We start from the raw sequence: 72,089 nt of genomic DNA on the forward strand, positions 1-72,089 counted from the left end.
AGAAGGGGAAGTTAGTGGGATTGTCCGCAATTACTTAAAAATTACTTAGAACTGATATTTCTAACGTAATTTAAAGATTTCTAAAGAAAATTTAGATTCCCATATTGTTTCAATAAAATCCCCAATTTAGGAATTTAGTTAAATTTACTAAAAAATTCACAACACATAAAATTTTTTTTTATTTTCAAAAAAGCAAACATTTTTAAATTCAATTTTTTTGTGCGTATGATTCTTAAATTATTTAACTCTAAATAAATATTCATCATACGCCCTGTTGTTTAAAGCAATATAAACAGAATTTTACTTTAAACATATTCCATTTTTTGTTTGTTTTTATACTTTTCACTCAACTGCTCACATACACACACATGTCATCTGACAAATTTCTAACTGTTAAAAACCAGCAACGACAACAATAATAAAACAAAACAAACATCAGTTGTTTCGTTTTTTTATCATTCTAATGAGGTTGTCATCTTGTAAAAATAACAACAATAACAAACATACAATGAACCTATACAAGGACACAAACTGATAGACAATAACAGAAGACTCTTCATGTGATCTTTAGGTCTGTGTGAGTAAGTGTGTAAGTGAATGTGTTTGTTTGCCAAAAAAGGAAGGAAGAGTATAAAATCTGTTTCGGTTTCAGAAACCGTTCTGTGTGTGTTAGGCCGTGGCTGAGAGAAAGGGAATGTATGAGCTTGAAGTGTGTTTATTTATTATGCCCCTTTTTAGGGGTCATTTTTCGAAAGTCATGTTGTTGAAACCATAAATATATGCATGTTTAAGATAGGATATCTAAGTGCGTGTATGTTAAAACTGTTTATTATTTAGAAGAGTATAAATCAAACGTGTATGTGCTTTCTAAGTGTGAGTTGTAGGTAAAAGATATAAAGTTTTTTTAGGCTCTTTTTCACTTATGTTACAGAATTTTTTTAAAAAATCTAAGTTTTTTTTTTTGGTAACAAGTGTGATAAACTTAAAGAAACCTTTAAAAGAACCAAAATTAATATTTGTGGAAATATTGTTTATTTTTTGTTATCTAACGATATGTGTTGCCATTTGTTAACCTTTATTTGACAAAAAACAACTGGTGAACATAAATATAAAAAAACGGTGGTGACACACATTGTTTGGAGAAGTGTTTATGTTCATGTGTGGGTTTGAAATATTAAAGAAACATTTAAAAAAGGAAAAATTCCTTTGCTTAAAAGCCTTAATACAAAAGGAAATTGTGCATAGTCTAGTCCATAGCCTAGTCTTTAGCCTAGTCTAGTGTAGCTTATAGTCTAGTCTATAGTCTAGCCTATAGTTTAGTCTATAGTCTAGCCTATAGTTTAGTCTATAGTCTAGTCCATAGCCTAGTCTATAGCCTAGTCTATAGCCTAGTCTATAGCCTAGTCTATAGCCTAGTCTATAGCCTAGTCTATAGCCTAGTCTATAGCCTAGTCTATAGCCTAGTCTATAGCCTAGTCTATAGCCTAGTCTATAGCCTAGTCTATAGCCTAGCCTATAGTCTAGTCTATAGCCTAGTCTATAGTCTAGTCTATAGTCTAGTCCATATAGTCTAGTCTTTAGTCTAGTCTATAATCTAGTCTATAGTGTAGTCTATAGTATAGTCTAATCTATAGTCTAGTCTATAGTCTACTCCATAGTCTAGTCTAGTCTATAGTCTAGTCTAGTCTAGTCTATAGTCTAGTCTATAGTCTAGTCTATAGTCTAGTCTATAGTCTAGTCTATAGTCTAGTCTATAGTCTAGTCTATAGTCTAGTCTATAGTCTAGTCTATAGTCTAGTCTATAGTCTAGTCTATAGTCTAGTCTATAGTCTAGTCTATAGTCTAGTCTATAGTCTAGTCTATAGTCTAGTCTATAGTCTAGTCTATAGTCTAGTCTATAGTCTAGTCTATAGTCTAGTCTATAGTCTAGTCTATAGTCTAGTCTATAGTCTAGTCTATAGTCTAGTCTATAGTCTAGTCTATAGTCTAGTCTATAGTCTAGTCTATAGTCTAGTCTAGTCTAGTCTATAGTCTAGTCTATAGTCTAGTCTATAGTCTAGTCTATAGTCTAGTCTATAGTCTAGTCTATAGTCTAGTCTATAGTCTAGTCTATAGTCTAGTCTATAGTCTAGTCTATAGTCTAGTCTATAGTCTAGTCTATAGTCTAGTCTATAGTCTAGTCTATAGTCTAGTCTATAGTCTAGTCTATAGTCTAGTCTATAGTCTAGTCTATAGTCTAGTCTATAGTCTAGTCTATAGTCTAGTCTATAGTCTAGTCTATAGTCTAGTCTATAGTCTAGTCTATAGTCTAGTCTATAGTCTAGTCTATAGTCTAGTCTATAGTCTAGTCTAAGTCTAGTCTATAGTCTAGTCTATAGTCTAGTCTATAGTCTAGTCTATAGTCTAGTCTATAGTCTAGTCTATAGTCTAGTCTATAGTCTAGTCTATAGTCTAGTCTATAGTCTAGTCTATAGTCTAGTCTATAGTCTAGTCTATAGTCTAGTCTATAGTCTAGTCTATAGTCTAGTCTATAGTCTAGTCTATAGTCTAGTCTATAGTCTAGTCTATAGTCTAGTCTATAGTCTAGTCTATAGTCTAGTCGATAGTCTAGTCTATAGTCTAGTCTATAGTCTAGTCTATAGTCTAGTCTATAGTCTAGTCTATAGTCTAGTCTATAGTCTAGTCTATAGTCTAGTCTATAGTCTAGTCTATAGTCTAGTCTATAGTCTAGTCTATAGTCTAGTCTATAGTCTAGTCTATAGTCTAGTCTATAGTCTAGTCTATAGTCTAGTCTATAGTCTAGTCTATAGTCTAGTCTATAGTCTAGTCTATAGTCTAGTCTATAGTCTAGTCTATAGTCTAGTCTATAGTCTAGTCTATAGTCTAGTCTATAGTCTAGTCTATAGTCTAGTCTATAGTCTAGTCTATAGTCTAGTCTATAGTCTAGTCTATAGTCTAGTCTATAGTCTAGTCTATAGTCTAGTCTATAGTCTAGTCTATAGTCTAGTCTATAGTCTAGTCTATAGTCTAGTCTATAGTCTAGTCTATAGTCTAGTCTATAGTCTAGTCTATAGTCTAGTCTATAGTCTAGTCTATAGTCTAGTCTATAGTCTAGTCTATAGTCTAGTCTATAGTCTAGTCTATAGTCTAGTCTATAGTCTAGTCTATAGTCTAGTCTATAGTCTAGTCTATAGTCTAGTCTATAGTCTAGTCTAGTCTAGTCTATAGTCTAGTCTATAGTCTAGTCTAGTCTATAGTCTAGTCTATAGTCTAGTCTATAGTCTAGTCAATAGTCTAGTCTATAGTCTAGTCTATAGTCTAGTCAATAGTCTAGTCTATAGTCTAGTCTATAGTCTAGTCTATAGTCTAGTCTATAGTCTAGTCTATAGTCTAGTCTATAGTCTAGTCTATAGTCTAGTCTATAGTCTAGTCTATAGTCTAGTCTATAGCCTAGTTTATAGTCTAGTCTATAGTCTAGTCCATAGTCTAGTCTATAGTCTAGTCTATAGTCTAGTTTATAGTCTAGTTTATATTCTAACAAAATTTATTTCTTAACCCCCACCGGTAAACAATATCAAGCATTAATAAAAATAGAAGCAAACCTGATGTTTAATCAAATAAGTATATATGAGTATAATCCTCGAAAAAAAAACAAGAGGAGCTTAAACTAAACAAGTGGTCACTTCAAACACACTTACTCACACATATACGCACACACAGTCTTTCCAATTTGCCCAAAAAAATAAATATTATTTAGCGTTAATTTTATATAGACAAGTTTACTGTGATTGTATTGGTTTTATCTCTTTAGTTTTAATTTTTTTGTTTTGATTTGCTCTTATTGTTGTCTCTGGAATCTTTAAATTAATTGCTTGTAGTTTTTGTTACTCTCGTTTTCATTCTTGTTTTTGTAGCAATTAAATTGTTTGGTTGTTGCTAACAAAAATTTATTATTTTACTTGTTGGTTGTTTTTTTTTTTAGTTTTTATTATTATTTATTGCTTGGTTTTAGTTTTTGTTCTTGTTGGCTTTTTCAGTTAAATACACTTGATTAAAATATATTTACATCTAGTAATTTGTGGGTTCTAGTGGTAGTTGACTATTTGTATGAGAGTGATTCTAGGTGTCTTTGAACATGTGCAAATTGAGTTCTGTTTTAGTTTTTTTTTAATTTCGAAATTTTAGTTTTGTTAACCAACTCATCAGTCATGTCCAAAAGCTAACACTGAGAGAAACAAATATTTGAAATGAACAAATTTTTGTAAAAAAATTAAACACAACAAAATTTTCAATAAAAACGATATTTTTTCTTGTTTACTTTTAAATACAACCTTTAAAAGGTTTGTTTCTCTGTAAATGTTTATCTTAGTGTTTTATCAGTGTCCACAACTATTCACACTAGTTTGTGTGTGCATGTGTTCGCTTTAAACAAGTTCTGTACATTACCAGCTGGATATACAACAGCTAATATTATCAAAAAAAAAAAAAAAAAAAAGCAAGTACTTCTGCTCACTATTTGTAACATTTACAATTAAAATAACAACACCACAGGGATGGCAAATTCAGTACTATTGTACTTGTTGACATCGAAAAACCCAACGATCTTTTCAACACTTTTTCTAGTGCTGTCTATAATACAGTATAAAGTCTAGCCAGTAGTCTATAGTCTAGTCTATAGTATAGTATAACGTCTAGTCTGTAGTCTAGTCTACAGTCTAGTCTATAGTCTAGTCAGCCTAGTCTATAGTCTAGTCTATATTGTAGTCAGTCTAGTCTATATTGTAGTCAGTCTAGTCTATATTCTAGTCAGTCTAGTCTAGTTTGTAGTCTATTCTATAATCTACCTTATTGTCTATAATCTAGCCCATAGTCTAGCCAGTAGTCTATTCTATATAGTCCACTCTATAGTCTAGTCTATAGTCTTGCTATAGTCTAGTCTATAGTCTAGTCTATAGTCTAGTCTATAGTAGTCTATAGTCTAGTCTATAGTCTAGTCTATAGTCTAGTCTATAGTCTAGTCTATAGTCTAGTCTATAGTCTAGTCTATAGTCTAGTCTATAGTCTAGTCTATAGTCTAGTCTATAGTCTAGTCTATAGTCTAGTCTATAGTCTAGTCTATAGTCTAGTCTATAGTCTAGTCTATAGTCTAGTCTATAGTCTAGTCTATAGTCTAGTCTATAGTCTAGTCTATAGTCTAGTCTATAGTCTAGTCTATAGTCTAGTCTATAGTCTAGTCTATAGTCTAATCTATAGTCTAGTCTATAGTCTAGTCTATAGTCTAGTCTATAGTCTAGTCTAAAGTCTAGTCTATAGTCTAGTCTATAGTCTAGTCTATAGTCTAGTCTATAGTCTAGTCTATAGTCTAGTCTATAGTCTAGTCTATACTATAGTCTATAGTCTAGTCTATAGTCTAGTCTATAGTCTAGTCTATAGTCTAGACTATAGTCTAGTCTATAGTCTAGTCTATAGTCTAGTCTATAGTCTAGTCTATAGTCTAGTCTATAGTCTAGTCTATAGTCTAGTCTATAGTCTAGTCTATAGTCTAGTCTATAGTCTAGTCTATAGTCTAGTCTATAGTCTAGTCTATAGTCTAGTCTATAGTCTAGTCTATAGTCTAGTCTATAGTCTAGTCTATAGTCTAGTCTATAGTCTAGTCTATAGTCTAGTCTATAGTCTAGTCTATAGTCTAGTCTATAGTCTAGTCTATAGTCTAGTCTATAGTCTAGTCTATAGTCTAGTCTACAGTCCTAGTCTAATAGTCTAGTCTATAGTCTAGTCTATAGTCTAGTCTATAGTCTAGTCTATAGTCTAGTCTATAGTCTAGTCTATAGTTTAGTCTATAGTCCAGTCTATAGTCTAGTCTATAGTCTAGTCTATAGTCTAGTCTATAGTCTAGTCTATAGTCTAGTCTATAGTCTAGTCTATAGTCTAGTCTATAGTCTAGTCTATAGTCTAGTCTATAGTCTAGTCTATAGTCTAGTCTATAGTCTAGTCTATAGTCTAGTCTATAGTCTAGTCTATAGTCTAGTCTATAGTCTAGTCTATAGTCTAGTCTATAGTCTAGTCTATAGTCTAGTCTATAGTCTAGTCTATAGTCTAGTCTATAGTCTAGTCTATAGTCTAGTCTATAGTCTAGTCTATAGTCTAGTCTATAGTCTAGTCTATAGTCTAGTCTATAGTCTAGTCTATAGTCTAGTCTATAGTCTAGTCTATAGTCTGGTCTATAGTCTAGTCTATAGTCTAGTCTATAGTCTGGTCTATAGTCTAGTCTATAGTCTTGTCTATAGGCTAGTCTATAGTCTAGTCTATAGTCTAGTCTATAGTCTAGTCTATAGTCTAGTCTAGTCTAGTCTATAGTCTAGTCTATAGTCTAGTCTATAGTCTAGTCTATAGTCTAGTCTATAGTCTAGTCTATAGTCTAGTCTATAGTCTAGTCTATAGTCTAGTCTATAGTCTAGTCTATAGTCTAGTCTATAGTCTAGTCTATAGTCTAGTCTATAGTCTAGTCTATAGTCTAGTCTATAGTCTAGTCTATAGTCTAGTCTATAGTCTAGTCTATAGTCTAGTCTATAGTCTAGTCTATAGTCTAGTCTATAGTCTAGTCTATAGTCTAGTCTATAGTCTAGTCTATAGTCTAGTCTATAGTCTAGTCTATAGTCTAGTCTATAGTCTAGTCTATAGTCTAGTCTATAGTCTAGTCTATAGTCTAGTCTATAGTCTAGTCTATAGTCTAGTCTATAGTCTAGTCTATAGTCTAGTCTATAGTCTAGTCTATAGTCTAGTCTATAGTCTAGTCTATAGTCTAGTCTATAGTCTAGTCTATAGTCTAGTCTATAGTCTAGTCTAGTCTATAGTCTAGTCTAGTCTATAATCTAGTCTATAGTCTAGTCTATAGTCTATAGTCTAGTCTATAGTCTAGCCTATAGTCTAGTCTATAGTCTAGTCTATTGTCTAGTCTATAGTCTAGTTTATAGTCTAGTCTATAGTCTAGACTATAGGCTAGTCTACAGTCTAGTCTATAGTCTAGTCTATAGTCTAGTCTATAGTCTAGTCTATAGTCTAGTCTATAGTCTAGTCTATAGTCTAGTCTATAGTCCAGTCTATAGTCTAGTCTATAGTCTAGTCTATAGTCTAGTCTATAGTCTAGTCTATAGTCTAGTCCACAGTCTAGTCTATAGTCTAGTCTATAGTCTAGTCTATAGTCTGGTCTATAGTCTAGTCCATTGTTTTGGTCTATAGTCTGTTCTATAATCTAATCTATAGTCTAGTCTATTTTTTAATATAGTACTTTTTTTCCTAAATTTTTTTTTGTGGAATAAGATTTTACATTCCAAAAAAACTTACATATGGAACTAATACAATAATAACAATAACAACTATTATTTACATACAAATTGAACTGCGTAATTTTTTTGTTTTGTTTGTGTGTGTACTATTGTTGAGTGTTTTCCCTTCAAACATTTAAAAGAGAAAACTATTGCGTATCACCCCAGACGCCACGTCAGAAACACTTCTGGACGATTGTCAGACGAGAACGCACATTTTACAAAAACAAAATACATTGATTTCGAATTTTCGTCTTCTAGAAATATACTTTTAAGTTACTTCCGGATGATAGTTAGAAGAGTGCATCCATTTTGCTTAAACAAAAAACCATGTCTGTTGAATTTTTTTCATCTGGAAGTATACGTTTTAGTGACTTCTGTAAGAGAGTTGGGTGAGAACACACATTTTACAATAACAAAATACATTGTTTCCTAATTTGTATCTTCTTGATTTGTATGTTTATGTCACTTCTGGAAGACAGTTTGAAGAGTGTTCACATTAATGTTGTAGTTTATTCATCTGGAAGTGTGGATTGTAGTCACTTCTGTACAATTGTCAGACGAGAGCACACATTTTACAAAAACAAAATACATTGATTTCTAGTTTTCGCCGTCTGGAAGTATACTTTTAGGTTACTTCCGGATGATAGTAAGAAGAGTACAAAAACAAAAAATATAAATACTCCATTTTTTAGCGTGAAAAAAAAAAAATAAAAATAAATAATGCAGAAATTTTGCTAAGTTCAGTGATGTTTTGTGTTTTGTTCAGTCATGTTCAGTTTTAATTATTCATCGTAAAACTTAAATGAGTTATTGAATTTAATGTTCATAGAAAAATAGTGTAATTAAAATATTGTGAATCTTAAGTAATAAAAAACAATATGACAGTGTTGTGTTAAAAATCAACTGTTAATAAACATTTAAGAAGGTTTTCTCAATTGGCGAAGTGTATTAAATATATACCAAAAAGTATAAGGAAGGATTATATAAATAAAATTAAAAAGTAAGTTGTCATATTAAAATACTATTTTAGGAATATGTTAACAACTCTAAACGGCTTCCATTTCCATTATGTTTAAAAAAGTCTAATATGTTTAATTAAAAATTTTTTTATATTAAATTTCGACTCTCTCTTAATTCGTTTAGGAGGTATAAGCATTTAAAGACTTTTTTAAGTTGTACATTTCGGCTTTCATTTGATGAACATTGCATTTTTAACATATTTAGATTTATTTGAGTTAAATCTTAACTTTCAATATTTTTAAAACTATTTGCGCATTTAGGTCTGGAATCATTATATTGAAATTAATACTACTGTTTTATACATAAATTATTTTTTGACTTGGGTCACTCGACACGAAATTGCCCATATAAGATATTTAATATTGAAACCAGATAGTTTTAAACCCACCTTTCTTAAATAAATACAATTTTATTAATTTTCATATAGCTTTGGATTTAATTATTCTAATTATAGGTACTTTTTTAGTTATTAACACCAGGTCTTTCTATGACCTATCATATGATACTAATATTCTTAATATTTAGCATGCCGTTCCCAAGATATTGAACCTAAGTATTAGAAGAGAGCAAACAAAAAATAGTATTGCAATATTAGTGTCAAAAGCAATATCCCGTTTAGGGTCGTTAAGGTGTTTCTATCGTTAGTGACTGTAAATAATTTAAACAAGTAAGAGTGTTATATTCGGCTATGCCGAATCTTATATACCCACCATCAAACCTCGTTTGACTCGAATGAAACTTACTTATATCGAATTTCATCTATATATTCGTATTATTAGGCCAGTTATAAGCGTTAAAGGAATTTTCTGAAGGGGACCTTATATGGGGGGTAGGGTCAATCATGGACCGATCAACATAACATTTTTTAGATAGATTTTGACTCGTATGAAACTTACTTATGACGAATTTCATCTATATACTAGAATTTTTAAGCCAGTAATGAGCGTTAAAGTCATTTTCTGAAGGGGACCTTATATGGGGGGTAGGGTCAATTATGGACCGATCCTCATAAAATTTTTGGATCACAAGAAACTTACTTATGTCGAATTTCATCGCTATATTCGTATTTTTAAACAAGTTATGGCTGTTAAAGCTGCTTTTCGAGGGCCACTTGTATGGGGGCTATCCGAAAACGTGGACCGATATTGCCCATTTTCAATACCAAACAAACCTTACCTATAAGAAATATTTATGTGAAATTTCAACCCTCTAGCTCTTTCCATTCGGACTCTATCGTGCTTTCAACAGACAGACGGACGGACGGACGGACAGACATGGCTAGATCGTCTTAGAATTTAATGAGGACCCAGAATATATATACTTTTGTGGGTCTATGACCAATATTTCGATGTGTTACAAACGGAATGACAAAATCAATATACCCCCCATCTTTTTTGATGGTGGGTATAAAAATAATCCATGACTTAGTAATTTCAGATCTTTATAGACGGTTTAATTCCAAGTTATTGGAAAAATGTTCATGAAAGGTAATGTTTTTATTGATTCAAAACAATAAATAAATAAATTAATTAATTTTTAATTATTTTATTTTTTAGAAAGCAGTAGCTAATATTGTACCCCTATTAAAATACTTCTAACCGAATTAAAATATAAAAAAGGGATCTGGTAAGTTATATATGTCTTATTTCATCACGTGGTTCCATTAAAAATGTCGATTATTTGCAGAAAATGTAAAAAATGGATCTGACCGTTTAAACTTTGGTGGTAAATGTATTGGACATGAGAGAATCCTATTTTTATTGCTTCCTAAAGTATAACTGGTAATTTCAATAAATATTCAATATTAATTATAAGATTATTTTGGTTTATTTCGTTGAAGGATTAATGCGTTCCATAATATAACTCTTACAATTTGATGGATTAATCATAAAATTGATGAAGAACTACAAAAATATTTTAGAGTCCAACGTTTTACAATTTTTGGAAGTATACCAGTCAGCAGTTGGAATATTAATACAGATTCCCTGAAAATTATCTTATTATAAGGTAATAATTCTAAATTTTTGATACATATGTACATTAGACCGACTCACTCTGTATGGAAAGCAAAAACGTGTTTTTGTTACCCCTCCCAAAATTTACCTTGCTTTGTTTTATGATGATTCCCAAAATATTTTAAGTGACCGCTGGACCAAATTTAAAAAAGTTATTTTGGAACTATTTTTTTAAAATTTTTGTTTGTTTTGAAACAAAATATCCAATACGGGTATCGTTTAAAAGGTATTTTAAAGTCGCGTCCAATGATGTATTAATCATAAATAACCGTTTGCTTATAATTGTCATATTCCAAAATATTTAAAATTGTTAGGATTTTACTAAGAAAAATGAAATATATGCACAATTTTGCAAATTTTGCGCACCACTAGACTTGGCTTCAAAAAACCTTTCAAATGATACCACATACTGTATATATTGTTTAAGAAATGCTGTATAATTTAAAACAAAATAACTAAAAAGGGACTTTTTTGTAACCGGTTCAGCTCACGAACGGCCATCGACAGACTAGAAATATTTTGGGAACCATTATAAAACATAACAAAGATTTTTTGAAGCTGGATAAAATATTGAATTTAACATGAAGAATCGTGTTCCCATACGATATTTTCTTTAAAACTGTCCAGCTCACGAATGGACAACACTTAAGCGAAAATATTTTCGGTCTAATGTACATATATTACTTTTTTTAGATTAGTTGTTAAATCAATTATATTTTCTATTATTTTAATTTCAATTAATTCAATAAAAACTATAAAATGTCATTTTATTTAAATTTATTTTTATAGATTTTATTTTGGTGAGTATACAAATAGAAAAAGAGAAAACTCATCTTCTAGAAGACGAGAATACTCATCTTCTAGAAGAAGAGAATATTCATCTTCAAGAAGAAGATAATACTCTTCTTCTGGAAGAAGAGAAAACTCATCTTCTAGAAGAAGAGAAAACTCAACTTCTGGAAGATAAGATAGGAACACTTCTAGAGGATACTAGGTAGTCACTTCAAGAAGTGACTTCCTAGTCACATCTAGAAGAGTCTTTGGCAATACCTTACTTCCAAGAGTCATCTAGAAGTTTCTTCTGCGGGTCTTCCAGAAGTATCTTCCAAGTTACTCTTAGACGTTCCCCAGCTCGGCATCAGTTCTTCCCGACTGGTGACAAGAATTCTTATACTTCCGCAACATCGCTGGCGAGCTTTTAGCACGTTTGGAAGTTTCACACGGGTAACTTCCGCAATAGAAAATGTTTGTAGGGTTATTTTGATTATTTGTACACCAATACCAACAGATGCTGCTAATAGTAATGTATGTATGTTTTGTTTTATTGTTGTTGTTGTTTTGCGAATGATTGAATGTTATTGAGAGAAAATGAAAAACAAACTCAATGTCATATTTGTGTGTACATGATTGATAGAAAATGCATATAAATTTTGTACATACTTTTAGGGGCTAGAGTTTATATGTAATTTTTTGTTGTGTTTTTATAGGGATTTTATATTGAATTCATTTAAAAAATATGTATGTTTATTTCTATTGTTATTTATTTGATTTTAAAGTATTAAAATAAATTTTTTAACAATTTTTAAAATAAAGAATTATAGAAATTTTTTACATAAATATTTTGCGAGACTTTGTTGAATAAATAAAATAATAAAAATTAGTCTATAGTTTAAACTATTGCCATGACTATAGACAATATTATAGGCTGGGCATTAGTCTAGTCTATAGTTTGGCCTAAAGTCTAGCCTGTAGTCTTATATATGGTGGGGTCTATAGTTTGGTCTATAGTCTAGAGTATATACAATGGATTTTCTACTGATTGGACTATGGTTAGGCTTATAGTGTAGACTATAGCCTTCTCTATAGTGTAGACTATAGTATGGCCTTTAGTGTAGACCATAGTCTGGCCTTTAGTGTTAACTATATAATCTGGTCTTTAGGTTTCTGGTTTATAATATGGTCTTTAGTTTGGCCTATAGTCTAGTCTTAACTAGGAATGTTCTATTGCTTGGACTACAGCCTATTCTATAGTTGACTTTCATTTCTTTTCACTCCCACTGTAGTCTTTCACTTAACAAAGTTGAAGTGCCTAAAAGTGTGTTAACTTATAACACTTTTCTGTTTCGTTTTTTGTTTGCCTCTCTAAATAACAAATATGAAATACCAGCTGGTGTCCATTTAATAAAAATATATTATTAAAACTCAACTATACACACACATATGTAAGTGTTGGTGGGTACACTTCAAAAACCCAAAAAAGTAAACTAAACAACATTTAAGCAAAACCCTAAAAATCTTGAGCTAAAAATAAACTAAAATTTATGGTTATAACGGAAAAAATTTGTGCTTCTCTCTCTTTCACTCTCTATCTTAAACACTTAAGCTTAAGTTTAGAAACACCAGTAGTTTGTCGAACTAAAGCAGCCTAAAACTATATATGAAACTTTTGTTCAATTTATATATGTTTGCATAAGTATGTACCTAAAAGTATACTATTAGTTTCAAAGAGTTTTTCTTCTAACTTGGCAATATATTTTATTTAAGAAATCGAGTAGAAATAGAAAATTTCTTAAGTGCTGGCAGAAAGTAAGCTGAAGGAATTATGTTAGAAAAGAAAAAGGATTAAGGCAAAAGCTTAGCATATATTTAGGCAAAAACTAGTTTAATTAGTATAAATCAAAAATTCTGGTATGTTAGAGAGTTTAAGGGGCTATAAAGCTGGTAATTTGGAAACTAAGTTGCCAAACTATTTAGATTTGAAAATTATGGTTAAATAAAGCATACTTTAAGGGCTGGTTAATTAAACAAAACTAAAGTATAAGAAAAGGAGTCCTTTTATAGACTAGAGTTATAAATAACAATCCGTTTATAACTAGTTTCTCTAAAATTTCTTTAATCCTTTAAAATTTAATTTTAAAAAGTTTAATTTTAAATTCCTCCGGCCTTTGTTAGCCATTAGTTTTTCCGATTTTTTTTTGGTAATTTTCCTGCTAAATAGAAAGTTTTTCATTGTTTTGGGTTTTATTAAAATTGCTTGGCATACTAAATTGTTTTACTATAACCTCTTTCCCTTACATAGCATTATCATCCCATGAAAACTTTTCAAACTCTCCTGGCAAAAACTAAAGCCTACTTTTTGTTGTTCGTACCCACAACAATACATCACTAAAGTGTAACACAAACTACTACTGTTGTTGTTTAAAGTAGCCCTAAAGTATGCTAAACAATTTTATATTTTGTTTTCCTCTCTGTTAGCCTATATTTCATTTAATTATGTTGCACAGCCTACACCACAAAAAGTAGATCACGAACCAAAAAAAAAAAAAACTTTACATTTTTAATAATTTTACGTTATAATTATTAATGAACATGCGAAAAAGTTATGCTAAAGCAAAAAATCCAAAACAATTATTGTTTAATTAACATAAAAATATATACACTTTTTTGCAATGTAATTAATATTCTAGGAAAAAAAAATGTGTTGTCTGCTGCTTACATATTTAATTAGAGACATTATAGCAGTAATTGTTTATTTAAATAAAGGTTATTAAAGGGATTTTAAATTTATAGATTTTAAAGCTAAATTAATCTAAAATTGAACTAGACTATGTCGACTACACTATAGACCAGACAATAGTTGGACTATAGACTAGACTATAAACCAGACTATAGATTATACTTATTATACTCTAGACTATACTATAGACTAGACTATACTATAGACTAGACTATTGACTAGACTTTAGACTAGACTGTAGACTAGACTATAGACTAGACTATAGACTAGACTATAGACTAGACTATAGACTAGACTATAGACTAGACTATAGACTAGACTATAGACTAGACTATAGACTAGACTATAGACTAGACTATAGACTAGACTATAGACTAGACTATAGACTAGACTATAGACTAGGCTATAGACTAAACTATAGACTAGACTATAGACTAGACTATAGGCTACACTATAGACTAGAATATAGACTATTCTATAGAGACCTAGACTATAGACTAGACTATAGACTAGACTATAGACTAGACTATAGACTAGACTATAGACTAGACTATAGACTAGACTATAGACTAGACTATAGACTAGACTATAGACTAGACTATAGACTAGACTATAGACTAGACTATAGACTAGACTCTATAGACTAGACTATAGACTAGACTATAGACTAGACTATAGACTAGACTATAGACTAGACTATAGACTAGACTATAGACTAGACTATAGACTAGACTTAGACTAGACTATAGACTAGACTATAGACTAGACTATAGACTAGACTATAGACTAGACTATAGACTAGACTAGACTATAGAGACTAGACTATAGACTAGACTATAGACTAGACTAGACTATAGACTAGACTATAGACTAGACTATAGACTAGACTATAGACTAGACTATAGATAGACTAGACTATAGACTAGACTATAGACTAGACTATAGACTAGACTATAGACTAGACTATAGACTAGACTATAGACTAGACTATAGACTAGACTATAGACTAGACTATAGACTAGACTATAGACTAGACTATAGACTAGACTATAGACTAGACTATAGACTAGACTATAGACTAGACTATGACTAGGACTATAGACTAGGACTATAGACTAGACTATAGACTAGACTATAGACTAGACCTATAGACTAGACTATAGACTAGACTATAGACTAGACTATAGACTAGACTATAGACTAGACTATACTAGACTATAGACTAGACTATAGACTAGACTATAGACTTAGACTACTATAGACTAGACTATAGACTAGACTATAGACTAGACTATAGACTAGACTATAGAATATACTATAGAATAGACTATAGAATAGACTATAAATAGACTATAATTACTATATAGACTATAGAATAGACTATAGACTAGACTATAGACTAGACTATAGACTAGACTATAGACTAGACTATAGACTAGACTATAGACTAGACTATAGACTAGACTATAGACTAGACTATAGACTAGACTATAGACTAGACTATAGACTAGACTATAGACTAGACTATAGACTAGACTATAGACTAGACTATAGACTAGACTATAGACTAGACTATAGACTAGACTATAGACTAGACTATAGACTAGACTATAGACTAGACTATAGATAGACTATAGACTAGACTATAGACTGGACTATAGACTAGACTATAGAATATACTATAGAATAGACTAGATATAGAATAGACTATAGAATAGACTATAGAATAGAATAGACTAGACTATAGACTAGACTATAGACTATAGACTAGACTATAGACTAGACTATAGACTAGACTATAGACTAGACTATAGACTAGACTATAGACTAGACTATAGACTAGACTGTAGACTAGACTATAGACTAGACTATAGACTAGACTATAGACTAGACTATAGACTAGACTATAGACTAGACTATAGACTAGACTATAGACTAGACTATAGACCTAGACTATAGACTAGACTATAGACTAGACTATAGACTAGACTATAGACTAGACTACTAGACTAGACTATAGACTAGGCTATAGACTAAACTATAGACTAGACTATAGACTAGACTATAGGCTACACTATAGACTAGAATATAGACTATTCTATAGACTAGACTATAGACTAGACTATAGACTAGACTATAGACTAGACTATAGACTAGACTATAGACTAGCCTGTAGACCTAGACTATAGACTAGACTATGACTAGACTATAGACTAGAACTATAGACTAGATAGACTAGACTATAGACTAGACTATAGACTAGACTATAGACTAGACTATAGACTAGACTATAGACTAGACTATAGACTAGACTATAGACTAGACTATAGACTAGACTATAGACTAGACTATAGACCTAGACTATAGACTAGACTATAGACTAGACTATAGACTAGATAGACTATAGACTAGACTAGACTAGACTATAGACTAGACTAGACTAGACTATAGACTAGACTATAGACTAGACTATAGACTAGACTATACTAGACTATAGACTAGACTATAGACTAGACTATAGACTAGACTATAGACTAGACTATAGACTAGACTATAGACTAGACTATAGACTAGACTATAGACTAGACTATAGACTAGACTATAAACTAGACTATAGACTAGACTATAGACTGGACTATAGACTAGACTATAGACTAGACTATAGACTAGACTATAGACTAGACTATAGACTAGACTATAGACTAGACTATAGACTAGACTTTAGACTAGACTATAGACTAGACTATAGACTAGACTATAGACTAGACTATAGACTAGACTATAGACTAGACTATAGACTAGACTATAGACTAGACTATAGACTAGACTATAGAATATACTATAGAATAGACTATAGAATAGACTATAAAATAGACTATAGAATAGACTATAGACTAGACTATAGACTAGACTATAGACTAGACTATAGACTAGACTATAGACTAGACTATAGACTAGACTATAGACTAGACTATAGACTAGACTATAGACTAGACTATAGACTAGACTATAGACTAGACTATAGACTAGACTATAGACTAGACTATAGACTAGACTATAGACTAGACTATAGACTAGACTATAGACTAGACTATAGACTAGACTATAGACTAGACTATAGACTAGACTATAGACTGGACTATAGACTAGACTATAGAATATACTATAGAATAGACTATAGAATAGACTATAGAATAGACTATAGAATAGAATAGACTAGACTATAGACTAGACTATAGACTATAGACTAGACTATAGACTAGACTATAGACTAGACTATAGACTAGACTATAGACTAGACTATAGACTAGACTATAGACTAGACTATAGACTAGACTATAGACTAGACTATAGACTAGACTATAGACTAGACTATAGACTAGACTATAGAACTAGACTATAGACTAGACTATAGACTAGACTATAGACTAGACTATAGACTAGACTAATAGACTAGACTATAGACTAGACTATAGACTAGACTATAGACTAGACTATAGACTAGACTATAGACTAGACTATAGACTAGACTATAGACTATACTATAGACGAGACTATATACGAGACTATAGACTATACTATAGACTAGACTATAGACTAGACTATAGACTAGACTATAGACTAGACTATAGACCAGACTATAGACTAGACTATAGATTAGCTATAGACTAGACTATAGACTAGACTATAGACTAGACTATAGACTAGATATAGACTAGACTATAGACTAGACTATAGACTAGACTATAGACTAGACTATAGACTAGTCTAAAGCCTAGACTATAGACTAGACTATAGACTAGTCTATAGACTAGACTATAGACTAGACTATAGACTAGACTAGACTATAGACTAGACTATAGACTAGACTATAGACTAGACTATAGACTAGACTATAGACTAGCTAGACTATAGACTAGACTATAGACTAGACTATAGACTAGACTATAGACTAGACTATAGACTAGACTATAGACTAGACTATAGACTAGACTATACTAGACTATAGACTAGACTAGACTAGACTATAGACTAGACTATAGACTAGACTATAGACTAGACTATAGACTAGACTATAGACTAGACTATAGACTAGACTAGACTAGACTATAGACTAGACTATAGACTAGACTATAGACTAGACTATAGCTAGACTAGACTATAGACTAGACTATAGACTAGACTATAGACTAGACTATAGACTAGACTATAGACTAGACTATAGACTAGACTATAGACTAGACTATAGACTAGACTATAGACTAGACTATAGACTAGACTATAGACTAGACTATAGACTAGACTATAGACTAGACTATAGACTAGACTATAGACTAGACTACTAGACTATAGACTAGACTATAGACTAGACTATAGACTAGACTAGACTATAGACTAGACTATAGACTAGACTATAGACTAGACTATAGACTAGACTATAGACTAGACTATAGACTAGACTATAGACTAGACTATAGACTAGACTATAGACTAGACTATAGACTAGACTATAGACTAGATTATAGACTAGACTATAGACTAGATTATAGACTAGAATATAGACTAAACTACAGGATAGACAATATACTAGACTGAAGACTATAGACTAGACTATAGACTAGACTAAAGACTAGACTAGACTATAGACTAGACTATAGACTAGACTATAGACTAGACTATAGACTAGACTATGGACTAGACTATAGACTAGACTATAGACTAGACTATAGACTAGACTATAGACTAGACTATAGACTAGACTATAGACTAGACTATAGACTAGACTATAGACTAGATTATAGACTAGAATATAGACTAAACTACAGGATAGACAATATACTAGACTGAAGACTATAGACTAGACTACAAACTAGACTATAGACTAGACTATATACTAGACTATAGACTAGACTATATACTAGACTATAGACTAGACTATAGACTAGACTATAGACTAGACTACATATTAGACTATACACTTTAGTATATTCTGTAGTTTACTCTATAATAGACTAGACTATTGTCTATTCTATAGTCTAGTCTACAGTCTAGTCTATAGTCTAGTCTATAGTCTAGTCTATAGTCTAGTCTATAGTCTAGTCTATAGGCTAGTCTATAGTCTAGTCTATAGTTTAGACTATAGTCTAGTCTATAGTCTAGTCTACAGTCTAGTCTAGCCTATAGTCTAGTCTAGTCTATAGTCTAGTCTATACTCTAGTCTATTATAGAGTAGACTACAGAATATACTACAGGCTAGACTATAGACTACACTACCAAAAGAAATCAATATAGGCTAGACTCCGAAAAGGCTCGAATATAGACTAGATTATAGAATACTAAAGCTAACAATTTACACCACACAGAACGAGACAGCACCTTCACTAGTATCTAGTCTCAATGAAATCATAAGTGAAATTCTTCCTTCCTTCTTCCTACATCAACTTCCCTATTATTGTTTATCTTTTAATTCCTTAAATTTACATATTTAAAATATTTTCCTATATTTAAGCCTTTAAATATGCTTCATTTCTCGTACACATACATATAAATTTAATTCAACTTAATCCTTGCAATTCACCTAACTGTAAAATGTAATTAGTCTTGTATAACACTTCTCTTCTCGTTCATTGTTTTTTGCTGTAAATTAAAAAAGATACGCCTGACTGACTTTTTAATATTGATTATGTAATTAAATGCCTTAATGTATGCTTCATATAGATAACAGAAATTATAATAAAGATTAAAACAGTATTAAAAATTGCAAGAGATAGAGAGTGGGAGGGAAATGAAAAAGCTCTTATGATAAAAAAAGTTATTATAATTGTTATTATTAAGTTATGAAAATTGTTACAAAAATTTTTAATTGACGAAAAAAAATAATGTTAAAAATCTCCTAAAAACAGACAATTGTTGGTAAAATATAATTTTAAATATTTTAAAGACTTAATTATAAAGCAAAGTTTAAATTTAAAGAAGAAAATGTTGAAAATTTAAAAATGCCTTTATTACTTGTGTTTTCCTTAAACTCAACTGTTCTTTAATTTTCTTTGTCTCTAGCAGTTTCAAGTCATAATGACTGTTTCTGTTTCCTTATGTCTTAGTTCCTTGCAAGCCGCAATATAAATTTATTCTTCACTTGACTTTAGTAAAACTGATTAATGTATATAATTTTCTTGCAAACTGCCAAGTACATATTGTTGGTAATTTGTTTTATGCAAGATATACTGTACATTGTAATGCCTTAATATATGCAGCTGTTTTTAAAACTTATAATATTAAAGAAAAATTTAAGAAGAAGGTAAAATTTTTAAATCTTTAAAAATAAGTACAACACAATAAATATGTTGAAAGGACAAATTTTATAAAACAAGCTAATGTAGTTGCAGTTTACTGTATTGTTCATATTGTGGACTGTCCTCTAGTTTGTGGACAGGATAATAGTCTAGTCTATATTGTAGCCTATAGTCTAGTCTATGGTGTAGTCTATAGTCTAGTCTAGTCTGGTCTGGTCTATAGTGTAGTCTATAGTCTAGTCTATAGTGTAGTCTATAGTATAGTCTATAGTATAGTCTATAGTGTAGTCTATGGTCTAGTCTATAGTCTAGTCTATAGTCTAGTCTATAGTCTAGTCTATAGTCTAGTCTATAGTCTAGTCTATAGTCTAGTCTATAGTCTAGTCTATAGTCTAGTCTATAGTCTAGTCTATAGTCTAGTCTATAGTCTAGTCTATAGTCTAGTCTATAGTCTAGTCTATAGTCTAGTCTATAGTCTAGTCTATAGTCTAGTCTATAGTCTAGTCTATAGTCTAGTCTATAGTCTAGTCTATAGTCTAGTCTATAGTCTAGTCTATAGTCTAGTCTATAGTCTAGTCTATAGTCTAGTCTATAGTCTAATCTATAGTCTAGTCTATAGTCTAGTCTATAGTCTAGTCTATAGTCTAGTCTATAGTCTAGTCTATAGTCTAGTCTATAGTCTAGTCTATAGTCTAGTCTATAGTCTAGTCTATAGTCTAGTCTATAGTCTAGTCTATAGTCTAGTCTATAGTCTAGTCTATAGTCTAGTCTATAGTCTAGTCTATAGTCTAGTCTATAGTCTAGTCTATAGTCTAGTCTATAGTCTAGTCTATAGTCTAGTCTACTCTATAGTCTAGTCTATAGTCTATAGTCTAGTCTAGTCTAGTCTAGTCTAGTCTAGTCTAGTCTAGTCTAGTCTAGTCTATAGTCTAGTCAATAGTCTAGTCTATGGTCTAGTCTATAGTCTAGTCTATGGTCTAGTCTATAGTCTAGTCTATATTCTAGTCTATAGTCTAGTCTATAGCCTAGTCTATAGTCTAGTCTATAGTCCAGTCTATAGTCTAGTCTATAGCCTAGTCTATAGTCTAGTCTATAGCCTAGTCTATAGTCTAGTCTATAGCCTAGTCTATAGTCTAGTCTATAGCCTAGTCTATAGTCTAGCCTATAGTCTAGTCTATAGTCTAGTCTATAGTCTAGTCTATAGTCTAGTCTATAGTCTAGTCTATAGTCTAGTCTATAGTCTAGTCTATAGTATAGCCTATAGTCTAGTCTATAGTCTAGTCTATAGTCTAGTCTATAGTCTAGTCTAAAGTCTAGTCTATAGTCTAGTCTATAGTCTAGTCTATAATCTAGTCTATAGTCTAGTCTATACTCTAGTCTATAGTCTAGTCTATACTCTAGTCTATAGTCTAGTCTATAGTCTAGTCTATAGTCTAGTCCATAGTCTAGTCTATAGTCTATATCCATAGTCTAGTCTATAGTCTAGTCCATAGTCTAGTCTATAGTCTAGTCTATAGTCTAGTCTATAGTCTAGTCTATAGTCTAGTCTATAGTCTAGTCTATAGTCTAGTCTATAGTCTAGTCTATAGTCTAGTCTATAGTCTAGTCTATAGTCTAGTCTATAGTCTAGTCTATAGTCTAGTCTATAGTCTAGTCTATAGTCTAGTCTATAGTCTAGTCTATAGTCTAGTCTATAGTCTAGTCTATAGTCTAGTCTATAGTCTAGTCTATAGTCTAGTCTATAGTCTAGTCTATAGTCTAGTCTATAGTCTAGTCTATAGTCTAGTCTATAGTCTAGTCTATAGTCTAGTCTATAGTCTAGTCTATAGTCTAGTCTATAGTCTAGTCTATAGTCTAGTCTATAGTCTAGTCTATAGTCTAGTCTATAGTCTAGTCTATAGTCTAGTCTATAGTCTAGTCTATATTCTAGTCTATTGTCTAGTCTATAGTCCAGTCTACAGTCTAGTCTATAGTCTAGTCTATAGTCTAGTTTATAGTTTAGTATATAGTCTAGTCTACAGTTTAGCCTTTAGACCGCTTAACATTGTTTTTCTTATTGCCTACATTAAGGCTTTAGTAAAAATGAATGCCCTGTGAATGTTTATTTTCTATTTTTAACCCTAAAAGCAGTGAACATTAAATTATTGCTATTTAAACGGCCTTTTACAACAACGCCTTCATAAATCAAGTGTAAAAAATTTACACACAATTTAGTTATCATCATAATTCTGCGGCTCCACCTATTCCCCCTTTAATTTGAAACCACCAAAAATTGTTGTTTTTTAGTGACACAAAAACAAGAAGGATTTCCTTTTTGTTATTTAATAAAAACTGTAGTAAGCCTTAAGGCGTATGACAAAATCATTTAAGTGTTACAGGGGTTATATCAATATTAAGCATCAATCAAAGTATAACTTCTAGGCTGAAATTATCTGTAATTCTTTTAGTGGAAGCTTTATGGGTGTCTCACTTTTTTTTTCTCTTTGAGTGAATTAAGTGTTTTTTGTGTATTAGATGTATACATATGACTTTGATGTATTTATTTTTGATTTCGATTTCATTTTTGAGCTCATTACATTTGTAGTTTCAATCTAATTTGAGGATTATTTGTGTCTTTAAGGAAAGCAAGATAAATTGTAATTTGATTTCTTATTTGCTTATGTGTCTAAGGATCAAATATTTAAGGTGGAAAGGAGCAGGGACACTTTGAGTGTAATCCTGTGTATTATGTGTGTTTGTTTTTTAGAGGTTAAAAAGGAAATTAGTATTTTTTGTGGCAGGCTTTTAGGGGCTACATATCACTTAAAGGTGACATATTTTGGAGGAGTAATCGAATACAAACCGATTTTTTAAGCGAATAAAAACGGAACCAAGAATTTCAAACATGACTATATGCATCCTTGAAATATGCTTTACATTATTTTGGCTTTTATTTATTTTGACTGTTTTTTTTTACATCTTTTAATTATGAACCTTTTTTCTATTTGTTTCTCTGTTTCTAAGTACATCTGCATATTTCAGTTCCTTTTTTTTGTGCTTTATTTTAAGTAGTAGTATTTTTCTATTTATTTAGTTCTTTTTGTTTAATTATGTTTATTTTTTTCTCTAAATATTAAGGCCATTTATTCAAACACCTAAAAGTCATTTGGAGGTTTTTTTCTTCTCTTAGAAATTTTGTTTTATTTTTCTTTGGCCATTAAAATGTTTTTTGCTCCCTGGCACTATTAAAATAAATAGTTGTTTTATTGTATTTGCTTTTGTGTTGTTGTTGTAGCCATTTTATGTTTTTATGTGTGTTAAAAAGTTCTACAACTTTTTCCGCACGTTTTGTATATTATAAATATAAGTAGAGTCTATATGTATAGCCTACATTTAGGCGTTTAAATAACAGTATTAAAACTACATCAAGTTTTTTCAGCTTTCATTTAAGAACTTCAAACAAATAAATCGTTTTCTTTTCTTAAAAACATAAAAAACACACGGTACTTGTAGTTAAAATTGTAACAGAGTTTGTTTTTAGATAAAAGGGGAGTGGTTGGGAGATCTTAAAGAGGAGCTATGCCGTTTCTCTGTAACAGTTTAGTTCAAAAGCATTCCGTTTTTGTTTAGTGTGACCAAGAAAAAATAAATAAAATTTCATTTCACTGGCTAGTGTAAACAATTAAATGGTATTTTAAACGATTAAAGGAGACTTTGAACATTTTTAATTCAAATTAAAACCAAGTCAAAGAAGACTACTAAAGAAATGAAAAAGAAAAGCAGTTTTTATAGCTCTTAGAAAATAAGGAAATAAATTTAAAAAGTGTCTCAAATAGATAAGAAAATTAATTTTACAAAACACACATATAACTCAAAGAAAGATTTTATTAATAGTATGGTCTATACTATAGACTAGTCTATATATAGACTAGTACTAGTCTATAGTATAGACTAGTATATAGACTAGTCTAGTCTAGTCTAGTGTATAGTCTAGTCTATATTCTAGTCTATAGTCTAGTCTATAGTCCAGTCTATAGTCCAGTCTATAGTCTAGTCTATAGTCTAGTCTATATTCTAGTATATAGTATATTCTATAGTCTAGTCTATATTCTACTATATAGTCTAGTCTATAGTCTACTCTATAGTTTATTTTATAGACTGGTCTATAGTCAAGTCTACAGTCCAGTCAAGACTATAGACTGGACAAGAATATATACTATAGTCTATTCTATAGTCTGGTCTATAGTCTAGTCTATAGTTTAGTCTTTAGTCTATAGTCCAGTCTATAGTCTAGTCTATAGTATAATCTATAGTCTAGTCTATAGTCTAGTCTATAGTCTAGTCTATAGTCTAGTCTATAGTCTAGTCTATAGTTTATTTATGTAATAGTTGTTTCCAGTTCTGTACTAGTTCTGTTCTAGTTCTGTTCTGTTCTAGTTCTGTTCTAGTTCTGTTCTAGTTCTGTTCTAGTTCTGTTCTAATTCTAGTTCTGTTCTAGTTCTGTTCTAGTTCTGTTCTAGTTCTGTTCTAGTTCTGTTCTAGTTCTGTTCTAGTTCTGTTCTATGTCTGTTCTAGTTCTGTTCTATGTCTGTTCTAGTTATGTTCTAGTTCTGTTCTAGTTCTATTCTAGTTCTATTCTAGTTCTGTTCTAGTTCTGTTCTAGTTCTGTTCTAGTTCTGTTCTAGTTCTGTTCTAGTTCTGTTCTAGTTCTGTTCTAGTTCTGTTCTAGTTCTGTTCTAGTTCTGTTCTAGTTCTGTTCTAGTTCTGTTCTAGTTCTGTTCTAGTTCTGTTCTAGTTCTGTTCTAGTTCTGTTCTAGTTCTGTTCTAGTTCTGTTCTAGTTCTGTTCTAGTTCTGTTCTAGTTCTGTTCTAGTTCTGTTCTAGTTCTGTTCTAGTTCTGTTCTAGTTCTGTTCTAGTTCTGTTCTAGTTCTGTTCTAGTTCTGTTCTAGTTCTGTTCTAGTTCTGTTCTAGTTCTGTTCTAGTTCTGTTCTAGTTCTGTTCTAGTTCTGTTCTAGTTCTATTCTAGTTCTGTTCTAGTTCTAGTTCTAGTTCTAGTTCTAGTTCTAGTTCTGTTCTAGTTGTTCTAGTTCTGTTCTAGTTCTGTTCTAGTTCTGTTCTAGTTCTGTTCTAGTTCTGTTCTAGTTCTGTTCTAGTTCTGTTCTAGTTCTGTTCTAGTTCTGTTCTAGTTCTGTTCTAGTTCTGTTCTAGTTCTGTTCTAGTTCTGTTCTAGTTCTGTTCTAGTTCTGTTCTAGTTCTGTTCTAGTTCTGTTCTAGTTCTAGTTCTGTTCTAGTTCTAGTTCTGTTCTGTTCTGTTCTAGTTTTGTTCTGTTCTAGTTCTAGTTCTGTTCTAGTTCTGTTTTGTTCTAGTTCTGTTCTAGTCCTTCTTTAGTTATATAGTCTATACGCCTAAAACTATGATTCACTTTTTTAAATTTTCTTCTCCCATTTTTGTATATTTTTTCTTTTACTACCTTTCATTTAGACTATTATTTATTAACTTTTAACTTGTCTAACTTCTACTTTTGTACTCCTAACATTATCTTAGAATTGTTTAACAACCTTAAGATATGCTATACTTTTTAATTTTACATCTTTTATTGATTTATTAGCACATTTTGAGTTTGTTAATATTTCACCTTTTCCAGCAAACATATTTACAACTAAAGTTTGTATTTTTTACTTGTTTAAAAGTTTTCTTAGTTAACCACACTTTTAGTAGCCTAAAAGTATACTTTTGGTATACACATTTACATATGGCTTTCATGTATGCTAGAAAGTTAAAAGTTTAGAAAAAGTTTTTAAGTTTAAAAACAAATTATCTTTGCTAAGGTAAAAACGAAAAGTTTTGTAAAACAAATAATTAAAGTTTAATTAACAATTCTATTTGTGGTCACAATTTTTGAATATGAGGGGTACATTTTTAATGATTTTAAAAGGAAAATTTCTTTGGGTTTAAAAGTTTTTAAAGAAGTATGATTTTCTAGGTCTTTTTCTTTATATAATACTAACATGCTTTTATTATAATTAGAAAATGTTCTAATTTTTTTGTTATATAAAATTAAATATTATTATTATTATTATTTACTTTTCCCCTTTTATATAGGCTTTATATTATTTTTATATAAAATCCCATTTATTACATATTTTTAAATTTTTATTTAAATAAAAATTATTTGTATTATTTCAAACAAAACATATAATTTTATTATCACAATAATTTCACATTTATTTATCTTTCCCCAATTTTTCCTCAAATAAAATGTTATTATTTACATAAATTAACCTAAAATAATAATTTAAAAATGCAGAAAGTTTTCTATATGTGTATCAGAATATAATATTCTGCAGTTATAGCTATTTAAAAACCCCAATATACTGAATAATATTTAAATTATAAAATCCTTACCCTCCCCTCTATTTTTATCAACATCTAAATATTTTATATATTCAGTTAATTTTCGTTAGTTTGCAGCGTGTAGCATACTTTTGAGCTGTAAACAATTCTGTGAAAATTATACTTCATTTTGTTTTTATTAAAGGGAAAATGTTTTATTCAAAATAATTATTTTTTCCACAGAATTTTTTAAACATTGGAAAAATATTAACAATTTAACAAAAGAGAAAGTTTTGTTGCATAAAGTAATACCCATTAAAGGAAAGGTAGAGAAATGGTAATGGGAAATTTTGATTTCTACTGAATTTGTATTAATATTTAAAAAATATAAACTTTACTTCATATGATTTCTTTAAATTTAATATGAAGTTTAAGGGAAAATGGGAATACTTAAACATACTAAAGCCTACCTTTAGGTTTTAGACAACCAACATACCTGAAATTAAATAAAATGAAAAGAAATGTTAGATAGATGTCAATAAAATTGGATTTAAATATGTATTCATTTTAATAATTTAATATTCTAGTTTATCGACAAGTCTAGTGTTCAGACTACGGTCCATTCTATAATCAGTACCAGTTACGGCTAGTCTTAGATTAGTTATATTTCAATTCTAGCTCAATTCTAGTTCAGAACTAGTTCAGTTCTAGCTCAGTTCTAGTTCAGTTCTAGTTCAGTTCTAGTTCAGTTCTAGTTCAGTTCTAGTTCAGTTCTAGTTCAGTTCTAGTTCAGTTCTAGTTCAGTTCTAGTTCAGTTCTAGTTCAGTTCTAGTTCAGTTCTAGTTCAGTTCTAGTTCAGTTCTAGTTCAGTTCTAGTTCAGTTCTAGTTCAGTTCTAGTTCAGTTCTAGTTCAGTTCTAGTTCAGTTCTAGTTCAGTTCTAGTTCAGTTCTAGTTCAGTTCTAGTTCAGTTCTAGTTCAGTTCTAGTTCAGTTCTAGTTCAGTTCTAGTTCAGTTCTAGTTCAGTTCTAGTTCAGTTCTAGTTCAGTTCTAGTTCAGTTCTAGTTCAGTTCTAGTTCAGTTCTAGTTCAGTTCTAGTTCAGTTCTAGTTCAGTTCTAGTTCAGTGCTAGTTCAGTTCTAGTTCAGTTCTAGTTCTAGTTCAGTTCTAGTTCTAGTTTAGGTCTAGTCTATAGTCTAGTCTATATTCTAGTCTATAGTCTAGTCTATAGTCTAGTCTATAGTCTAGTCTAGTCTAGTCTAGTCTAGTCTATAGTCTAGTCTATAGTCTAGTCTATAGTCTAGTCTATAGTCTAGTCTATAGTCTAGTCTATAGTCTAGTCTATAGTCTAGTCTATAGTCTAGTCCTATAGTCTAGTCTATAGTCTAGTCTATAGTCTAGTCTAGTCTAGTCTATAGTCTAGTCTATAGTCTAGTCTATAGTCTAGTCTATAGTCTAGTCTATAGTCTAGTCTATAGTCTAGTCTATAGTCTAGTCTATAGTCTAGTCTATAGTCTAGTCTATAGTCTAGTCTATAGTCTAGTCTAGTCTAGTCTAGTCTAGTCTATAGTCTAGTCTATAGTCTAGTCTATAGTCTAGTCTATAGTCTAGTCTATAGTCTAGTCTAGTCTATAGTCTAGTCTAGTCTATAGTCTAGTCTATAGTCTAGTCTATAGTCTAGTCTATAGTCTAGTCTATAGTCTAGTCTATAGTCTAGTCTATAGTCTAGTCTATAGTCTAGTCTATAGTCTAGTCTATAGTCTAGTCTATAGTCTAGTCTATAGTCTAGTCTATAGTCTAGTCTATAGTCTAGTCTATAGTCTAGTCTATAGTCTAGTCTATAGTCTAGTCTATAGTCTAGTCTAGTCTAGTCTATAGTCTAGTCTATAGTCTAGTCTATAGTCTAGTCTATAGTCTAGTCTATAGTCTAGTCTATAGTCTAGTCTATAGTCTAGTCCAGGGGTCGGCAAACTTTTGAGTCGGAAGAGCCAAAATTTACAGTTTACAAAACATATGCTTTAAAAGAGCCACAAAATTGTTGTTTATTAAAACTTTACAAATACTTTATGAATTCACTTCAAAACATAATTTTGGTTTAATTATCTACAGGACATTCTGCAAGAAATCTTTCTTATAGATTTTTGACTACAAATACTTTTTGAATTTTTATGGGTCATTCGAATGCATTTTTTAAACACTCGTTATATAAAAATATGGAAGTTTATTAGGGCGACAGTGTTATCTTTTAAAAGGCATTTGGAAACATATCAGGAAATGTAAAAATCACGAAAATTGATGACGCAGCTAATACAGTATAAAGTAATATATTAATTTGGCGGCAATCGAGATAAATATTTTATCAACCCCAATATTAGGTCCTTTTCACAAAATGACTAACGATCATAATTGACTTAACAGTAGCAATATAGCGGCGAAATTCAAAATATACAACTTTTATAAGAACAAAAATCTATCTTCCAAATTTGATTTTAACGTTCATAACTGTCTTAATAATAGCAGTATTATGACAAAATTCAACACAAATATAACAAAAACATAATTGACCAATCCCCTTTTAAAATGTCTACTTCGGAAAATAACTTTAACGTTCATAACTGATTTAATAATACATATTAGTATAGCGACGCAATTCGACACAAACAAGTATTATAGGAACGAAAATCTCTTTCCAAAATTTTTAAGGATCAGTTCATTGTTGACCATACCCCCATATAAATTCCTCTTCAGGAAATGACTTTAACTATCATAACATGCTTAATAATACCAGCATAGTGGTGAAATTCGTCCTAAACAAGTTTATAGGAACAAAAACATCTGTACCAAATTTAATAAGGATGGATTCAGATTGACCCTACCCACCCATATAGTGTCCACTTTCGAAAACGACTAAAAATACGAGTATAGTGATGAAAATCAACACAAACAAGTAGGATCCAAAATCTCATTACCAAATTTTGTAAGGATGGGTCGGTTCATAATACACTGTAAAACGTTTCTAAAACGCGCAATGTTTAAATATTGAAGTTTTTAAATAGAACAAGTTTTTAGTATTTACTCAGCAAAAACTCGGTAATGGATTGTACTTCCATAACCACTTACTTTTCAATGACTACTACTTACCGTCTGCATTACTTAGAAGTACTCTAGTAATGACTTTCTTATAATCTGATATAGAAGTACTTTATTTTCGACTTTGTCATTTTGTTTGCACATTTTATTTAATTGCGTTTTAAGAATTGTGTTTTACAAAAAATAAAACAAAATTAATTTTGATTGTGAAAACCATTATTTGATGCGCAATAAAATAGCTAAGCAGTGGTGCAGTGTGTAGAACATTTGACTAAAAAATCGAAGTCCCTCGTTCGTATTCTAGCTGGCTCTTTTTATTATTAAAAAACAAAACAACTTACTCAACAACTGTTTTGTAAGAGAAATTGCAAGTACTTCTTTAACTTCCTATTTGTAAGCGTGCGTAGAAGTACTTGCCTCTAATGACAACACCGTGTTAAAATAATGACTTAAAATGCTAATGAAGAAGTAGTGAAAAGAGGTTTTATTAGCTTTTTAACTCACTACTTTTCAATGTAAGTTTTTCCTGGGTAACTGTGTCCAAACACTCTACATTATTAAGTAATTATTTAATGACTATATTTTCAATTTCCAAAAAATATTTTTTAATTCGAAAAACACGAAAATTTCGGAATGTATGATCTTGTTTTACATTTTATCTAATGGCACTTCGTAGGAGCGCTCATGATACCCCATCGTTTATAGGGAACTTTTCAACTAAAAATTTAAAGAATTAAACATTTTCTTACAATACTAACTTGTACATGGAACAAATTCAATAGGAGAGATAGCTTTGTATAGTTTTAGAAAGTTTGGATCATAACTTGTTGTTTAAAGTTTAACAAACGACTCTAAACATTCATTTGTTAGTTGTCTCACATACAAAAGGATTAAACAAAGTTGAAATGTTGTGTATATTGTAGAAACGTTTGCGAATTGTCTTGTTAGTTTTAACAAACACTGCTCGTTAATCTATTCAGAAATATTTTAATATATGCCCAGGAAAAACTTACATTGAAAAGTAATGAGTTAAAAAGCTAATAAAACCTCTTTTCACTACTTCTTCATTAGCATTTTAAGTGATTATTTTAACACGGTGATGTCATTGGAGGCAAGTACTTCTACGCTCGCTTACAAATAGGGAGTTAATGAAGTACTTGCAATTTCTCTTACAAAACAGTTGTTGAGTAAGTTGTTCTGTTTTTTTAATAATAACACAAGTGCTATATTTGGCTGTGCCGAATCTTAAAAACACTCCACCAGCAAGCTACTTTTTATTAAAACCCATTTAACTATCTAATATTTAGATAACTTGACAAAATTGTTGTTTCCGTAGTGAAGATACTAACATTTATGCATATGTGGAATTAATTTTGATTAGGTTCATAAAATTTTATATTAATAGGCCAGTTGCAAACATTTTAAGATAATGATTTATCTATACACAAACATACTCATGTCGAATTTTATCTGAATATAATCATTTAATAATGAATTAAGTGGTATTAAGTGATTTTCAGAACTAAAATTCCGTATAACGATTTATATATACAAAATACACATTTATGTCGAATTTTATCCCGATGACTTTGATTGTCAATGTGCGTTTAAGTAATTTTCGGAAATGATCCTTAAATGAGAGTTGTGACCAATTATGCACCGATCAAGAAAAAATTTATATGCAAAAAAAGAAATTCAAGTCGAATATTACTCCAATAGATTTATTAATTAATAAAATATGTGCGTTTCAGTGATTTTCGGAAGTGGACTTTATATAGGAGCTATGACCAATTACGGGCATGTACACAAAACATATTTGTGTCGAATTTTATCAAGATAGCTTTATTTGACAATGAAATATGTGAGTTTAAATTATTTTCGGAAGAGGTCCTTATATGGGAGCTATGACCAATAATGGACCAATCCGGGGAGGAATTGGTATTATGATTTATATGTACACAATACTTTATATCGATTGCGTTTAAATGAAATATGTGCATTTAAGTGATTTTCGGAAAAGGGCCTTATATGGGAGCTACGACTAATAATGGACCGATCCGAAAAGAAATTTGGTAGAATGATTTGTATGTACACAAAACATATTCAGCTCAAATTTTATCACAAAAGCTTTATTTATCAATGAATTATGTCCGTTTAGGTGATTTTTGGAGGTGGACCTTACATGGGAGCTATGACCAATTGTGGAGCGACTGAGATCTACGTTGGTAGTATGATTTTTATTCATATTATATTAGTATGTACAAAATTTTGTGTTGATACCGATATATTTGAGGAAGTTATTAACGGTAAACTGATTTCCGGGAATATACCTTTGTATGGGGGCTATGGGAAATATTGGATCAATTATTATGAGTTTGAACATACTTGATCCCTGGCACAAAAAAATTCATCGAAATATCTTTGGTAGTTTCTGAGAAAACTACTTAAGAATTGGGAAAAAACGTTATTTTTTTCGAGGTAGTCTGAAATTTTTACTCATAACTTTTTACGAATAACTTTAAAGAATGTTTTGGGTGAATTTCTATTGCTTCATTTTAACGTGAGCGTGTTTTACACAGACGGACGGACGGACATAGCTAAATCGACTCAGAATTTCATAAGTATCAAGAATATATATACTTTGTTGGGTGTCAGATGAATATTTCTTGGTGTTACACACGGAATGACAAAGTTATATATACCCTCAATCACCACTGATGGTGGTGGAGGGTATAAAAAGAGCCAGCTAGAATACGAACCAGGGACTTCGGTTTGTTAGTCAAATACTCACTGCACCACTTCATAGCTAATTTATTGTGCGTCAAATAATGGTCTTCACATACAAATATAATTTTGTTTTCTTTTTTGTAAAACACAATTCTTAACACGCAATTAAATAAAATGTGCAAACAAATGACAAAGCCGAAAATAAAGTACTTCTATATCAGATTATAAAAAAGTCATTACTAGAGTACTTCTAAGTAATGCAGATGGTAAGTAGTAGTCATTGAAAAGTAAGTGGTTATGGAAGTACAACCCATTACAGAGTTTTTGCTGGGTGTATATATATTTTTTAGAAAATAAAAAAATTGCGTATGAAACTAATGAGCCGTAGCTCCACATCCAAAGAGCCGATTTGGCTCGCGAGCCGTAGTTTGCCGACCCTGGTCTAGTCTATAGTCTAGTCTAGTCTAGTCTAGTCTAGTCTAGTCTAGTCTAGTCTATAGTCTAGTCTATAGTCTAGTCTATAGTCTAGTCTATAGTCTAGTCTATAGTCTAGTCTATAGTCTAGTCTATAGTCTAGTCTATAGTCTAGTCTATAGTCTAGTCTATAGTCTAGTCTATAGTCTAGTCTATAGTCTAGTCTATAGTCTAGTCTATAGTCTAGTCTATAGTCTAGTCTATAGTCTAGTCTATAGTCTAGTCTATAGTCTAGTCTATAGTCTAGTCTATAGTCTAGTCTATAGTCTAGTCTATAGTCTAGTCTATAGTCTAGTCTATAGTCTAGTCTATAGTCTAGTCTATAGTCTAGTCTATAGTCTAGTCCAGGGGTCGGCAAACTTTTGAGTCGGAAGAGCCAAAATTTACAGTTTACAAAACATATGCTTTAAAAGAGCCACAAAATTGTTGTTTATTAAAACTTTACAAATACTTTATGAATTCACTTCAAAAACATAATTTTGGTTTAATTATCTACAGGACATTCTGCAAGAAATCTTTCTTATAGATTTTTGACTACAAATACTTTTTGAATTTTTATGGGTCATTCGAATGCATTTTTTAAACACTCGTTATATAAAAATATGGAAGTTTATTAGGGCGACAGTGTTATCTTTTAAAAGGCATTTGGAAACATATCAGGAAATGTAAAAATCACGAAAATTGATGACGCAGCTAATACAGTATAAAGTAATATATTAATTTGGCGGCAATCGAGATAAATATTTTATCAACCCCAATATTAGGTCCTTTTCACAAAATGACTAACGATCATAATTGACTTAACAGTAGCAATATAGCGGCGAAATTCAAAATATACAACTTTTATAAGAACAAAAATCTATCTTCCAAATTTGATTTTAACGTTCATAACTGTCTTAATAATAGCAGTATTATGACAAAATTCAACACAAATATAACAAAAACATAATTGACCAATCCCCTTTTAAAATGTCTACTTCGGAAAATAACTTTAACGTTCATAACTGATTTAATAATACATATTAGTATAGCGACGCAATTCGACACAAACAAGTATTATAGGAACGAAAATCTCTTTCCAAAATTTTTAAGGATCAGTTCATTGTTGACCATACCCCCATATAAATTCCTCTTCAGGAAATGACTTTAACTATCATAACATGCTTAATAATACCAGCATAGTGGTGAAATTCGTCCTAAACAAGTTTATAGGAACAAAAACATCTGTACCAAATTTAATAAGGATGGATTCAGAATTGACCCTACCCACCCATATAGTGTCCACTTTCGAAAACGACTAAAAATACGAGTATAGTGATGAAAATCAACACAAACAAGTAGGATCCAAAATCTCATTACCAAATTTTGTAAGGATGGGTCGGTCCATAATACACTGTAAAACGTTTCTAAAACGCGCAATGTTTAAATATTGAAGTTTTTAAATAGAACAAGTTTTTAGTATTTACTCAGCAAAAACTCGGTAATGGATTGTACTTCCATAACCACTTACTTTTCAATGACTACTACTTACCGTCTGCATTACTTAGAAGTACTCTAGTAATGACTTTCTTATAATCTGATATAGAAGTACTTTATTTTCGACTTTGTCATTTTGTTTGCACATTTTATTTAATTGCGTTTTAAGAATTGTGTTTTACAAAAAATAAAACAAAATTAATTTTGATTGTGAAAACCATTATTTGATGCGCAATAAAATAGCTAAGCAGTGGTGCAGTGTGTAGAACATTTGACTAAAAAATCGAAGTCCCTCGTTCGTATTCTAGCTGGCTCTTTTTATTATTAAAAAACAAAACAACTTACTCAACAACTGTTTTGTAAGAGAAATTGCAAGTACTTCTTTAACTTCCTATTTGTAAGCGTGCGTAGAAGTACTTGCCTCTAATGACAACACCGTGTTAAAATAATGACTTAAAATGCTAATGAAGAAGTAGTGAAAAGAGGTTTTATTAGCTTTTTAACTCACTACTTTTCAATGTAAGTTTTTCCTGGGTAACTGTGTCCAAACACTCTACATTATTAAGTAATTATTTAATGACTATATTTTCAATTTCCAAAAAATATTTTTTAATTCGAAAAACACGAAAATTTCGGAATGTATGATCTTGTTTTACATTTTATCTAATGGCACTTCGTAGGAGCGCTCATGATACCCCATCGTTTATAGGGAACTTTTCAACTAAAAATTTAAAGAATTAAACATTTTCTTACAATACTAACTTGTACATGGAACAAATTCAATAGGAGAGATAGCTTTGTATAGTTTTAGAAAGTTTGGATCATAACTTGTTGTTTAAAGTTTAACAAACGACTCTAAACATTCATTTGTTAGTTGTCTCACATACAAAAGGATTAAACAAAGTTGAAATGTTGTGTATATTGTAGAAACGTTTGCGAATTGTCTTGTTAGTTTTAACAAACACTGCTCGTTAATCTATTCAGAAATATTTTAATATATGTATATATATTTTTTTATAAAATAAAAAAATTGCGTATGAAACTAATGAGCCGTAGCTCCACATCCAAAGAGCCGCATTTGGCTCGCGAGCCGTAGTTTGCCGACCCCTGGACTAGACTATAGACTAGACTATCGACTAGACTATAGACTAGAATATAGACTAGACTATAGACTAGACTATAGACTAGACTATAAACTAAACTATAGACTAGACTATAGACTAGACTATAGACTAGACTATAGACTAGACTATAGACTAGACTATAGACTAGACTATAGACTAGACTATAGACTAGACTATAGACTAGACTATAGACTAGACTATAGACTAGACTATAGACTAGACTATAGACTAGACTATAGACTAGACTATAGACTAGACTATAGACTAGACTATAGACTAGACTATAGACTAGACTATAGACTAGACTATAGACTAGACTATAGACTAGACTATAGACTAGACTATAGACTAGACTATAGACTAGACTATAGACTAGACTATAGACTAGACTATAGACTAGACTAGACTATAGACTAGACTAGACTATAGACTAGACTATAGACTAGACTATAGACTAGACTATAGACTAGACTATAGACTAGACCAGGGGTCGGCAAACTACGGCTCGCGAGCCAAATGCGGCTCTTTGGATGTGGAGCTACGGCTCATTAGTTTCATACGCAATTTTTTTATTTTCTAAAAAAATATATATACACCCAGCAAAAACTCTGTAATGGGTTGTACTTCCATAACCACTTACTTTTCAATGACTACTACTTACCATCTGCATTACTTAGAAGTACTCTAGTAATGACTTTTTTATAATCTGATATAGAAGTACTTTATTTTCGGCTTTGTCATTTTGTTTGCACATTTTATTTAATTGCGTGTTAAGAATTGTGTTTTACAAAAAAGAAAACAAAATTATATTTGTATGTGAAGACCATTATTTGACGCACAATAAATTAGCTATGAAGTGGTGCAGTGAGTATTTGACTAACAAACCGAAGTCCCTGGTTCGTATTCTAGCTGGCTCTTTTTATACCCTCCACCACCATCAGTGGTGATTGAGGGTATATATAACTTTGTCATTCCGTGTGTAACACCAAGAAATATTCATCTGACACCCAACAAAGTATATATATTCTTGATACTTATGAAATTCTGAGTCGATTTAGCTATGTCCGTCCGTCCGTCTGTGTAAAACACGCTCACGTTAAAATGAAGCAATAGAAATTCACCCAAAACATTCTTTAAAGTTATTCGTAAAAAGTTATGAGTAAAAATTTCAGACTACCTCGAAAAAAATAACGTTTTTTCCCAATTCTTAAGTAGTTTTCTCAGAAACTACCAAAGATATTTCGATGAATTTTTTTGTGCCAGGGATCAAGTATGTTCAAACTCATAATAATTGATCCAATATTTCCCATAGCCCCCATACAAAGGTATATTCCCGGAAATCAGTTTACCGTTAATAACTTCCTCAAATATATCGGTATCAACACAAAATTTTGTACATACTAATATAATATGAATAAAAATCATACTACCAACGTAGATCTCAGTCGCTCCACAATTGGTCATAGCTCCCATGTAAGGTCCACCTCCAAAAATCACCTAAACGGACATAATTCATTGATAAATAAAGCTTTTGTGATAAAATTTGAGCTGAATATGTTTTGTGTACATACAAATCATTCTACCAAATTTCTTTTCGGATCGGTCCATTATTAGTCGTAGCTCCCATATAAGGCCCTTTTCCGAAAATCACTTAAATGCACATATTTCATTTAAACGCAATCGATATAAAGTATTGTGTACATATAAATCATAATACCAATTCCTCCCCGGATTGGTCCATTATTGGTCATAGCTCCCATATAAGGACCTCTTCCGAAAATAATTTAAACTCACATATTTCATTGTCAAATAAAGCTATCTTGATAAAATTCGACACAAATATGTTTTGTGTACATGCCCGTAATTGGTCATAGCTCCTATATAAAGTCCACTTCCGAAAATCACTGAAACGCACATATTTTATTAATTAATAAATCTATTGGAGTAATATTCGACTTGAATTTCTTTTTTTGCATATAAATTTTTTCTTGATCGGTGCATAATTGGTCACAACTCTCATTTAAGGATCATTTCCGAAAATTACTTAAACGCACATTGACAATCAAAGTCATCGGGATAAAATTCGACATAAATGTGTATTTTGTATATATAAATCGTTATACGGAATTTTAGTTCTGAAAATCACTTAATACCACTTAATTCATTATTAAATGATTATATTCAGATAAAATTCGACATGAGTATGTTTGTGTATAGATAAATCATTATCTTAAAATGTTTGCAACTGGCCTATTAATATAAAATTTTATGAACCTAATCAAAATTAATTCCACATATGCATAAATGTTAGTATCTTCACTACGGAAACAACAATTTTGTCAAGTTATCTAAATATTAGATAGTTAAATGGGTTTTAATAAAAAGTAGCTTGCTGGTGGAGTGTTTTTAAGATTCGGCACAGCCAAATATAGCACTTGTGTTATTATTAAAAAAACAGAACAACTTACTCAACAACTGTTTTGTAAGAGAAATTGCAAGTACTTCATTAACTCCCTATTTGTAAGCGAGCGTAGAAGTACTTGCCTCCAATGACATCACCGTGTTAAAATAATCACTTAAAATGCTAATGAAGAAGTAGTGAAAAGAGGTTTTATTAGCTTTTTAACTCATTACTTTTCAATGTAAGTTTTTCCTGGGCATATATTAAAATATTTCTGAATAGATTAACGAGCAGTGTTTGTTAAAACTAACAAGACAATTCGCAAACGTTTCTACAATATACACAACATTTCAACTTTGTTTAATCCTTTTGTATGTGAGACAACTAACAAATGAATGTTTAGAGTCGTTTGTTAAACTTTAAACAACAAGTTATGATCCAAACTTTCTAAAACTATACAAAGCTATCTCTCCTATTGAATTTGTTCCATGTACAAGTTAGTATTGTAAGAAAATGTTTAATTCTTTAAATTTTTAGTTGAAAAGTTCCCTATAAACGATGGGGTATCATGAGCGCTCCTACGAAGTGCCATTAGATAAAATGTAAAACAAGATCATACATTCCGAAATTTTCGTGTTTTTCGAATTAAAAAATATTTTTTGGAAATTGAAAATATAGTCATTAAATAATTACTTAATAATGTAGAGTGTTTGGACACAGTTACCCAGGAAAAACTTACATTGAAAAGTAGTGAGTTAAAAAGCTAATAAAACCTCTTTTCACTACTTCTTCATTAGCATTTTAAGTCATTATTTTAACACGGTGTTGTCATTAGAGGCAAGTACTTCTACGCACGCTTACAAATAGGAAGTTAAAGAAGTACTTGCAATTTCTCTTACAAAACAGTTGTTGAGTAAGTTGTTTTGTTTTTTAATAATAAAAAGAGCCAGCTAGAATACGAACGAGGGACTTCGATTTTTTAGTCAAATGTTCTACACACTGCACCACTGCTTAGCTATTTTATTGCGCATCAAATAATGGTTTTCACAATCAAAATTAATTTTGTTTTATTTTTTGTAAAACACAATTCTTAAAACACAATTAAATAAAATGTGCAAACAAAATGACAAAGTCGAAAATAAAGTACTTCTATATCAGATTATAAGAAAGTCATTACTAGAGTACTTCTAAGTAATGCAGACGGTAAGTAGTAGTCATTGAAAAGTAAGTGGTTATGGAAGTACAATCCATTACTATAATACTTGTTTGTGTCGAATTGCGTCGCTATACTAATATGTATTATTAAATCAGTTATGAACGTTAAAGTTATTTTCCGAAGTAGACATTTTAAAAGGGGATTGGTCAATTATGTTTTTGTTATATTTGTGTTGAATTTTGTCATAATACTGCTATTATTAAGACAGTTATGAACGTTAAAATCAAATTTGGAAGATAGATTTTTGTTCTTATAAAAGTTGTATATTTTGAATTTCGCCGCTATATTGCTACTGTTAAGTCAATTATGATCGTTAGTCATTTTGTGAAAAGGACCTAATATTGGGGTTGATAAAATATTTATCTCGATTGCCGCCAAATTAATATATTACTTTATACTGTATTAGCTGCGTCATCAATTTTCGTGATTTTTACATTTCCTGATATGTTTCCAAATGCCTTTTAAAAGATAACACTGTCGCCCTAATAAACTTCCATATTTTTATATAACGAGTGTTTAAAAAATGCATTCGAATGACCCATAAAAATTCAAAAAGTATTTGTAGTCAAAAATCTATAAGAAAGATTTCTTGCAGAATGTCCTGTAGATAATTAAACCAAAATTATGTTTTTGAAGTGAATTCATAAAGTATTTGTAAAGTTTTAATAAACAACAATTTTGTGGCTCTTTTAAAGCATATGTTTTGTAAACTGTAAATTTTGGCTCTTCCGACTCAAAAGTTTGCCGACCCCTGGTCTAGTCGATAGTATAATATATAGTGTAGTCTATAGTGTAGTCTATAGTATAATCTATAGTCTAGTCTATAGTCTAGTCTACAGTCTTATCTATAGTCTAATTATTAGTCTGATCTATAGTATAATCTATAGTATAATCTATAGTCTAGTCTATGGTCTAGTCTATAGTCTATTGTATACTCTAATCTATAGCCTAGTCTATGGTCTAGTTAATAGTCTAGTCTATAGTCCAGTCTAGAGTAGTCTACAGTCTAAACTTTTATATCTTGTGATTTTGATATTATATTTAATTTGGCCCCCTTTTTTTCTGAATTTTGTTTGTGGTAGCTAATCCTAAATTCGCCAAATTTTTTTGTTCTTGTTACAATTTTGTTTGCCCACCTTCTTACACATGTAAGTGCAAGTTTTGGTATATGTAAATTATTTATATAATTTTTCTATTTATTTATTTTTTTGTATTTACTATTAAAAGTACGTGTAAATAATTTAGCAACTATTGTATTAAACTAGCATTTTTCTACATACTTTACAGGCTTTAACTTACATATTTTCTATTTTTGTTTACTAAAGCACTCTATCATGTTCGTTCATTCACTGCCTCCCCTCACTCTTCCTCCCACCTCTAAAACACACTCACACCCACAAAGAAATAAAAACTAAATAAATAAAAATAAGACTTTTATTGTCGATTGCAATCTATTGTTTTGTTTGTTTGTGTATGTATGAACGAATGTGTATGTAATATGAAAATTACTGTTAGTTTACACAGTTGTTGTTGTAGATTGCAAACAACAAAAATAACAAAGACTAGTAGAAACCAGTCTAAACATAAGGCAAATAATAGAAACAACAACCTCATCGTACTTGTACTTATAGACACATACATACATACGTACTCACTCTCGTAATGGTAATCGTACCTCTAAACAAAATATAAATAAAAAATGCACGAATTGTAAACAAGCATTATTTGTTGCATAACAAACAGGCTGTTTGTATGATTGTTTGTGTGTATGTACTTATATGTATATGTGTTAGTTTCTGTGTCTTTATATGTTTTCATTTGTATGCTTGCTGCGTTGTATATTTTTCTCTTTATTTAAAATTTCCTTTTTACTGCGTTCCTACATTCTTTACTAACGCCTGTATGCACATTAAAGGATTTTTTCTATAGAAAAAAAAAAAAAATGTTTTATTTATTTTTATATTTACTCGCCCTTAACTACAACAACAAAAACAAGAACCTAGTTTTCTACAAACATTTGTATACAAAATACTAGTCTTAAATTATTTAAATTATACATGACCAGAAAACTAAGAGAAAGAAGAAAAAAGAAAACATAGAAAATAGTGACAAAACTTTTTCCTAGAAATGATAAGGACAACATTTCTTGTTATAAAAGAAATACAAAAAAATAATAATAATAATAATAATAACAATAATAATAAAGTTGATAAAGAGCAAAAGAAAATAAACAAATAGAAAAACATCAACACAACTAAACTATTTACATAAAATTTTATAATTTTATTTAATATTTAAAGAAAAATAAAAAAGTAAACAATGTTATCAAAGGAAATTATCAAGAAAATCAACCATAAAAAATATAAAAAAAATTCCGCACTAGTTTAGCTTTAGTTCTGTTTTGTTCCAGTTTTGTTCTAGTTCTGTTCTAGTTCCGTTCTAGTTCTGTTCTAGTTCTGTTCTAGTTCTGTTCTAGTTCTGTTCTAGTTCTGTTCTAGTTCTGTTCTAGTTCTGTTCTAGTTCTGTTCTAGTTCTGTTCTAGTTCTGTTCTAGTTCTGTTCTAGTTCTGTTCTAGTTCTGTTCTAGTTCTGTTCTAGTTCTGTTCTAGTTCTGTTCTAGTTCTGTTCTAGTTCTGTTCTAGTTCTGTTCTAGTTCTGTTCTAGTTCTGTTCTAGTTCTGTTCTAGTTCTGTTCTAGTTCTGTTCTAGATCTGTTCTAGTTCTGTTCTAGTTCTGTTCTAGTTCTGTTCTAGTTCTGTTCTAGTTCTCTTCTAGTTCTGTTCTAGTTCTGTTCTAGTTCTGTTCTAGTTCTGTTCTAGATCTGTTCTAGTTCTGTTCTAGTTCTGTTCTAGTTCTGTTCTAGTTCTGTTCTAGTTCTGTTCTAGTTCTGTTCTACTTCTGTTCTAGTTCTGTTCTAGTTCTGTTCTAGTTTGCTAGTTCTGTTCTAGTTCTGTTCTAGTTCTGTTCTAGTTCTGTTCTAGGTCTGTTCTAGTTCTGTTCTAGTTCTGTTCTAGTTCTCTTCTAGTTCTGTTCTAGTTCTGTTCTAGTTCTGTTCTAGTTCTGTTCTAGTTCTGTTCTATTTCTGTCCTAGTTCTGTTCTGTCCTAGTTCTGTTCTGTTCTAGTTCTGTTCTAGTTCTGTTCTAGTTCTGTTCTAGTTCTGTTCTAGTTCTGTTCTAGTTCTGTTCTAGTTCTGTTCTAGTTCTGTTCTAGTTCTGTTCTAGTTCTGTTCTAGTTCTGTTCTAGTTCTGTGTTCTGTCTAGTCTGTTCTAGTTCTGTTCTAGTTGTTCTAGTTCTGTTCTAGTTCTGTTCTAGTTCTGTTCTAGTTCTGTTCTAGTTCTGTTCTAGTTCTGTTCTAGTTCTGTTCTAGTTCTGTTCTAGTTTCTGTTCTAGTTCTGTTCTAGTTCTGTTCTAGTTCTGTTCAAGTTCTGTTCTAGTTCTGTTCTAGTTCTGTTCTAGTTCTGTTCTAGTTCTGTTCTAGTTCTGTTCTAGTTTCTGTTCTAGTTCTGTTCTAGTTCTGTTCTAGTTCTGTTCTAGTTCTGTTCTAGTTCTGTTCTAGTTCTGTTCTAGTTCTGTTCTAGTTCTGTTCTAGTTCTGTTCTAGTTCTGTTCTAGTTCTGTTCTAGTTCTGTTCTAGTTCTGTTCTAGTTCTGTTCTAGGTTTGTTCTGGTTCTGTTCTAGTTCTGTTCTAGTTCTGTTCTAGTTCTGTTCTAGTTCTGTTCTAGTTCTGTTCTAGTTCTGTTCTAGTTCTGTTCTAGTTCTGTTCTAGTTCTGTTCTAGTTCTGTTCTAGTTCTGTTCTAGTTCTGTTCTAGTTCTGTTCTAGTTCTGTTCTAGTTCTGTTCTAGTTCTGTTCTAGTTCTGTTCTAGTTCTGTTCTAGTTCTGTTCTGTTCTAGTTCTGTTCTAGTTCTGTTTCTAGTTCCGTTCTAGGTCTGTTCTAGTTCTGTTCTAGGTCTGTTCTAGTTCTGTTCTAGTTCTGTTCTAGTTCTTTTATAGAGCATTCCTAATGTTTTCTGCAAAAAGATTTTATATTTTCCGCATTTTTGTTTCATTTTTTTTTTTTTTTTCATAGACATTTTCCTTTAACTCCCTTATTTTGTTGCACTTTAAGCTTTTGAAAATTTTTTGAGTAGATTAAATAATTCTTAAAATATTGTATAGTTTTAGTTTTGATCCTTTTTCTTCTTGTCTTTAGCATTCCATTCAACATTCTCTCATAGTTCTTTAGTTTTAATGAGATTTGTTTAAGAACTGAAAAAGAAAATAACAAAACTAAAAATCGTGGCATACTTTAAGGCAGCATGTTTACAGAATAACAAAACCATGACGAAAGCAAAGACATACACAGTATGAAGGAGTGTTTTGTAATAAGGATTTCCTGTTGATGCAAATAAGGCCTTTTATAAATTTTAATTAATTTACTTAAACTACAAACAAAGTGATAAACCATAAAAGCAACAAAAGTTGTTATTTTTAAAGAAATTCAACAACAAATTTTAACTATTTGTTAAAACACAAATAAAATGCTTTAAGTTAGATAAAAGATTTAATAGATTTAATCTTGATGTTAAATTTACCCTGTAATTGAAGCTTTTATTTTGCCTTAAGACATCTGTCATTTTCAATTGTAAACATAATCAAAAAAACTTCCTTTACAAACGGAATTTGTTTGAAAATTAAATTAACTAAAATACTATACAGAATTTTTTGTAATAAAGTGATTTGCTTAAAATGATTTATTTTCTTTTTTAACCACTATCCCCTATAATTTTTCAAAATTTTTCTATAAATAAAGACACTTCAGCAGGACAAAAAACATAAAACATTTTAGGAATGTCTGTCATAGACATTTGTTCAATTCACAATCAAGTTGTATATTGTACGTACTAAAGTGTAGTAACAGTGATTGTGAACAGATCTTTGCAGCAAGTCATAAGTTTGTGTTCTCAATGAAAAAAAAAAAACAATCAAAACAAATATAGATAACAATGTCAAAAGATAAAAAAATCAAAAAATATTAAATTAATTAAACATGCGAAATAAACCAAATTAATTTCTTTGAATTTTCAATTCTTTTATTTTCTTTATTCCACATTTTAAACTAATAAATAAACTGTTTTTAATAAAATTTTAGTTTTTTTGTTTTGGTAAACAGCTGTTTGTTTCTGATTTCAGTGTTACCACTTTATCGTTTTTTGTGCTAAAATCGTTTGAATTTTTTGTTTATATGTTGAAATAAACAATTGGCAACACTAAACTTTCTTACAACATTCGAAAAACATATGAAAAATTGTCGTAGGAGTTGTATAGAGCTTTTGCATAGAAAATACAAACAACATTGTTTTGACTATTGTAGCAGCAGCTGACATACAACGCGTACAACGCTACAACATCGATTGTGAATTGAACAATTATTTGCATACTTTAAGGAAACAACCAAAAAAAATCAAAAAAACAAGGCGGAAACATTGAAAACAACTTTAAACGGAAGACAAAATTTTCGCTTATTCCCTCCTCTCTTTGAGTTAACATTTAATAAGAAAACTGTCATCAGCCCGTTAACAGGCGTTTGATAACAAATATTTTGCTTGTTTTTCTTTCTTTTTTCCGGCTGTCTTACTAGAGATTGAAATATTTTTGGAAATTGGCAAGCAGCCGTAGTTAATGAAGATATTTTTCCATTAACAGTTTGAAGAAAAAAATAATAATAAAAAAAAACACACAGATATTTTAAAGGAATTAGAAGCTTAAAACTTAACAAAACACAAAACTTTCAAAGGAAAATTGAGACAGTCTATAGAACACAAGTGTGATATAAGTGTAGCATAGTTTTAAAGAGATTTTAAAATAGAAAAATAAAGCTTGCTTCGGAATGTTTGGATTTTATTTTAAGGAGCTTTGCTTGAAGATTTTTCTTTCAAATCTAATTCTGTTCTAGTTCTGTTCTAATTCTGTTCTAGTTCTGTTCTAGTCCTGTTCTAGTTATGTTCTAGTTCTGTTCTAGTTTTGTTCTAGTTCTGTTCTAGTTTTGTTCTAGTTCTGTTCTAGTTCTGTTCTAGTTCTGTTCTAGTTCTTTTCTAGTTCTGTTCTAGTTCTTTTCTAGTTCTGTTCTAGTTCTGTTCTAGTTCTGTTCTAGTTCTGTTCTAGTTCTGTTCTAGTTATGTTCTAGTTCTGTTCTAGTTCTGTTCTAGTTATGTTCTAGTTATGTTCTAGTTCTGTTCTAGTTCTGTTCTAGTTCTGTTCTAGTTCTATTCTAGTTCTGTTCTAGTTCTATTCTAGTTCTGTTCTAGTTCTGTTCTAGTTCTGTTCTAGTTCTGTTCTAGTTCTGATCTAGTTCTGATCTAGTTCTGTTCTAGTTCTGATCTAGTTCTGTTCTAATTCTGTTCTAGTTATGTTCTAGTTCTGTTCTAGTTCTGTTCTAGTTCTGTTCTAGTTCTGTTCTAGTTCTGTTCTAGTTCTGTTCTAGTTCTGTTCTAGTTCTGTTCTAGTTCTGTTCTAGTTCTGTTCTAGTTCTGTTCTAGTTCTGTTCTAGTTCTGTTCTAGTTCTGTTCTAGTTCTGTTCTAGTTCTGTTCCAGTTCTGTTCTAGTTTTATTCTAGTTCTGTTCTAGTTTTATTCTAGTTCTGTTCTGTTCTAGTTCTGTTCTAGTTCTGTTCTAGTTCTGTTCTAGTCTGTTCTAGTTCTGTTCTAGTTTGTTCTAGTTCTGTTCTAGTTCTGTTCTAGTTCTAGTTCTGTTCTAGTTCTGTTCTAGTTCTGTTCTAGTTCTGTTCTAGTTCTGTTCTAGTTCTGTTCTAGTTCTGTTCTAGTTCTGTTCTAGTTCTGTTCTAGTTCTGTTCTAGTTCTGTTCTAGTTCTGTTCTAGTTCTGTTCTAGTTCTGTTCTAGTTCTGTTCTAGTTCTGTTCTAGTTCTGTTCTAGTTCTGTTCTAGTTCTGTTCTAGTTCTGTTCTAGTTCTGTTCTAGTTCTGTTCTAGTTCTGTTCTAGTTCTGTTTTAGTTCTGTTCTAGTTCTGTTCTAGTTCTAGTTCTGTTCTAGTTCTGTTCTAGTTCTGTTCTAGTTCTGTTCTAGTTCTGTTCTAGTTCTGTTCTAGTTCTGTTCTAGTTCTGTTCTAGTTCTGTTCTAGTTCTGTTCTAGTTCTGTTCTAGTCTGTTCTAGTTCTGTTCTAGTTCTGTTCTAGTTCTGTTCTAGTTCTGTTCTAGTTCTGTTCTAGTTCTGTTCTAGTTCTGTTCTAGTTCTGTTCTAGTTCTGTTCTAGTTCTGTTTTAGTTCTGTTCTAGTTCTGTTCTAGTTCTGTTCTAGTTCTGTTCTAGTTCTGTTCTAGTTCTGTTCTAGTTCTGTTCTAGTTCTTTTCTAGTTCTGTTCTAGTTCTGTTCTAGTTCTGTTCTAGTTCTGTTCTAGTTCTATTCTAGTTCTGTTCTAGTTCTGTTCTAGTTCTGTTCTAGTTCTGTTCTAGTTCTGTTCTATTTCTGTCCTAGTTCTGTTCTGTTCTAGTTCTGTTCTAGTTCTGTTGTAGTTCTGTTCTAGTTCTGTTCTAGTTCTGTTCTAGTTCTGTTCTAGTTCTGTTCTAGTTCTGTTCTAGTTCTGTTCTAGTTCTGTTCTAGTTCTGTTCTAGTTCTGTTCTAGTTCTGTTCTAGTTCTGTTCTAGTTCTGTTCTAGTTCTGTTCTAGTTCTGTTCTAGTTCTGTTCTAGTTCTGTTCTAGTTCTGTTCTAGTTCTGTTCTAGTTCTGTTCTAGTTCTGTTCTAGTTCTGTTCTAGTTCTGTTCTAGTTCTGTTCTAGTTCTGTTCTAGTTCTGTTCTAGTTCTGTTCTAGTTCTGTTCTAGTTCTGTTCTAGTTCTGTTCTAGTTCTGTTCTAGTTCTGTTCTAGTTCTGTTCTAGTTCTGTTCTAGTTCTGTTCCAGTTCTGTCTAGTTCTGTTCTAGTTCTGGTTTAAGTTTCTGTTCTAGTTCTGTTAGTTATGTTCTAGTTCTGTTCTAGTTCTGTTCTAGTTCTGTTCTAGTAATCTGTTCTAGTTCTGTTCTAGTTCTGTTCTAGTTCTGTTCTCGTTCTGTTCTTTTCTGTTCTTTTTCTGTTCTAGTTCTGTTCTAGTTCTGTTCTAGTTTTGTTCTAGTTCTGTTCTAGTTCTGTTCTAGTTATGTTCTAGTTGTGTTCTAGTTGTGTTCTAGTTCTGTTCAGTTCTGTTCTAGTTCTGTTCTAGTTCTATTCTCAGTTCTGTTCTGTTCTAGTTCTGTTCTAGTTCTGTTCTCGTTCTGTTCTAGTTCTTTTCTAGTTCAGTTCTAGTTCTGTTCTAGTCCTATTCTAGTTCTGTTCTAGTAAAGTTCTAATTCTGTTGTAGTTCCTTTCTTAAAAGTTCTTATATTCTGTTATAAACGGGTAAATTTTCTTACGTTTTGTATATTTTTTTCAGAAATTTATTTTACTTATTTATTATTGAAAAAAAGCTCTCTTTAATTTCATTTAAACTTCCTCCAATATTGCTACTGACAGATCCTGTATTAAACGTATTTTATATTTAAATTAAAAACACGTGTCTTTGTTTAACTGGTCAGAAAAATACTGATGGAAACATACATACACGACGTATGTATAGTGTACAGCTTTAATGAAAAGGCACAACCGGAAAACTGGCTTTGCACGTGTCATTAACAACAGGACGAAAACAGTAACACATGGAACAGGGGGAAGGGTAGTTTTTATTCACATAATAATAATAAAAATCGTTTAGTAATGACAAAAGATGAAGAAAACTATGTTATAAGCTAATAAAAAAATATTTTACTATGAATGGGAAGCCTTAATCGTATTTTGTTAAGACTAACATACGAATGACTACTTGACATACATAATTATCTAATATAAATTAGTCATATGAAGTTTAATTTGACAGCTGTTAAAATATGACAGACTCAAAGCCAAATAAATAAATTACTTCGACTGACATACCAATTTAACTAAATATTTGGGTTAATTAGGAATTGAATTAAAACTTAAGCAAAAACTATTTATATGTTTGACAAATTAAATGAGAATGATTATTATATGGTTGTGTATGTATGTAAGCTTGGCACGTGATGATGACATGTTGTCCCCTCCAATAAATATGCTACAAAGTTTTAATAATTCATACACATTTTTTTAGCAGTTATTTTCCAGCAAAACTACTCAAACTAAAAACAAATGCGTTGATGTTTTTGATGGTTTTTAGAAAAAACAAAAAAACTTATGAATTATTAAAAAAAAAACTAGGGATGGCATGAGCTGAAAAAAACTACAAAAATTTAGCTACTCTCAAATGCACAAAAAAGATATTTTATTATGGAATATTATATATAAAATGTAGCATAACTTTAAAAGTTCTGCGCCAAAATATATGCTAAGGAATTTTTATATACACAGCTTTTACTCATGAGCGAAGAGTAGAGAGTATTATATAGTATATAATTTTTTTATTTATATTATAAATTTCACGCATTTTATATATACACAACCTTCTATTCTGTTTTTTTTTTCATTTAGTATGTTGGCAATTTAATATATTTTCTTGTTAGCTCCTTAATGTATGCTTTTTAAACGCATCATAAGCTTCAATGATTTGTTATACTGCTTAAAATGTATTTTAAAGAAGATAAGTTTAGTTTTTTTAATGCCAACTAAAATGAATTAAATTAAAAATTGCTAAGAGTTAAATTAAAACACCAGAAAATTTAATTCATGGAGTAAAATCTTTAAAGTATGATTTAAATTTCTTTAGATAACTAGAACAAAAATAAAACAGAACAGAACTAGAGCAGAACTAGAAAAGAAATAGAACAGAACTAGAACAGAACTAGAACATAAATAAAACAGAACTAGAACAGAACAGAACTAGAACAGAACTACAACCGAACAAGAACAGAACTAGAACAGAACTAAAATAGAACTGGAACAGAACAGAACTAGAACAGAACTAAAACAGAACTAAAACAGAACTAAAACAGAACTAAAACAGAACTAGAACAGGACCAAAATAGAACTAGAACAGAACTAGAACAGACCTTAAATATAACTAGAACAGGACTAAAATAGAACTAAAACAGAACAGAACTAGAACAGAACTAGAACAGAACTAGAACAGAACTAGAACTAGAACAGAACTAGAACAGAAACTAGAACAGAACTAGAACAGAACTAGAACAGAACTAGAACAGAACTAGAACAGAACTAGAACAGAACTAGAACAGAACTAGAACAGAACTAGAACAGAACTAGAACAGAACTAGAACAGAACTAGAACAGAACTAGAACAGAACTAGAACTAGAACAGAACAGAACTAGAACAGAACTAGAACAGAACTAGAACAGAACTAGAACAGAACTAGAACAGAACTAGAACAGAACTAGAACAGAACTAGAACAGAACTAGAACATAACTAGAACAGAACTAGAACAGAACTAGAACAGAACTAGAACAGAACTAGAACAGAACTAGAACAGAACTAGAACAGAACTAGAACAGAACTAGAACAGAACTAGAACAGAACTAGAACAGAACTAGAACAGAACTAGAACAGAACTAGAACAGAACTAGAACAGAATTAGAACAGAACTAGAACAGAACTAGAACAGAATAGAAATAGAACAGAACTAGAACAGAACTAGCACAGAACAGAACTAGAACAGAACTAGAACTAGAAAAGAACTAGAACAGAACTAGAACAGAACTAGAACAGAACTAGAACAGAACTAGAACAGAACTAGAACAGAATTAGAACAGAACTAGAACAGAACTAGAAAAGAACTAGAACAGAACTAGAACAGAACTAGAACAGAACTAGAACAGAACTAGAACAGAACTAGAACAGAACTAGAACAGAACTAGAACAGAACTAGAACAGACCTAGAACAGAACTAGAACAGAACTAGAACAGAACTAGAACAGAACTAGAACAGAACTGGAACAGAACTAGAACAGAACTAGAACAGAACTAGAACAGAACTAGAACAGAACTAGAACAGAACTAGAACAGAACTAGAACAGAACTAGAACAGAACTAGAACAGAACAGAACAGAACTAGAACAGAACTAGAACAGAACTAGAACAGAACTAGAACAGAACTAGAACAGAACTAGAACAGAACTAGAACAGAACTAGAACAGAACTAGAACAGAACTAGAACAGAACTAGAACAGAACAGAACTAGAACAGAACAGAACTAGAACAGAACTAGAACAGAACTAGAACAGAACTAGAACAGAACTAGAACAGAACTAGAACAGAACTGAACAGAACTTGAACAGAACTAGAACAGAACTAGAACAGAACTAGAACAGAACTAGAACAGAACTAGAACAGAACTAGAACAGAACTAGAACAGAACTAGAACAGAACTAGAACAGAACTAGAACAGAACTAGAACAGAACTAGAACAGAACTAGAACAGAACTAGAACAAACTAGAACAGAACTAGAACAGAACTAGAACAGAACTAGAACAGAACTAGAACAGAACTAGAACAGAACTAGAACAGAACTAGAACAGAACAGAACTAGAACAGAACTAGCACAGAACAGAACTAGAACAGAACTAGAACTAGAAAAGAACTAGAACAGAACTAGAACAGAACTAGAACAGAACTAGAACAGAACTAGAACAGAACTAGAACAGAACTAGAACAGAACTAGAACAGAACTAGAACAGAACTAGAACAGAACTAGAACAGAACTAGAACAGAACTAGAACAGAACTAGAACAGAACTAGAACAGAACTAGAACAGAACTAGAACAGAACTAGAACAGAACTAGAACAGAACTAGAACAGAACTAGAACAGAACTAGAACAGAACTAGAACAGAACTAGAACAGAACTAGAACAGAACTAGAACAGAACTAGAACAGAACTAGAACAGAACTAGAACAGAACTAGAACAGAACTAGAACAGAACTAGAACAGAACTAGAACAGAACTGGAACAGAACTAGAATAGAAACTAGAACAGAACTAAAACAGAACTAGAACAGAACTAGAACAGAACTAGAACAGAACTAGAACAGAACTAGAACAGAACTAGAACAGAACTAGAACAGAACTAGAACAGAACTAGAACAGAACTAGAACAGAACTAGAACAGAACTAGAACAGAACTAGAACAGAACTAGAACAGAACTAGAACTAGAACAGAACAGAACTAGAACAGAACTAGAACAGAACTAGAACAGAACTAAAACAGAACTAGAACAGAACTAGAACAGAACTAGAACAGAACTAGAACATAACTAGAACAGAACTAGAACAGAACTAGAACAGAACTAGAACAGAACTAGAACAGAACTAGAACAGAACTAGAACAGAACTAGAACAGAACTAGAACAGAACTAGAACAGAACTAGAACAGAACTAGAACAGAACTAGAACAGAATTAGAACAGAACTAGAACTAGAACAGAACTAGAACAGAACTAGAACAGAAATAGAACAGAACTAGAACAGAACTAGCACAGAACAGAACTAGAACAGAACTAGAACTAGAAAAGAAACTAGAACAGAACTAGAACAGAACTAGAACAGAACTAGAACAGAACTAGACAGAATAGAACAGAACTAGAACAGAACTAGAAAGAACTAGAACAGAACTAGAACAGAACTAGAACAGAACTAGAACAGAACTAGAACAGAACTAGAACAGAACTAGAACAGAACTAGAACAGAACTAGAACAGAACTAGAACAGACTAGAACAGAACTAGAACAGAACTAGAACAGAACTAGAACAGAAGAACAGAACTAGAACAGAACTAGAACAGAACTAGAACAGAACTAGAACAGAACTAGAACAGAACTAGAACAGAACTAGAACAGAACTAGAACAGAACTAGAACAGAACTAGAACAGAACTAGAACAGAACTAGAACAGAACTAGAACAGAACTAGAAAGAACTAGAACAGAACTAGAACAGAACTAGAACAGAACTAGAACAGAACTAGAACAGAACTAGAACAGAACTAGAACAGAACAGAACTAGAACAGAACAGAACTAGAACAGAACTAGAACAGAACTAGAACAGAACTAGAACAGAACTAGAACAGAACTAGAACAGAACTTGAACAGAACTGAACAGAACTAGAACAAACAACAGAACTAGAACAGAACTAGAACAGAACTAGAACAGAACTAGAACAGAACTAGAACAGAACTAGAACAGAACTAGAACAGAACTAGAACAGAACTAGAACAGAACTAGAACAGAACTAGAACAGAACTAGAAAAACTAGAACGAACTAGAACAGAACTAGAACAGAACTAGAACAGAACTAGAACAGAACTAGAACAGAACTAGAACAGAACTAGAACAGAACTAGAACAGAACTAGAACAGAACTAGAACAAACTAGAACTAGAACAGAACTAGAACAGAACTAGAACAGAACTAGAACAGAACTAGAACAGAACTAGAACAGAACTAGAACAGAACTAGAACAGAACTAGAACAGAACTAGAACAGAACAGAACTAGAACAGAACTAGAACAGAACTAGAACAGAACTAGCACAGAACAGAACTAGAACAGAACTAGAACTAGAAAGAACTAGAACAGAACTAGAACTAGAACAGAACTAGAACAGAACTAGAACAGAACTAGAACAGAACTAGAACAGAACTAGAACAGAACTAGAACAGAACTAAACAGAACTAGAACAGAACTAGAACAGAACTAGAACAGAACTAGAACAGAACTAGAACAGAACTAGAACAGAACTAGAACAGAACTAGAACAGAACTAGAACAGAACTAGAACAGAACTAGAACAGAACTAGAACAGAACTAGAACAGAACTAGAACAGAACTAGAACAGAACTAGAACAGAACTAGAACAGAACTAGAACAGAACTAGAACAGAACTAGAACAGAACTAGAACAGAACTAGAACAGAACTAGAACAGAACTAGAACAGAACTAGAACAGAACTAGAACAGAACTAGAACAGAACTAGAACAGAACTAGAACAGAACTAGAACAACTAGAACAGAACTAGAACAGAACTAGAACAGAACTAGAACAGAACTAGAACAGAACTAGAACAGAACTAGAACAGAACTAGAACAGAACTAGAACAGAACTAGAACAGAACTAGAACAGAACTAGAACAACTAGAACAGAACTAGAACAGAACTAGAACAGAACTAGAACAGAACTAGAACAGAACTAGAACAGAACTAGAACAGAACTAGAACAGAACTAGAACAGAACTGGAACAGAACTAGAATAGAACTAGAACAGAACTAAACAGAACTAGAACAGAACTAGAACAGAACTAGAACAGAACTAGAACAGAACTAGAACAGAACTAGAACAGAACTAGAACAGAACTAGAACAGAACTAGAACAGAACTAGAACAGAACTAGAACAGAACTAGAACAGAACTAGAACAGAACTAGAACAGAACTAGAACAGAACTAGAACAGAACTAGAACTAGAACAGAACAGAACTAGAACAGAACTAGAACAGAACTAGAACAGAACTAGAACAGAACTAAAACAGAACTAGAACAGAACTAGAACAGAACTAGAACGGAACTAGAACAGAACTAGAACATAACTAGAACAGAACTAGAACAGAACTAGAACAGAACTAGAACAGAACTAGAACAGAACTAGAACAGAACTAGAACAGAACTAGAACAGAACTAGAACAGAACTAGAACAGAATTAGAACAGAACTAGAACAGAACTAGAACAGAACTAGAACAGAAATAGAACAGAACTAGAACAGAACTAGAACAGAACTAGAACAGAAAAGAACTAGAACAGAACTAGAACAGAACTAGAACAGAACTAGAACAGAATTAGAACAGAACTAGAACAGAACTAGAACAGAACTAGAACAGAACTAGAGCAGAACTAGAACACTAGAACAGAACTAGAACAGAACTAGAACAGAACTAGAACAGAACTAGAACAGACCTAGACAGAACTAGAACAGAACTAGAACAGAACTAGAACAGAACTGGAACAGAACTAGAACAGAACTAGAACAGAACTAGAACAGAACTAGAACAGAACTAGAACAGAACTAGAACAGAACTAGAACTAGAACAGAACTAGAACAGAACTAGAACAGAACTAGAACAGAACTAGAACAGAACTAGAACAGAACTAGAACAGAACTAGAACAGACCTAGAACAGACCTAGACAGAACTAGAACAGAACTAGAACAGAACTAGAACAGAACTAGAACAGAACTAGAACAGAACTAGAACAGAAACTAGAACAGAACTAGAACAGAACTAGAACAGAACTAGAACAGAACTAGACAGAACTAGAACAGAACTAGAACAGAACTAGAACAGAACTAGAACAGAACTAGAACAGAACTAGAACAGAACTAGAACAGAACTAGAACAGAACTAGAACAGAACTAGAACAGAACTAGACAGAACTAGAACAGAACTAGAACAGAACTAGAACAGAACTAGAACAGAACTAGAACAGAACTAGAACAGAACTAGAACAGAACTAGAACAGAACTAGAACAGAACTAGAACAGAACTAGAACAGAACTAGAACAGAACTAGAACAGAACTAGAACAGAACTAGAACAGAACTAGAACAGAACTAGAACAGAACTAGAACAGAACTAGAACAGAACTAGAACAGAACTAGAACAGAACTAGAACAGAACTAGAACAGAACTAGAACAGAACTAGAACAGAACTAGAACTAGAACAGAACTAAAATAGAACTGGAACAGAACAGAACTAGAACAGAACTAAAGCAGAACTAAAACAGAACTAAAACAGAACTAGAACAGGACTAAAATAGAACTAGAACAGAACTAGAACAGACCTAAAATAGAACTAGAACAGGACTAAAATAGAACTAAAACAGAACTAAAACAGAACTTAAACAAAACTAAAACAGAACTAAAACAGAACTAGAACAGAACTAGAACAGACCTAAAACAGAACTAAAACAGAACTAAAAAAACTAAAACAGAACTAAAACAGAACTAGAACAGAACTAGAACAGAACTTGAACAGAACTAGAACAGAACTAGAACAAACTAGAACAGAACTAGAACAGAACTAGAACAGAACTAGAACAGACCTAAAACATAACTAAACAGAACTAAAACAAACTAAAACAGAACTAAAACAGAACTAGAACAGAACTAGAACAGAACTAGAACAGAACTAGAACAGAAGTAGAAAAAAACTAGAGCAGAAGTAGAAAAAAACTAGAGCAGAAGTATAACGGAACTAAACAATTTTATTATTTATGTATATTGTTTTCCTATTTTCCCAATCCATTGTTTTCCTATTATGTCGCTTTGATCTTGTTTGCTTTTCATTCGATCAGTAGCTAAGGCAGCAAGTAAAAACACAACCTCATTGCAATAAATTTTATCCTCTTAATTCTCATCATATCAAATTTGTATCAGAATGCACTTAATTTAACAAAAAACCAAATACTTATATATAAAGACATACAGATGTATTTATATACGTACCACCACACAAACAATTAATTACACCGACACATTCGGAAAACAATCAAATTGAAAATGTTTTTTTTTTGTTTTGATAGGGGGGTATAAATATGTTAACCACATTTTTCAGTACGCACGAGTGCAAAATAATGCAAGCATTCAGAGTTTGTTTTTTCTTTTCTTCAAAAGCTCATACTACAATAATAAAAACAATTTTGAAATAAAATTATAACAACAAAAATTGATCTATTGTTTATGGTTGCAATGAAATAAATCACATTTAAAACTGTAAAAATCATTCAAAATTTTGTGATTACTAGAGCAATGAAAATAACACGTTAGATGGTGAAAGAAATAAAATTTTTGGTCGAATATTTTTTGATGGTAAAAATGTGAAAATTTTGAAGGAACGTAAATTAAAGTAGAGAATGAAGAGAAATTAAAACAAAAACAAATTGAAATATTAAACGGTTCTTGTGAAAAATTCTGAAATATTAATCGGTTTTTAATGAAAATATTGAAAAAGCAACTAGTTCCCATGTAAATTATTGAAATATGAACCGGTACTTATAGGAAATAGTTAAATTATAATCGGTTCTTATAGAAAATATTGAAATATTAAACGGTTCTTGTGGAAAATACTGAAATATTAACCGATTTTTAATGAAAATATTTGAAAAAACAGGTAGTTCTCACGTAAAATATAGGAAATAGAAAAATAGTAACCGGTTCTTATAGAAAATATTGAAATATCAAACGGTTCTTATGGAAAATATTGAAATATCAAACGGATTTTATAGAAAATTTTTAAACATTAAACGGTTCTTATGGAAAAAAAATAAAAATAATAACCGGTTTTTATGGAAAATATTAGAATTTTAAACGGTTCTTATGAAAAATATTGAAAAAGCAGGCTGTTTTTATAGAGAATATTGAAATATGGACCGGTTCTTATAGAAAATACTAAAATAGTAACCGGTTCTTATAGAAAATATTAAAATAATAAACGGTTCTTATGCAAAATATTGCAAATTGCAAACGGTTCTTATGGAAAAAGTTAATATTACAACCGGTTTTTATGAAAAATATTAAAATATTAAAAAGTTCTTATGAAAAATACTGAAAAAACAGGCGGTTCTTATGAAGAATATTGAAATATGAACCGGTTCAAATAAAAAAAATATTAAAACATTAAACGGTTCTTATGGAAAATATTAAAATATTAAACGGTTTTCATAGAAAATATTGAAATATTAAACGGTTCTCATGGAAAACATTAAAATAAAAACCGATTTTTATGGAAAATATTGAATTTTTAAACGGTTTTTTTTAGTAAATATTGCAATATTGAACATTTCTTAATAAAAATATTGAAATATCAACCGGATTTTTTATGGAAAATATTCAAATATTAAACGGTTCTTATGGAAAATATTGAAACAGTTAACGGTTCTTATGGAAAATATTGAAATATTAATCGGTTCTTATGACAAATATTAATAAAACAGGCGATTCTTATGAAGAATATTGAAATATGAACCGGTTCTTATAGAAAATACTAAAATTATAACCGTTTCTTACAGAATATATTAAAATATTAAACGGCTCTTATGGAAAATATTGAAATATCAAACGGTCTTTATAGAAAATCTTGAAATATTAAACGGTTCTTATGGAAAAAAAATAACAACCGGTTTTTATGAAGAATATTGAAATATGAACCGGTTCTTAATGGAAATACTAAAATAGTAACCGGTTCTTATAGAAAATATTGAAATATTAAACAGTTCTCAATGAAAATGTTGAAATATCAACCGGTTCTTATCGAAAATATTGAAAACTTAACCGATTTTTAATGAAAACACTGAAATAATAATCGGTTCTTATTAAAAATATAAAATTATCAACCGACTCTTATGAAAAATATGGAAATACCAACCGGTTCTTATGAAACATATTGAAATATTTTACGGTTCTTATAGAAAATATTGAAATATCACCGGTTTTTATAGAAAATATTGAAATATTAACCGGTTCTTTTAGAAAGCCTTGTAATATTAAACAATTCTTATAAAAAATTATTAAATATCAACTGGTTCTTATGGAAGACATTGAAATAATAACCGGTTCTTTTGAAATATGTTGAAGTTTCTACGTGTTCTTATGGAAAATATTAAAATATCTACCGGTTCTTTTGAAAAATATTTAAATGTCAATTGGTTCTTATGGAAAATATTGAAATATCAACCGGTTATTTTGGAAATCATTGAAATAATAACCGGTTCTTATGAAAAATATTGATATACTAATCGGTTCTTATCAAAAATATTGATACATCAATCGGTTCTTATGAAAAGTATTGAAATATCAACCGGTTCTTATGGAAATTATTGAAATGTCAACCGGTTTTTATGGAAAACATTTAGATATCAACATTTTTTTATTTAAAATGTTGAAATATTAAACGGTTCTTATAGGAAACATTGTAATATTAAACGGTTCTTTTGGAAAATATTTAAATATCAACCGGTTTTTATGGAAAATATTTAAATATCAACCGGTTCTTATGAAAAATATTGAAATATCAACCGGATATTATAGTAAATATTGAAATATTAATCGGTTACTATGGAAATTATTGAAAAAATAACCGGTTCTAATGAAAAAATATTGAAATATCAACCATTTCTTATAGAAAATATTGAAACTAAACACATTAATAATTGTATAATATTCTCAAATATTTGATATATGATCTTTGATTAATTTTTATTAACTCAAACTTTTAATACGCTCACAAAAATTCCATGTGTTTATATCATTAAATAAAAATTAAAAAAAAAAAAAAAAATATTTTCTTTACACGTTGCAAATGAAAACAAACTGCAATAAAACAATAAAATGCATTATATTGCTGTCATATTTAAGGCATTAAAATAAAAAATTATTAATAAAAATTGGCCAGTGATATTTTGGTTTTCGTGTGTTTCTTTTTTAAATTTGCTCTACTCGTGGCCGAATTTTTTCGGATTAAATATTTTGTTCTTAACACAGACAGCAAAAACAGAAAAAAATTACAAAAATGTATTTGTTGTTTTGTAATGACTGGAATATTCATTAAAATTTTTTTAAATAATATTTTGTTGTTATTTTCATTTTGGCCTAAAGCCAATATTTTAAGTTCAAGTTTGTAGCAAAAAAAAAAAAAAAACTGACATAATATTGGCTGGACTAAACTAAAAACCAACAAAAAAAAAAGATATAACAAACGTTTATTAAAAATATTTTTAAAAATAAAAATAATTACAGACAAATAGTAATGGTTTTCGGATAATAAAATTGAAAACAAATAAATTTTTAACTTAAAATCAAAGAAAGAGAAACAAAATAAAAAAATTAAAAAAAGTTTATTGATTTTTTGTTGTTTTATTTATTTGTTGCAGTAAAAATTTGCAATGACCTAAAAAAGTAATTGAACACATAAACAGAATTTAAATATTTTAAAAAAATATGGAACAGCTTGTAATAGAAAATATTGAAATATTATACGGTTCGTATGGAAAGTTTTCTTATGAAAAATGTTTAAATATTAATATTAAAAGGTTTAGTATTTAAATATCAACCAGATTTTAATAAAGATATTACAATACCAACCGGTTCTTATGAAAAATTTTTAATTATGAACCGGTTCTTATAGATATTAGTAAAAAATAACGCGGTTCTTATGGAAAATATTGAAATATCAACTCTTTATTACGGAAAATATTGAAATAACGATCGGTTCTTATGGAAAATATTGAAATATCAACCGGTTTTTATAGAAAATATTGAAATATCAAGCGGTTCTTATGGAAAATATTGAAATAACAACCGGTTCTTATGGAAACTATTTAAATATGAACCGGTTTTTATTATAAATATAGAAATAACAACCGGTTCTTACGGAAAACATTGAAATAACAACCGGTTCTTGTGCAAAATATTGAAATATCAAGCGGTTCTTATGGAAAATATTGAAATATCAACCGGTTCTGACGGAAAATATTGAAATAATAACCGGTTCTTATGGAAAATATTGAAATATCAACCGGTTCTCATAGAAAATATTGAAATATCAACCCGTTCTTATGGAAAATATTGAAATAGAAACCGGTTCTCAAAGAAAATATTGAAATAACAACCGGTTCTGACGGAAAATATTGAAATATCAACCGGTTCTGACGGAAAATGTTGAAATAATAACCGGTTCTTATGAAAAATATTGAAATATCAACCGGTTCTTATAGAAAATATTGAAATATACACCAGTTCTTATAGCAAATATTTAAATAACAACCGGTTATTATGGAAAACATTGAAATAACAACCGGTTCTTATGAAAAATATTGAAATAACAAACGGTTCATACAGATAATATTGAAATAACATCCGGTTCTTGTGGAAAATATTGAAATATGAAGGGGTTCTTATGGAAAATATTGAAATATCAACCGCTTCTTACGGATAATATTGAAATAATAATATTGAAACATCAACCCGTTCTTATAGAAAATATTGAAATATAAACCGGTTCTCACAGAAAATATTGAAATATCAACCAGTTCTCATGGAAGATATTGAAATATCAACCGGTTCTTATGGAATATATATATATCTCCCGATTCTTATTGAAAATATTGAAATATCAACAGGTTCTTATGGAATATATTGAAATATCAACCGGTTCTCATAGAAAATATTGAAATATCAACCGGCTCTTATGGAAAATATTGAAATATGAACCGGTTCTTATAGGAAATATTAAAAAAACAGGTTTTTACGGAAAATATTGAAATAACAGCCGGTTCTTATGAAAAATATTGAAACATTAACCGGTTCTTATAAAAAGTATTCAAATATATACTAGTTTTAGTCTACAGTCTGTACTATGGTCTATTGTCGGAACTATAGTCTATAGTTTGGTGTATATGTAGTCTGGACTATAGTCTATAGTCTGTGCTATAGTCAATAGTCTGGACTATGGTTTATGATCCAAATTGTGGTCAATAATCTGGACTGCAGTCTATAGTCTGGAATATTGTCTATATTCTATAATCTATAGTTTAGACTATAGTCTATAATTTGCACTATAGTTTATAATCTGGAATGTATAGTCTGTAGTGTGGACTATAGTCTATAGTTTGGATTATAGTCTAAAGCACTAGTCTGTCGTCTGGACTATAGTCTATAGTCTGGACTATAGTCTGTAGTGTGGACAATAGTCTATAGTCTGTAATGTTGTCCATAGTACGGACTATAGCTATAGTCGACTATAGTCTATAGTCGTTACTATAGTCTATAGTCGGGACTATAGTCTATAGTCGGGACTATAGTCTATAGTCGGGACTATAGTCTATAGTCGGGACTATAGTCTATAGTCGGGACTATAGTCTATAGTCGGGACTATAGTCTATAGTCGGGACTATAGTCTATAGTCGGGACTATAGTCTATAGTCGGGACTATAGTCTATAGTCGGGACTATAGTTTAGTTTATAGTCAGCACTATAGTCAGGTTTATAGTCAGCGTTTCCATTTAAATCGAAACCCTAAGGTCGAATTAATACACAACAAATATATTGCAAACAAAAAAAAAATATGAGCAATTGTAGCAAAGATTATAACACAATTTTTATTTGCCTCCAATTCCTCAACATCTGAACTAAAATTGTTCACAATTTGTGGTATCAAATGTGTTTGTGTGTGCATGTGGGTGCTGTTGGCCAGCGTATAATACGATTTTGGTCATGAATTTTACCTTCACCTTTTACATTGTTTGCAATTTGTTTTCATATTCCCACACCCACTTGAAGGGTTTTCTGTTAAACTAAAACTGTTGCAACAACATTAAGTAGCAAATAGGATTTTCGTGTTTTTTTCTCTCTCCCTCTCTCTCAGTATCTTTTCAAAAGAAGTGATTGTTTGTCCTTCCTAAAAAATTAGCACGTCACTAGGTAACTGTTATTACTACCTTGAGGTGTTAAGGATAAAGTATGCGTAGAAGGGAAGATGATTTCATATGTATGTATAACAAATAGATTTGATTTTGTAGCTGCAAGGTTAATTCCAAATCCTGATAAATTGAAATTTTAAGAAACAAATAGCTTATGGTAGGTAAAAAGGGTTAAGGAGGTGGCTAGAGGAAATAGTATTAATTTGTTAAAATTAAAATTGATTGATGGACGAACAATTTCTTTTTAAATCTTATTATACAAAAAGCACTTTATTTACCGGAGGCCAAAAATATCCAAAGGAACTGTATGTCATGTATATGTCAATTTGTTAAAATTGTCATGTCGGCATCTGTACATTCAACAGAAATATAAACAAAAACAAACAATTATTGAGACATAAAGTGAAATACATTAAATAAATATAAAATTTCCTTCATTTATTCTTAGAATTTTACAATTTTAATAATCTGTTTAAAATATTGTTTATTTTGAATAAATATTAATTAGAAATGTTTTTTTTTTAAAGAAAATATTGAATTATTATTAATTAAAAAAAATTGGAATCAGAAATGGTCTGATGTAGTCCAGACTATAGACTATTGCCCAGACCATAGACTATAGTCGAGACTAATGACTATAGTCCAGACGAATGAATATAGTTCAGACTATTGTCTATAGTACAGACAACAGACTTGACTATAGATTAGACTGTACATTAGACAAGACTATAGACTAGACTATAGACTAGACTATAGACTAGACTATAGACTAGACTATAGATTAGACTATAGACTAGACTATAGACTAGACTATAGACTAGACTATAGACTAGACCATAGACTAGACTATAGACTAGACTATAGACTAGACTATAGACTAGACTATAGACTACACTATATACTAGACTATAGACTAGACTATAGACTAGACTATAGACTAGACTATAGACTAGACTATAGACTAGACTATAGACTAGACTATAGACTAGACTATAGACTAGACTATAGACTAGACTATAGACTAGACTATAGACTAGACTATAGACTAGACTAAATATAAAATTTCCTTCATTTATTCTTAGAATTTTACAATTTTAATAATTTGTTTAAAATATTGTTTATTTTAAATAAATATTAATTAGAAATGTTTTTTTTTAAAGAAAATATTGAATTATTATTAATTAAAAAAAAAATGGAATCAGAAATGGTCTGATGTAGTCCAGACTATAGACTATTGCCCAGACCATAGACTATAGTCGAGACTAATGACTATAGTCCAGACGAAAGAATATAGTTCAGACTATTGTCTATAGTCCAGGCAACAGACTAGACTATAGACTAGACTATAGACTAGACTATATAGACTAGACTATAGACTAGACTATAGACTAGACTATAGACTAGACTATAGACTAGACTATAGACTAGACTATAGCCTAGACTATAGACTAGACTATAGCCTAGACTATAGACTAGACTATAGACTAGACCAGGGGTCGGTAAACTATGGCTCGCGAGCCAAATGCGGCTCTTTGGATGTGGAGCTGTGGCTCTTTAGTTTCATACACATTTTATTTATTTTATAAAAAAATATTTATATATTTAAAAATTTTTCGGAATCGATTAAAGAGCAGTGTATTAATACTAACAAAACAATTCGCAAAAGTTTCTACAATATACATACACAACTTTTTAACTTAATCGTTCTGTACATGAACGAAACAAAAACATATACTTTTTGAGTGAGAAAGAAAGAAAACTACACAATTAGCTTTTCGCTCATTTCCTTGCTTTTACAATCGTACATTTGAGAATAAATCCTCATTGAACCATTTGGAATTGGTATTGGATCTCTAGAAATGCAAAGTTTAAAAGCAAGTTGGAAGAGTAAGGTAAAAAGCCAACTAATAAATGAAAATTTAGAGTCATTTTGAAACAACAAGTTATGATCCAATCTAAAGCCATACAAACCTATCACTCCCATTGAATTTGTTCCATGTACAAGTTAATATTGTAAAAAAATTTTTAATTCTTTAGTGTTAATTGAAAAGTTACTAAAAACAAACAAACACCTACGAAGTGCAATTAAATAAGATGTAGAACATGATCATACATTCCGACATTTTCGTGTTTTTCGAATTAAAAGATATTTTTTGGAAATTTAAAATGTACCTAGTAACTAATTTATGTGGAGAGTTTGGACACAGTTAAATACTAAAAACTTGGTCTATTTGAAAACTTTAATCTTTTTTTAAAGAATTTTATATTTTTTGAACGCTTTCTATAAAAAGGTGCCAAAAAATTAAAAATTTTTAAATATTGCACGTTTTAATGACAGTGATCTCTGAAAGATTGATAAATTTTTGTCTATAAATAAATAATTGACCAGAAAGCGTATTATGGACCCATCCTTACAAAATTTGGTAATGAGATTTTGGATCCTATGAAACTTGTTTGTGTTGATTTTCATCACTATCCAGCAAAAAAAGACGTGCAAAAAAAGTAGTAAATGCATGGGTTGAACTGATAATGAACTGGTTCATATTTGGGGGAAACATGCATGATTTTAATATTAGCGTGTCATTGGCATGCATGGGTTCGTATTTGCAAAAATAGTTCGTCATTTAAATGAGTTCTTATAACCAATGAATATTCGATGATTCTCAAGCAAATTTTCATTGGTGCACTATATTTATTTAAAAATGAATTAATGGTATTTCGATTTAATTATCAATATTTAAATAATTTTTTTGAGTGATATTGACAAAAATAGAATAAGATAAAACATAACTAACTGATTTTGATTGGATTTAAATTCATGCAGAGGAAAAATACCCATTGTGTTTTAAAATCCGTTAAGCAGTCTAGGTTTTTTCCTTCTCTTATTAATGGACTTAATATTACTAATTTTAATGGACTTAATATTACTAATTTTAATGGACTTAATATTACTAATTTTAATGGACTTAATATTACTAATTTTAACAAAAATCTAATAAAAAAATTAATGTCATTTTTAATCTTTATTGTATGAAATGCATGTTTTCGTTAAATCTCCCCAGCAAAAAAAATTTGAAGTTGTTAAAGAAGAAGGGATATTTTCATGATTTCTTTTGTACGTATTCTATTTAATGCGTTTTAAATACATGCCTAAATTCTAATATATTTGTCATCAGTGAAGGCATGAAAAATGCACCCAAATTCACTCATGTAACTCCACTATAGGAATTGTAATATTTTACTATAATTTGGTATTCTCTTAGGAGATTTAACGAAAACGTGCATTTCATACAATAAATATTAAAAATTACATTAATTTTTTTATTAGATTTTTGTTTTTGTAGGTACCTACCTACCTAGTAATATTAAGTCCATTTTAACATTAATAAGAGAAGGAAAAAACCAAGACTGTTTAACGGATTTTAAAACACAATGGGTATTTTTCCTCTGCATGAATTTAAATCCAATAAAAATCAGTTAGTTATGTTTTATCTTATTTTATTTTTATTAATATCACACAAAAAAATTATTTAAATATTGATAATTAAATCGAAATACCATTATTAATGCATTTTTAAATAAATATAGTGCACCAATGAAAATTCGCTTGAGAATCATCGAATATTCATTGGTTATAAGAACTCATTTAAATGGCGAACTATTTTTCCAAATACGAACACATGCATGCCAATGACACGCTAATGTTAAAATCATGCATGTTTCCCCTAAATATGAACCAGTTCATTATCAGTTCAACCCATGCATTTACTACTTTTTTTGCACGTCTTTTTTTGCTGGGTCATAAGAGAATACCAAATTACAGTAAAATATTACAATTCCTATAGTGGAGTTACATGAGTGAATTTGGGTGCATTTTTCATGCCTTCACTGATGACAAATTTATTAGAATTTAGGCATGTATTTAAAACGCATTAAATAGAATACTTACTAAAGAAATCATGAAAATATCCCTTCTTCTTTAACAACTTCAAAAATTTTTTGCTGGTTATACTTGTATTTTAGACTGTTGTATGTATTTTTGTTCTTATAAACTTGTTTATGACGAATTTCACCACTATGCTAGTATTACCTGTTTTGAGCGTTAAAGCGTGGGGATCTAATATGGGGGATAGGATCAATTATGAGCCGATCATCACCAAATTTGGTTAAGTTATTTTTGTTACTGTTTGTGTTGAATTTCGTCATAATACTGCTATTATTAAGCCAGTTCTGATTGTTAAATTAAAATTTGGAAGATAGATTCTTGTTCTTATACAACTTGTTCTCATACAACCTGTTTATCTCGAATTTCGTCGCTATACTGCTACTGTTAACCGTCTTGTCTATACCCGAGCAAAATTACGTACATCAATACCCAACATACCCGGGTATGTCATACAATTTATATTGCTATTTCATCTTTTTATACATTTCTAGTGTATAATTCAGATAATTGTTAAAACTAATTTAATAAAACGTCTGCTAGCTTTAAAGAAATTGCTTTTGCTTTCGTAAGAAGGGAACTTTTTTGCAAAAAAAAGATTGCTGTCATGGTCAAAAATTAAAATTTTAAAATTTAAACTTAAATATTTTTGTTTATATGAGAAAAAAAATTATTATAATCAGCATAATTTTACTTTACTAAGTCATATACAATAAAAAAATTATTTCATCAAAATCGGCGCATATTTGTTAATGTTACAAGGTCCACAAATATTTCACATTCAAAATTATGAATAAAGACACATGACTCTGTATTTGAAACTAAATTTGTTGTTCAGTTAAATTTTTTTTCATAAGATACAAGAATATATATAATTCTAAAAATAAAACATAAAATTTATAAAGAAACTTAATTTTTTTCCGATAACTGACATATAATTTGTATACATACCGGGGTATGTTGGGTATTGATACACGAGGTAAAAATAGAAAATCGGTCATAAATCGGTTTAAAATATATATATCTAACTAATTTTTGGAAAATGTATAGAAAACTTTACTCTGAAAGCATAGTCCAAATTACAAGCCGATAAAATATATAGACCTCGAGATATATCACTTCAAAAATGAAAAACATACACGGGTATGTGGGTATTGACATAACGGTTAAGTCAATTATGATCGTTAGAGTAATTTTTTTAAAGGGGCCTTATATTTGGGTTCGAATTATGGTTCGATGTCCGCAATACATCACATAAAAAACTTGTGCAAAATTTTATCTCGCTTGCTGCCTAATTAATATACATAACTATGACACTTTATACTGTATTATGGCAAATGCCTTTTAAATGATATCACTGTCGCCCCACTCTAATAAACTTTTATATCTTTATATAACAAGTGTTAAAAACGCATTCGAGTGACCCACAAAAATTCATTTGTAATGTTTTAATAAACAAACATTTTGTGGCTCTTTTAAAACCCATGTTTGTGAACTGTAAGTTTTGGCTCTTCCGACTCAAAAGTTTGCCGACCCCTGGACTAGACTATAGACAATAGTCTGAACTATATTCTTTCGTCTATATAGTCAATAGTCTAGACTATAGACTAGACTATTGACTAGACTATAGACTAGACTATACTATAGACTAGACTATAGCCTAGACTATAGACTAGACTATAGACTAGACTATAGACTAGACTATAGACTAGACTATAGACTAGACTATAGACTAGACTATAGACTAGAAGACTATAGACTAGACTATAGACTAGACTATAGACTAGACTATAGACTAGACTATAGACTAGACTATAGACTAGACTATAGACTAGACTATAGACTAGACTATAGACTAGACTATAGACTAGACTATAGACTAGACTATAGACTAGACTATAGACTAGACTATAGACTAGACTATAGACTAGACTATAGACTAGACTATAGACTAGACTATAGACTAGACTATAGACTAGACTATAGACTAGACTATAGACTAGACTATAGACTAGACTATAGACTAGACTATAGACTAGACTATAGACTAGACTATAGACTAGACTATAGACTAGACTATAGACTAGACTATAGACTAGACTATAGACTAGACTATAGACTAGACTATAGACTAGACTATAGACTAGACTATAGACTAGACTATAGACTAGACTATAGACTAGACTATAGACTAGACTATAGACTAGACTATAGACTAGACTATAGACTAGACTATAGACTAGACTATAGACTAGACTATAGACTAGACTATAGACTAGACTATAGACTAGACTATAGACTAGACTATAGACTAGACTATAGACTAGACTATAGACTAGACTATAGACTAGACTATAGACTAGACTATAGACTAGACTATAGACTAGACTATAGACTAGACTATAGACTAGACTATAGACTAGACTATAGACTAGACTATAGACTAGACTATAGACTAGACTATAGACTAGACTATAGACTAGACTATAGACTAGACTATAGACTAGACTATAGACTAGACTATAGACTAGACTATAGACTAGACTATAGACTAGACTATAGACTAGACTATAGACTAGACTATAGACTAGACTATAGACTAGGCTATAGACTAGACTATAGATTAGACTATAGATTAGACTATAGACTAGACTATAGATTAGACTATAGACTAGACTATAGACTAGACTATAGACTAGACTATAGACTAGACTATTGACTAGACTATAGACTAGACTATAGACTCGACTATAGACTAGACTATAGATTCGACTATAGACTAGACTGTAGACTAGACTATAGACAAGACTATAGACTAGACTATAGACTAGACTATAGACTAGACTATAGACTAGACTATAGACTAAATTATAGACTAGATTATAGACTAGACTAGACTATAGACTAGAATATAGTCTAGACTATAGACTATATGGTCTAAGTTATAGTCATGGATCTATCGTTGTCTATAGCCTGAGCAATAGTCAGTAGTTTGGACTATAGTCTAATCTATAGTCTGAACTATAGTGTAGACCACAGTCATGATTATAGCCTGGACTATAAATATGTCTAAACTATAGTTGATATGCCGAACTGTAATTTCCTATATAGCCTGGACTATAACTCTGGTCCATAGTATAATCTATAGTCTGGTCTATGATGTTTTCTATAGTCTTAACTATAGTCTATTGTTTAGTCCTGGTCTGCAGTGTGTGTTCGTTTTTGTCTTGATTTTATTTTTTCGCTACTTTTGGTCCCATTAATTGTTTATTTTGCCATAAACTGTCAATTTGTTAAAAGAGGAATTGTAGAAAAAACAAATATTAAAATAAATGTTATAGCTTTATGTGGGTGTTTATGTATTTTTGGAAAAATATTGTAAAATTTTAAACTATTTTTAACAAATGAATATTTTTGAAGAAAATTTTTAAATTTAAACACTTGCACGCTGGTAAATTTTGTATAAATTTTTTTCCGACAACAGCCGCTATTTTAATAAAATTTATTGAAATGTATTATTATGGAAATGCTACAAATGTGCACTAAACTATGTTGCAAAGAATGTTGCAACAATTATTTTAATACGCACAACTGTGTGTGGCAATTGAAATGAGAAACGATTTTTTGGTTTGAGTGCATTCAAAATTTTAATTAGTTTTTGATTAAATAACTTTACTGGCCGCTGGCATTTGCAGGCAAATTGGTAATATTGCTGCAATCAACAGAAAAAATGTCATTGTTGACACACATACACGCACACTTCATTCAACACTTAATTAAAATAGCGCTAAAAATTACGCTACACATTGGGTAAATAAGGAAATGAGTAGAGGAAATTAAATTGTAAGCTAGGGATAATGAGAAAACTTTAATTATTATAGAACTTTAGAATGGTTAAGCCGATATATAGGACATTTGGCATATTAAGAGACAACAACTTAAGCTTTCATATAATAGTTTAAAAGCCTAAGAAATTCTTCTATGGAAGACATTATAACAACTCAAAGTTGAATAAATCAAATTAAAAAGTTTCTTTAAAAAACTTAATTTTTTAACTAATTTTCTTAGTTTTACTTAACTTTTACTCCCTTAAATATTAAATTCATTTAACTAAACTAGACTCTGTTAATAAAGATTTCATTTATTCTTAATTTTCCTAAAATAACTTCATAATCCTTGACCAACTTAATTGCTTAAGAAAACAATCCCCAAATTAAATGATGTTTGCTATTTCCTTTTAGAACTAACTACCAGCAGCTTAAGTGTAGACTTATTGGCCGCCAGCCTTAAATAAAATCTACTAGAATTTATTCTTCTAGACCTGCTAGTATTAGTAATAGCTACGAATGTTTCCATTACATTTTTTTCTTTATCACAACTTATCTAAATGATACCACGTCATTATTAATGCGTATATACGGACCTAGTTGCTGTTTAATATACATTTAATATTTATTTATTATTTTTATTCAGACAGACGAAGGAATGATATATAAATACAAAACATATAAACTAGTATTAACAGAATTCATTGAGATGTAAATAAATAGAGCAAAACACAGAAAATAAAATTAATCAAATATTGAAACACTACAAGCGGTTAATAGGGAACAAGCCAATCATTTGTCATAAAACCAAAATTGAAATATCAACAGTCTATAAACTGGATTATAAACTGGACTATAGTCTACACTATATACTGGATTATAGATATGACTATAGACTTAACTAGTCTATGGATTAATCTTCTGATTAGTCTATTGACTAGTCTATCAACCAATCTAGTCTATAGTCTAGTCTATAGTGCAGTCTATATCCTAGTCTAGTCTATAGTCTAGTCTAGTATATAGTCTAGTCTATAGTCTGGACTATCAACCAATCTAGTATATAGTCTAGTCTATAGTGTAGTCTATAGTACGGTCTATAGTGTAGTTTATAGTATAGTCTATAGTATAGTCTATAGTGTAGTCTATAGTCTAGTCTATAGTATAGTCTATAGTGTAGTCTATAGTCTAGTCTATAGTCTAGTCTATAGTCTAGTCTATAGTCTAGTCTATAGTCTAGTCTATAGTCTAGTCTATAGCCTAGTCTATAGTCTAGTCTATAGTCTAGTCTATAGTCTAGTCTATAGTCTAGTCTATAGTCTAGTCTATAGTCTAGTCCATAGTCTAGTCCTATAGTCTAGTCTATAGTCTAGTCTATAGTCTAGTCTATAGTCTGGACTATCAACCAATCTAGTATATAGTCTAGTCTATAGTATAGTCTATAGTATAGTCTATAGTGTAGTTATAGTATAGTCTATAGTCTAGTCTATAGTCTAGTCTATAGTCCTAGTCTATAGTCTAGTCTATAGTTCTAGTCTATAGTCTAGTCTATAGTCCCTAGTCTATAGTTCTAGTCTATAGTCTAGTCTATAGTCTAGTCTATAGTCTAGTCTATAGTCTGTCTAGTCTATCTATAGTCTAGTCTATAGTCTAGTCTATAGTCTAGTCTATGTCTAGTCTATAGTCTAGTCTATAGTCTAGGTCTATAGTCTAGTCTATAGTCTAGTCTATAGTCGAGTCTATAGTCTAGTCTATAGTCTAGTCTATAGTCTAGTCTATAGTCTAGTCTATAGTCTATCTATAGTCAGTCTATAGTCTAGTCTATAGTCTAGTCTATAGTCTAGTCTATAGTCTAGTCTATAGTCTAGTCTATAGTCTAGTCTATAGTCTAGTCATAGTCTAGTCTATAGTCTAGTCTATAGTCTAGTCTATAGTCTAGGTCTATAGTCTAGTCTAGTCTATAGTCTAGTCTATAGTCTAGTCTATAGTCTAGTCTATAGTCTAGTCTATAGTCTAGTCTATAGTCTAGGTCTATAGTCTAGTCTATAGTCTAGTCTATAGTCTAGTCTATAGTCTAGTCTATAGTCTATAGTCTAGTCTATAGTCTAGTCTATAGTCTAGTCTATAGTCTAGTCTATAGTCTAGTCTATAGTCTAGTCTATAGTCTAGTCTATAGTCTAGTCCTATAGTCTAGTCTATAGTCTAGTCTATAGTCTAGTCTATAGTCTAGTCTATAGTCTAGTCTATAGTCTAGTCTATAGTCTAGTCTAATAGTCTAGTCTATAGTCTAGTCTATAGTCTAGTCTATAGTCTAGTCTATAGTCTAGTCTATAGTCTAGTCTATAGTCTAGTCTATAGTCTAGTCTATAGTCTAGTCTATAGTCTAGTCTATAGTCTAGTCTATAGTCTAGTCTATAGTCTAGTCTATAGTCTAGTCTATAGTCTAGTCTATAGTTCTAGTCTATAGTCTAGTCTATAGTCTAGTCTATAGTCTAGTCTATAGTCTAGTCTATAGTCTAGTCTATAGTCTAGTCTATAGTCTAGTCTATAGTCTAGTCTAGTCTATAGTCTAGTCTAGTCTATAGTCTTGTCTAGTCTATAGTCTAGTCTATAGTGTAGTCTATAGTCTAGTCTAGTCTATAGTCTAGTCTATAGTGTAGTCTATAGTCTAGTCTATAGTCTAGTCTATAGTCTAGTCTATAGTCTAGTCTATAGTCTAGTCTATAGTCTAGTCTATAGTCTAGTCTATAGTCTAGTCTATAGTCTAGTCTATAGTCTAGTCTATAGTCTAGTCTATAGTCTAGTCTATAGTCTAGTCTATAGTCTAGTCTATAGTCTAGTCTATAGTCTAGTCTATAGTCTAGTCTATAGTCTAGTCTATAGTCTAGTCT

This window comes from Lucilia sericata, unplaced genomic scaffold (assembly GCF_015586225.1).
Source record: "Lucilia sericata isolate MDLA Ls3-8-SP2 unplaced genomic scaffold, ASM1558622v1 Contig000419F_arrow, whole genome shotgun sequence".
Classification (NCBI taxonomy): Eukaryota; Metazoa; Arthropoda; class Insecta; order Diptera; family Calliphoridae; genus Lucilia; species Lucilia sericata.